Below are 50,893 nucleotides of genomic sequence, written 5' to 3' on the forward strand. Positions count from 1 at the left end.
AAGCAAGATGGCTTTGTACTTCCTATGATCCTCTCCCAACCCCAACAGCTTCCATAGAAGAGTAGCAGGAGTACTCACTGCTGCAGACTCCCAGAAAGGCACAAAGACCTCCCACAGAGGGTTCCCTACTTAGGACGTTGTCAAAGAGGAACATTTTATGCTTTGAATTCTCTTTCCCCAAGCTAGTGATATCAGGTCTAATACTCTGTAGCAATGCTGGGAAGCTGCAGTGAGCCACAGCCACCAGGCAGCTAGGAGAGGAAGGTACTGCAACCAGTGTACTACTGTTTGCAGTTATGATGTTCCACAGGTCTGGAGTACTAAATGCATTTGGGCTATTTCCAACTTGACATGGGATGTATTCCTATTGTTGAGTCTAGAATCATCTTATGTTTGCATCCACAGTACATACAAATGTTGTCGCTACTCCTGAGATTTATTGATTGCTAGAGAAATGAGGTAACAGCTTATTGGCTTCATAAGTAAATCACAGCAAAAATAGGTTCAAATTATAAACTTTCAAGTTTTTTGTGTATCAGTCTACTGACTTTTTTTTTTTTTTTTTTTTTAAAAACCGATAAGGCTTTGCCAGATAATTCAATATTTAGAGAGAGAAAAACAAAACAAAAAAACCCAAAAACCAATCCAAACCAAAATCACTCAATGAGAAAATACAACTACAGAACATTTCTTTATTTTTCACTAAGACTTTCCTAGAGGACATAACTAACCTTGTCACCACCCCCACCCCCCCACAAACGGTTAGTGCACTCACTGCTGTAGAGCAGATACGAACAGTTTCAAGGACTGGAACCAACCTTAAATGGCAAAAAACACTTTCTCTCTGAATTATCATAAAAATGTTTTAAGTAAAAAAAGAAAATGAGCAAAGGGGCAATGGTGGTTTCAGAATGAAAAGGTCATTCACGTTTCATGTCATACATTCAATCTTGGCTCTAGTAACAAAATGGAAACAGGATTACTATCATACAAAATGTTCACTACAGTACGCTGTATGCACCTGTTTCAAGCCCACCCCTAGCCCCTAATGCTTCCAACTCAATTACTTCCCAGCCTGTTGTGCCTGTCGACGAAGGAGCACGTAGATCTTCTCTTTGATCCAGTCTTTGTTATAAGGCTGATACGTCTGTGTATCAGCTCGGTACCTGAGGAACAAAAAGAAACATGCAAAGTTACACTGGTCAGTTAAAGCCCACATTATAACTGCCCTCGAGAGCTTCAATATGAATATTTTCACACATGAAGTGCATCAAAAGCAGACAATGCTGCTGTTTTAATGAACAGAGCTACATCACCTAGTATAATTTTATAATGTAAAAGCAGCCAAGCACCTACTGACCAAAAAACCACGTGTCCTCTCCCACATAGCTTCTATTCTTACAGTCCCTTTAGTGATTAAAAAACAAAAGCTAAACACTAGTACAAACTTTAAATCTGCTACATTTGTTGTGAATCAACTAAGAAATCTAAAAAAAAAAATACTACTTCAACAATGATTTCCTGCTAATGTCTAAGGAACTCATAGTTTAAAACTTGTCTTTTAAAATAAAAACCAAAGGCCTAGAGAGGAAAAATTCAGAAGGACATCTCTCAGAAGAGAAGGGTAAAGCAGGAAAACCACCACCAACAGCAGAACTCTGTTGATAATGAAGGTTTTCAGAGCCTACAGTACACTGAGCATCCCATCCAGCCAATCGAGGTATCTTGAATAGAGCAGTTTTCCAGCTGACCTAAAACTGAACTCTTATCTGGTGAGGAAGGCATACTAAAATTCTGGTATAAGGCTGGAGAGACAGCTTAATAAGCAGTTAAGAGCACTGACTGGTTCCTCTTCCAGTGCCTGGGTTTGATTCCTAGCACCCACACAGCAGCTCATAAGAGTCTATTACTCCAGTACCAGGGAATTCAATATTGTTTTCTGAGTTCCAACGGTTTTGTACATACACACACAAGGTATACAAATATACATACAGGCAAAACACCATACACAGAAAATAATAAAAGCAAATTCAAAACACTGTTGTGTAAAAAGGCAGACAAACACCAGGTATGGTACAGAACCCCAGCACTTGGAGGCAGAGGCAGGTGGATCACTGTGAGTTCAAGGCCAGCCTGGTCTATAGAACAAAGTTCCAGGACAGCCAGGGAAACACAGAGAAACCCTGTCTCATGAAACAAAAACAAAAAAGACAAGTGGGAGTGGAAGTGTCAAGATGGCTCTGTGGTTAAGAGCACTTTCTGGTCTTCAGAGGACTTGGGTTCAATTTCCAACACCCACATGATGGCTCATATTCATACGTAACTCCATTTAACATCCTCTTTTGCCCCCGAGGGCACCTGAAATGCATGTAGTAAACATATACACGCAGGCAAGACACTCATACACTTAAAAAAAAAAAAATGGACAAGTGATAATTGAAGATGTTACCAAATATAGGGTATTATTTTAAGTATCAGAATTAGCTTAATCTTTTTAAAATAACCCTGTGGGGCTGGAGTGATGGCTCAGAGGTTAAGAGCACTGGCTGCTCTTACAGAGGTCCTGAGTTCAATTCCCAGCAACCACATGGTAGCTCACAACCATCTGATGCCCTCTTCTGGCCTGAGGGCATACATGCAGACAGAACACTGTATACGTGATAAATAAATAAATCTTTAAAAAATAAAATAACCCTGTAAGTAGCAAAAAAGAGAATATAAAGGCTTAAAGTGAATTGACTTAATACTGTTAAGAGATACTGGACAATACTGCCTCTTTTTCTTTAGATCATGAATCTTGTCATTCATTTTACACAGTACAATTAAACATTCCCGCATCAGAACCTCCACCATTAGCCAGTACGTTCAAATTTTATATGCTGGCTTTTCCCCTCATGTTACTAAAAACTGACCATGGATTTTGTGCCTAGTAAACAAGCAGTCTACAATGAGCTACACACACCCCAGTCTGCTCTTATCTTTTATGTTGAGAAAGGATCTAACTAAGTTGTCATCCTTAAACTTTCCATCCTCTTGCCTCCAGATTAGCTGGGATCCCAACCTTGTACCCCCACACATAGGGCCAGTCTCCAATAAGGGAAATAAACTACAAAGAAGGGATGCTTTATACAAGCAACATCAAATTTCTCCTGAGTGATAAGGCCAGGTTTATTTCAAGCACACAAGCCATTGCCTATCACACCTAACCAATTACAATGTAACAGACAGTTCTCTACCAAGCCGCTTAATGAGAAATAGTCTAAAAAGCCAATCATTTTCTTGGATTGTTCTGTATTTGTATATCCAAATTAAGTGCCAACCTAGTCTACTTCAAGACTACAACACAATATTTACATTAGTACCACTCAATAAAATTTAAATGTAATTATATATAATAAGTATATTAAAATATAAAACCTTACACCAATGAAACAACAAAAACAAGTTTACATAGGCTAGGACGAAAACTAAATTTCAAGCAAAGAACTTGAGTTTAAACATGAAACCAATTACTTTAGGAAAAAGACCAAGGAAAAGAAACAAAAGAAAAACACTATTAGATTTAGGGTACAAACAATGTGGAACTTTTAAATCAGCCTATTTTCACCCTACAATATCACATAAACAGTCAGTTTCCTATGCCTTTGGCTTTATAATTGCCAATTTAAGTTTTGATCTATATGTAAGTGTAACACTAGTAACTATATAATAGACAAAGATAGAGAAACACAAATTAAAAGATATGGTGGCCAGTGGCCAATACTTACACAAGACAGCTGAGGTCTGCCAGATCGTCAATAAAATCAAACAACTGGCTGATATCATATGTGATGGAGGGGCTGTTGGGATTCATTCTCTTCAGGTGTTCTTCATACATTTTACAAACACCTAAGGGGGAGAGAATAAGAACTTATGACTGTGCAAACTCCTACATGTAAGCAGTGTTTTATTGTCAGCATATCTATTTTAGAAAAACTGAGCTGGAAAAGGACTGCAGGTTGATCACTTTAGTTTTCATTTTTGTGACTAGCAATTTAAATTTATGAGAGTATTGGTAACCATTTTGTGTTTTATAATTAGATGATTACTTCAAACCACTGGAGAGAAAAGGGCATTAAAGGCTTGGGTTAGGCATCTGGGTAGAGTCTGTGTTTGGCCCTTAGCAATGACCCTTTCCAGATAGGGTTCCCCTCCCCAGTCTTTCTACATAGCTTTGGCTGCCCTGGAACTCAGAGATCTTCCTGTCTCTGCCTCCCAATTGCTGGTATTAAAGGCTCGTACCACCACACCCAGATTGCACTGTGGTTCTTGTTGTGTTTCTAACCATGTTAAGGCTGGAGAGTAGAAAAACAATTTTACCTTCAGAATTTGATGCAATGGAAAAAGGTCACAATAACTGGCAACAAAGTTGGAGCTTATGCTGATATGGTACTGAAGATCCCAGACTCTGGATACATTAGGAATCCAGAAAGCCAGCTCATTTATCATAAAACTGATGACAAATGACTCCATCCAGCAAACCTTACATTTCCATAGGGTTCTACAGATTATCTGAAATAATGACCATGAAACATCAGCACAAGACAGCTTGTAAATACTCTAATGTAAGGAGATAATAAAACCAGGTGTGGTAGGCACATCTGTAATCCCAGTACTTGGGAGACTAAGGCAGGAGGATCAGAAGTTCAAGCTCATCCTCAGCTAGTGAGTTTGAGACCAGCTTATGATACATGAGACGGTCTCCAAAAACCAGAAAACCCCCCAGTCAATAATCATAGTATATTAACAATTATCAACAAAACATATTACCGGTTAATATCCAACCAGTGAAGCATTCTATAAATGGGGGAATATACCTTTTCAGTCCATTGCTAATAACACTCAAAGGACAAGTGATATCAATATTAGTTACCTATGGGCAATATGCCCTATATTGTAAAACACAAACTTTTAAGGCATATCTCTAAAATAACTTGTTAAAATTTCCAGGGAAAGGCTACATTCAGTAACAGAAGTATCTCGTTAACTATTTTACATGTTTTTGTATGTATTTGCACAAAAGGAGGTGAAATGTCAGCTTCCTTCATCTCTGAGCCTGCAGCTCACCCAGGCTAGGCTGGCCAGTCCCTGGGATGCACTTGTTTCTACACCTTAGCATTAATTAGTTTGGCTTGTTTACACGTTGTGGGGCTCTCACACTCACTGCTGAGTATTCCTTTACTGGCTAAGCTATTCCCCACCACATCCCTTTTCATTGCTACTAGCATACTACATTGAAATCACAAAACTGATAAAATTAAAAGGCACTGACCTGTCCCTACTGTCATGTTTAGTGGTCACAGACTGCTTATCTGCTACCACCAGGAAGGAAACTTTACTCAGCACTCCACTACAGGCCAGATCAACAAGGCAAGAATTTAACAAAACACCAATAGAACTAATGAATGAGGTACCAAGACTGTAACACACACAATCAATATATGAAAATTAGCTGTATTTCTATACAATCCAAAATAACCTCCAAAACATATACGACATAATAAAATACAGCTCTTACCAACAAATTTAACTGAAGCCACCTGTGGAGTGGGAGAGGGGGGCCATAAAGGTAGTTGTTCAAGGAAGACAAAGTGTTTGTTATTGGCAGTGGTAGCCTTGAAACTAGGGTTTCAAGCATGCTAAGCAAATGCTCTACCACTGAGCTAAACCCCAGCCTCTCAGCCTCCCCTGTACCTTTCCCAACCCGGGGTTTTATCAGAAAGCAACCCAGTATTCAGCTAAGCTGTCCTGCAATTTACTATGTAGCTGGATTCAAACTTGGACTCCTCCTGGCTCAGCCTCCTAATTGCTAGGATTACATAATGATGGTAATAACCAGCACCCATCTTTTAACTTTTTAAAATGGGAACAAAACCACTTTTCTCTTTTCAATAATGTCGTATGTATCCTAGGTTAGCTCTGAACTCACTATAGCTGAGGATAAACTTGAACTTCCCACCTTCCTGCCATCTCTTCCCAAGTGCTGGATTACAAGTGCATACCCCTATACTTGTTTATGTGGTACCAAGGAACAAATTCACGCTTTGTGCATTCAAGACAAGCCACTCTATCGAATGAGCTACATTGCAAGCCCATAAACTACAATTTTAATCTAAAAATGTTTGAAAAACAAATTCCACAGTTTCTGAATATTTACAGACTTTTTCTTATTTTCCCCAACAAAAAATGTGTAATAGTTATCTATATAACATTTACACTGCATTAGGTATATTAAAGGTTTAAAGACTGGTAGTTGGTCCGGAGGGTGGGACAGGTACAGAAGGGGAATGAAGCCTTTCTTTATAACTATATATTGACAAGACCATCAGCCAATAAATTTGGCAAAATTCTACAGAGCTGCACAACACATAAGGAACACTAATGTAAACTACAAAACTGAGTTATCAATGTGTCAGCTCCAGTTCACCACCATAACAACTGTACCCTATCAAGGTAAGATGTTAATGGATAGAAGTGTCAGTGGAGGGGTGGGTGTTGCTATATGCACACACAACTAACTTTATATTCTGTTCAGTTTTCTACAAACCTAAACCCATACATCAATTAAGGTACATTAATTAAAAAATAAAACAGATGCAGACACAGTGGTACATATTTATAGTCCCAATACTCAAGAGGCCAAGGTAGAAGACTCTTGCATTCTAGGTTAGCTTGGATAGGTATCAAAACTGTCACAAATACACAAAGTTAGACTTTACTAAGATTAATAAAGGCTAGAAAGGTCACTGTCCATAACCCAGACATGAAAACAAAGACCCAGAGACATGCTATGGTGGTAGGCTTCTGCCTCTCAAGTGATGAGCTTAAAGGTGTGTGCTACCATCTCCCCCCTTTCATCTTTACAAGCAAAATCTGACGGAAGTGCCAAGGGTATTATTGCACTAGCTACCTCGAAGCCACCTTTGATTATAAGCAGTTTTTGTTTTTAGAGGCATTATTAATCACTGTTAGAGGAGCCTAACCCAGTTAGTTTTGAATAATCAAATTTTAGGGACTTGTTGACAGTCAAATCAAAGCAACTATATATAACCTTTTGATAGTAAAGAGGCAAAGAACAAACACGCCTTTAATCCCAGCACTTGGGAGGCAGAGGCAGGCAGATCTCTGTGAGTTCAAGGGCAGCCTGGTCTACAGAGCTAGTTCTAGGACAGGCTCCAAAGCAATACAGAGAAACCCTGTCTCGAAAAACAAAACAAAACAAACAAGCAACAACAAAAAAGAAACAATGTAGGGCAGCACAACCAGTTAATACAATGCAATTACTAAGCACAAAACCAAATCCACTTTGCAGAGAAAAATAAACCAATCTGTGCTCGAATGGTTTACCAGTGAAGAAACATTAAGAGTTAATTGTTCCCTGGGTGGGAGTGGAGGTTTAGCAAATGCACAATAGATCACACTGATCTGCTTCTGTGAAGCTTGGCTTTCTCTGAGCTTACTTATTTTCTAACATTCTCATGGGCTTTTTTCTTTTCTTATTTTGGTTTTACAAGACAGGGTTTCTTTGTGTAACAGCCCTAGCTGTCCTGGAACTCTTTGTAGACCAGGTTGGCTTCAATTCAGAGATCTGCCTGTCTCTGCCTCCTGAGTGCTGGGATTAAAGGTTCGTGCCCCTATGCCTGGCCACCTTATAACCAACATTTATTGGTTATAAAGTTTCAAAAGGTATTCAGAGCCAACCATAACAACTCCAATGCTACAGTTTAGCCAGAATACATAAGAGCTATAGGTAAAATACCTATATGCCATAACAAAATATTTTTTTAACAGTCCATGCTAAAAATAGACTTTCATTGCTTAAAATAGTAATTCAAGAGATCTGGGGGGTTGGGTGGAACAATTCCAGCTCTCAAATGCTATTTATCTCACAAGAGTATGGTGTGTGTATTTGGAGGACTTCAAGATTTCATTTTTGATCAGTTTGACCACTCACCTTCCATGCACTCATTCACAGACTCATAGTCAGCGTAGGTCCTGCCTTCTGGCCTCTTGGTAGGCTGTACCAGCAAAATGGTGTGAGACTGAAGGGAAAAAGAGTTTCAATGTACAGCCTAATATGCACTTCAGAAATTCACATCACAACATAAGGCCCATGTATATGAAGCAAATGTTATTAAAACACAACTAACTAGTTTGCTCATCCCACAAGTTATTCACTCTTTGCCAGTTTTTAAATTTGAAGGCATGTTAAAGAATAATTTGAATACATTTGAAAAGTGTATATACACACACACAATCCTGCTCTAAGTAAATCCTATGAACCTCTCCCTTTTGGTTTGCTTAAGAGGAGGGCTGGAGTACTGCAGAGATGGCTTAGAGGTTAAGAGCACAAGCTGTCTTTTCAAGGGATCAGTTTTTCAATTCCCTGACCCACAGGGTCACTTATAAGCATCTGTAATTCCAATTCCAGGGGAAAGGACACTCTCTTCTGTCTGCCGCAGGCACTGCATGCAAGTGGCACAGAGAAATGCAGGCAGAACACCTATACACAGAAAAGGGAAAAATTCTTTAACCCCCCCCCCCAATCAAAATAACATCGGGAGGATTGAAGAGAGCTCAGTAGTTATGAGCATGTGCTACTCTCACAGAGGACCTGAGTTTGGTTCCCAGCACCCACATCCACCAGTTGTAACTGCAGATCCTGGGGAACCTCACACCCTCTTCTGGCCTCAGCAGGCACCTGTACTCACATGCACAAACGGACAAACAAAAAAACCTTTACAGAACGTTAAAAAAGCATACTTTACTACCCCCCTGTCAGATTCTAGAGCCCGGACCCTGGTGTCTCTTTTCAGGCTGCACTCTCTAAAGTAAACCTAAGTAGGAACAAGATCGAAGGCTGGTGGGATTACCAAACAGGGCAACTGAAGCTACTGAAAAAGGGAAAATACATTTTTTTTTGTTTTTGAACACTGCGGGGACGGCTGAAGAGGAGCAGTGCAAGGCGAATCCGAACCCCCAGGCCCACATGCGGCGAACAGTAAAGTGATGAGTGAGTCGGTTTCGGGGAAAAGTCTGACACACGTTCCCCGCCATTGTTCCTAGTGTCCGCTAGTGCATCTGGAGAGAGCGAGAACGAGCCCCCCACGCCTCCCTCTTCCAGGCAGCGATACGCAAACAGTGCACGCTCTGCCCACCGCACACCTCGCCCCCACCAGCAGGAGGGCGCGCAGCCGCAGGGCGGACCAGGTCCGGGGCCTAAGGCCAGGGCCCGCGTCTCGGCGCCGAGATGGGAAAGGGTCGACCCGCGAGCCTGGGAGGCGGGGAGCAGCTCGCTCGCGCCGGATGGGCGGGGACAGGGGGAATGGGAAGATGTACGGAGCAGGGGTGGCCCTCCATGTTGGGGACTCCGGGAACCGCCGAGGCCTTACCATCGCGCCGAACACTTTGCTGCAGCCGCCGCTAACACCGCCGCCGCCGCACACGAGCTCAGCCGCAACGCCGCCAACAGCCAATCCCGCGAGAGCAGTCGCCGGAAATCGCCGGAAGCACGACACGAAAGAGCCTTTTGGGCCATAGAGATTCACACACTTCCGGCCTCGAGAGCGGATGTCGACTCCGTTTCAGCCATCTTGGGTAAGGGCGCTGAGATGTGTAAGAGAACATTTTGCAGCTTTAGAAACAATAGTTTGTTTCGGGACGCTGCCTTCTGTACTTCACTTAGCAGACAGGTAGCTAAAGTGGTGGGGAACACAACAGTGACAGCAGTGTTATCTTTTTTAAGCCTTTCCAAAAAATGGCGGCAATGTAAGTACCGCGGCTTATAGGTCGGTTGTAACCCGGAAGTACCCTGCTAAAGAGGGGGTGGCGAGACAATCCGGAAGTAGGAGTAATGAAGAGGTGCCACTTGGCGGCCATGGCAGCAGTAGTATTGGCGACTCAGGGTCAGGGCCTGGCTGAGGGACGTACCTTGGGCTGCAGCCGGTGTAGGGCAGAGACAGCATTATATCGACTTTGCTGTTGAATCCTCGGGACCCACTGTTAGAGCCTTGCGGGACAGCTTGCTCGACTCCAGACTTGGAAGGGAGTTTGCTGGGACTGGTGGGCTGGTCCCTTCCCTGGGGGCGGACCACCTGCGGGGCCACCTTAGGGAACCAGGTGCCGCCTGAAGACAAGGCACTTGGGTTTGCCGTCCTCTTGCTGGAACCAGACGCACTGTCCAGGGGAGTGGGTCATTGTGCCACCCTCATTCCGAAGACACAGTTTCTCCATCTGTTACCTGCCGGAATCACAGTGACTGCCATCCAAGCCCCTAAGATTGCGCGAAGTTTTCTCTGGTGCTAGTATCAGCAAAAAGGAGCTTGCCTCTTAGTACGTAAGAGAGCTGCGTGCTTGGTGAACACACCGGCTGGTGGCAAGGTTGAAAGCAGTGGGGAGCTCCCTTGATCTCTTGGAAAACCGCACGTTTAAAGAGCCTAAGCGCCTTTTCAAACCGCTGGAATTTTGAAGCCTGGTGACTACAGGAGGGCAGAATGGATGATTTTCTCTCCATCGGTCTGCTGTCTTTGGCAATGTTGGTGGGATGCTACGTGGCTGGAATCATTCCTTTGGCTGTTAATTTCTCAGAGGTAAGAAATTTTCCGTGTTTTCCCCACAAGTGTTAGAATGGTGCTAGATCTAATAATATTTGCAAAGAGAAGCAGTTTCTCAGCTCTAAGATCTCAATAAGGAAAAGATATAACAGTTCACAGTAGAAACCAAGTTCATAGTTCAGCTCTATGGATCTTTTGTTTTGAGACAGGGTTTGTCTGTGTAGCTGTGGCTGTCCTGGAACTTTGTAGAACAGGCTGACCTCGAACTAAGAGATCCACTTGCTTCTGCCTCCCAATTGCTGGATTAAAAAGGCTGTTGCCACCACCACTTGGTTCTGCTCTTTAAATCTTAACCGATTATCTGCTAAAGAAGCTAGAGCGTTCAGAGACCTCTGAAAACTATACACAAAAATGGTGGGGCCCAGTGCATTTGCTTATAGAGAGGCATCATAGTTACATTCTGATGGTTCCCAGAGGTTTCAAGGAATCAGAGTACCATATAAAGAGAAATGGAGACTATGACTTTGTCCATGTGAAAAAAACAAAACTAACGTAGGTTGTTGTTATCATTTCCTTTTAAGGAAACCAAGGACTGGAATGGATATTCTATGATTATTTTCAAATCTGTTTGCTTAGAAATAAACTTTCTGGTTGATATGTTTGGATGCTTTGGTTCATTTGTTGGGTTGTCTTCCCTTAAACAGTGGCTAGCTGAGGAGGAGAAAAGATACACACATCTATTCTTTAGATTGTCTCAGAAGAGTTCCCTAGGTGCACAGAGCTCAGTGGTTTAGGGAGAAAAATTACTCCATTCAAGAGAATGTCATGGCTTTGTCCTCCACATCGGTACTGAAATAAGCCCTTGCCCGCAGTTCTGTTCCTGAAAGGTCTGATTGCCTCAAAGGACGATGAGGTGTGGGTGAGACAGGAGGTAGGCCTTGAAGAGAGTTGGAAGAAGAGGCTTTGATGGTGAAAGCAGCAGCCTGTGGTAGAAAGGGTGGTGAGACAAGGCAGTGGGGGAAAGAGCCTTCCGCCATGGAGAAGAAACATTTGACTTTGACTTGTCTCCCCCTTTCCATTGTCTTTTTCATCTGCGCCCTTTGGGATATAATGGTAACATTAAGTTATTTAGTTTTATTTTGTATATGTGTATGAATATTTTGCCTACATTTATATCTGTGTACCACATGTATGCCTGGCATCATTGGAGGCCAGACATCCTGGGGTCCCCTGGAACTGGAGTTACAAAGGGTTATGAGCCACTATGTGAGTGCTGGGAATTGAACCTGGGTCCTCTGAAAGAGCAGGCAGTACTTTTAACTGCTCAGACATCTTTCTAACCCCTAACGATAACGCTTAAAGGAAAAAGTTATATATATTACATAACTTGATTCATTGAAAGGACTAGGATATATCCAAATAGTAGTGTTTGCCTAGAATTGCAAGGCCTAGGTTTGGTTTGTAGCACCAACATAGTCAAATCCCCAAACAACAGACTCATTGAGCTACAATCAAGGAAACAGGCTATGTAACTTGAAAAAGTATCTTGGAATGAGCTGCTCTGACTCAGAGCTGTTCTCACTCACTGTCCATCGTGGCAAGGGTACATAGTACATGTACTACGTAGTTCATAGATGGGTCCAGCCCACAGATGGTTAGATTAGCGTATTTAAATTTTTGTTACTGTGTTTTCCTGTCTTTGGTTAAGGTAGCAGTTGGATAGAGCTAGTCAGCAGGTGATGTGCACACACAGTTCTCCTTAAACAGTGAAAGCAAAGCCCTTCTTTTGGGTTGCTTTCCTGCCTAGGCTTTCTGAACCTCCTGTTTTCCTTCTAACATTATATTTTCTTTCTTTTAAAATATTTATTTTATGTGAGTGTTTTGTGTGCATAGGTGACTGTGCACCATGTGTGTACTTGGTGCTCTTAGAGGCCAGAGGAGAGCATCAGACCCCTTAGAACTAGTGTAACAGATGATAATGGGCCTCCATGTAGGTGCTGGGAATTGAACTCAGATCTACTGGGAGAGCAGTGGTGCTCTTAGCCATGGAGTCATCTCTCTAGCCCCGATGTATTATGATTGTGTTAGAATTGGATTGGTATTATTAGGGCGACACTTGTGAGACTTGCATTGATTTATATATTTAAATATTTTAACTGAGGTAAAATTAATTAGGTTTTTTGTTTTGAGACAAGGTCTCACTGTAGAGGCCTGACTGGCCTGGAACTCTCTCTGTAGATCTGGTTGGCCTCAAATTCACAGGGATCTATCTACCTGCCTGCCTCCTCTCAAGAATAAAAGATTTGCACCACCAGCCAGGGCTTAATTGAAGTAAGCAATTTATAAATTGGTTTTTGGCTTTCTTTCTGTCTTTTTTGTTTGTTTGTTTGTTTGGCTTTTTTGTTGTTGTTTCTCTGTGTAGCCTGGAACTCTCTCTCTGTAGACCAGGCTAGCCTTGAACTCACAGAGATTCACCTGTCTCTGCCTCCCAAGTTTTGGGATTAAAGGTGTACAGTACCATGCCTGGCAAGCTTTCTTTTTTCAAACTTGGTTTTTGAAATTTTTGTTTGTTTGTTTGTTTTGGGTTTTAAAGACAGGGTTCCTCTGTGTAGCAGCCCTGGCTGTCCCGGAACTTGCTTTGTAGGCCTGACTGGCTCAGAGATCCGCCTGCATCTGCCTCTGATCCAGTGTGGTGTGCATCACCAGAGCCGAGCTGTTTGTTTTTTTGAAGCAGGGTTTCTCAGTGTAGTCCTGGCTGTCTTGAAACTCACTGTATAGACCAGGCTGGTCTCGATTTCACAAGGATCCACCTATCTCTCCTTCCCTAAAGCTGGGATTAAAAACATGCACCTCCATATCTGTCTGAAGAATTTCTCAATACAGAAATAAAATTAGATGACTGGTGGGCTCATTAATTCTTACAGCATTAGTGTTAGAAATGAGTGGTCTGAAATTGCTGTGGCAGAGTCCACTTGTTACACCTGACAATTAAAAAGTGTATGCCATTAATTTCCCCTCACTTGCAAACCACCTTTCTCCTTGTCTGTGTGGCTTTCTTTGCCTTTAGGCCTGGAAACTACCTTCATGAATTTTTGAATCATGAAACAAAGAAAAATTTTAGTTGTCAAATTAATTATATATAACTATGGTAATGAAGATGCCAATTTTTCAGCGTATGGGGAAGTAAAAAAAACTAGACTTGTAAAGGAGGCCACAGCTCGCCTTCCATAAATGAGGTCCTGTGTGGCATCTTGTGTTTTTTAGATTCAGTTGCTAAGGAGCAGCTGTCTTTGGTGGTTAGTAACAATGCTGCAGAAACAGGCTGAATCTATTTCACCTAGTTTACACTGAGCAGCTGCCCTGATTGATGAATGAAGTAGATACAGATGGCCAGAGTGGGATTTTAGGTTGATTGAGGATTATTTTTGTTTTAAATTTCCAACCATTCCAACCCAGATCAGTACATTTGCAAAAACAAAATGAAGTGGGGTGGGTTATTACATACAATCCCACAGGTGTTATTAGAGTCAGCAGACATAAAATTATTCCTGTAATTGTGACAATTGTGCTGTTATAAAAGTTCTGAAGTTTTTCAGTTTGGGAATTTTGTGTGTGTGTGTGTGTGTGTGTGTGTGTGTGTGTGTGTGAGAGAGAGAGAGAGAGAGAGAGAGAGAGAGAGAGCGATTGAGTTTTTATCTGTTGAGACAGTGTGAGTCCATCATAGGCAAATGATGATTGTAGAGCTCAGCAGCTCAGTGCAACTAACTCACTATCTCAGAGGGATGAGATGCTAGGTCACTTGGTATCATCAGGACAGGCGTGTAAACCCGGCACCCAGAGACTGAGGTGGGAAGATCACAAGTTTGAGGCCCAGTCTCTGCTGCATAGGGAGTTTCTAGCAAGCCTGAGCTAGAGACACCATTCTTCAAAAACCAAACCAACAAGAAAGAGCATAGGTTGTTTTTCAGTACAATAAGGTCAGCACTGAAGACATACATAGAAGCCAGGTTATATTCAGGAATATTTCACGTAGGTATGTACACATATCTATATACATATAACAATGAAAAAAGACATGAATTTGAAGAGAGTAAGGAGGAGTAAGGAGAGGAAGGATTGGAGGGAAGGAGGAAGAAATGTTGTATTTATTTTATAATCTCAAAAACAACAGCAACAAAAATCCGAATCAGTGTTATGGCTTGAACCAGCAAGCAGTTCAACATTCAGATGTCATCTGCATTAGTCTTGTAGGCTGTTGTGAAAATGAAATGGAATAAGCATAAATAACCCAGGCCTAGAACATGTGAGGACATTTAAAATGTGTGGGTTTTCAGTACTGCTTATAAAGCCTGTTAGGATCTTCATCTGATTTATAATTTGGGGAGAGGTGCAGTGACGATATTCAAAAGAGTAGAGCTCCTTGCCTTCTCCTGGGTGCCTGGGATGGAAATTATGAGGGGATATGCTCAGTGTTGGAAGCTGATAGGAACAGGAACTCTTCAACATTAGAGGGCCTCTCTTCTTCTCATGTTCTTGCTAGGGTGTGTGGTCCAGAGCTGATTGGGGATGACCTTCTGAGTGCTGTGAATATATGCTTATCTTATTGGTTGATGAATAAAGCTGTTTTGGCCAATGTAGCCAGGCAGGAAGTATAGGCAGGGCTACCAGGTTAGGAGAATACTGGGAAGAAGAAGGCAGAGAGACACCTTGTAGCTGCAGAGCAAGAAAGGGACCTTCCCATCACCGATAAGCCAAGACTATGTGGAGATACACAAATTAATGGAAATGGGTTAGTAATTAAGAGAGAGCTAGCCAATAAGAAGCCTGAGCCATTGGCCAAATAGTTTAAAATTAATATAAGCCTCTGTGTGTTTCTTTAGGACTAAATGGCAGTGGACCAGGTGGGACAGAAACCTCTGTCCACACAGAGATTTTTACCCCTGGGCGACCATGAGGTCAACCATCCTGGTGCCATAGCCATATTCATTGTCATACTGGGAAATGAGCTTTACACAGTTGTCATTGAGAGCAAAGCCAGCCTAACATCAAAGGTGGAAGAGTGAGTGTTGAAGTCACAGGAGACAACATGGTCCTTAGTGTAGCTCAGGACATTCTTTAGTGGGTCCCTTGGATACCTGCTTCACTGCCTTCTTGATGTCATCATACTTGGAAACCTTCTCCAGGTGGCATGTCAGATCCACCACAGACACATTGTGGGTAGGAACATGGAAGGCCATGCCACTGAGCTTCCTGTTCAGTTCAGGGGTGACCTTGTCCACAGCTTTGGCAAGTGGATGCAGGGATGGTGTTCTGGGAAGCCCCAGCGTCATCACACCTCAGCTTCCCAGAAGGGGCATTCATAGTGTTCTGGGTAGCAGTGATGTCGTGTCCTGTGGTCATGAGTCCCGTCACCATGATAAAGTTGACACGAATGACCTTGGCCAGGGCGAGCTGCAGTTGGTGCTGCAGGAGGAGGCACTGCTGCCAATCTTTCTTGAGTTGTCATACATCTCATGTTCACAGCCATCCAAACATGGGGGCATCAGCACAAAGGGTACAAATGATGATGGCACTTTGGCCCCAGCCATCCAAACATGGGGGCATCAGCAGAAGGGTACAAATGATGATGGCACTTTGGCCCCACCCTTTAAGTAGGCCCCGGCCTTCTCAGTGGTGGTGAAGACACCAGTAGACTCCATAACATTCTCAGCACTAGTATCTCCCCCTCCCGGAAGATGGAGATTGTCTTCCTACCTTGGCAAGTTCCCTGTTCTCAGCTTTGACTGTGCTATGAAACTTGCTATGGGTGGAGTCAAACTGGAACATGTATGTCGTGTAGTTGAGGTCCATGAAGGGGTCACCGATGGCAACAATACCCACTTTGCCAGAGGTGAAGGCAGCCCCGGTAACCAGGTACCAATTTAGCCAACACTGTTCATGCCAACCTTTACCGTGTCTCAGGGATGAGGCTGGCACTGCAGAGAAGATACAGCAGTCTCTAAAACAGGGAGGAGCCTGATTTATAATTGTTAAAATTTGTTTCATTAGCATTTGGTAATTACACATGGCAGTGGGTTTCTTTATGGAGTATTCATGCATACATAGGTTTTTATCGTATCTACCCTCATTGCCCTTGCTTGCTCCCCTTCCTTCCCCACTGACCCCCTTCCTTTCCCCATCTAGTCCCACCTAGTCCCTCCTCTATGTTTATGCACCCCCCCCCCATGACAGTGAGTTTCATTAGGGTTGCTTACAGGATCCTGGGTGAGGGTTAGTAACAGCCACATAGGCTCCTTACATGTAGCTATGCCATTGAAGAAACTTCTCTTCCTCCTGGACTACCTTTAGTTAGACAAACAGGGAGGGGCTGGGCCGTGGCTTATCAGCCCCTCCCCTTCCAGCTGCCATTATCTTCTTGTGTGTGCCACAGGAGGTGACTTGGGAAAAGGTGGTTCATGAGCCTTTTTCCCTTCCATGACAGGATGTTGCCAGACAGACCCAGTATTGTGCTGGTAATCACAGCTGCATTGAGATCAGGAGTACAGTGGTGACGTGATGTTCTGAAAGCAGCATTCTACCTCACTCCACTCCTTCCTAGGCTCTTAAATTCTTTCTATCCTCTCTTCCACAGTGTTCATTGACATTTGGAGAGGGTGATAATAAAAGCCCCATTTATGATGGGTCAGTTACCACTGGCCAGTGCTAGAAGAAGCTTTTCTGACCAAAGCTAACAGCAGCACTAATCTGTGGGTATAAATGCAGTTATTTAGACAGCAATTTAATGGGAACATCACACCCATCTAGCAAAGCAATAGCAGCAGCTTTCCCACTAGTGTTTATGACATGGAAGATCTCAGCTCAGATAATGGTTACTCTCATTACTGACTTGCCCCTATTGCACCAGTGGGTGCTTCTTGCCTGGCTGGTTGGTGGTGTAACACACAGGATTAACCGCCAAGTGAGACTTGGAGTGATGATTCTCCTCCAGGACCTGCATAGAGCATCCTCTGGCACTATGTGCACTAGCTCACAGCAAAGAAGCTTCCAGCTCAGTTCCAGCTTGATTTATCTGTTCCCACAACCACAGTATATGCTGTCTTTAGCACCAGAGTCTTACCTAGCTCTGGCGGGCAACCAACAACCATGACAAATGCATATGTTGTTTGGGGGTCCTCAGAGGCCTCTTTGACCACCTGCCTTAGGGTTCCAACTGCTGTACTGAAACACCATGACCAAAGAAAGCCCTTGAGGAGGAAAGGGTTTATTCAGCTTACACTTCATATCATGTTCATCATCAAAGGAAGTCAGGGCAGGAACCTGGAAGCAGGAGCTGATGCAGAAGTTATGGAGGGGTGCTGCTTACTGGCTTGCTCAACCTGCTTTCTTAAAGAACCCAGGGCCACCTGTTCAGAGATGGCACCACAAGGGACTGGGCCCTTCTGCAGAATCAGTAAATAAGAAAATGCCCTACAGGCTTGCCTACAGTCCAATCTTACGCAGACATTTTCTCAACTGAGACTCCTCTCTGAAGACTCTAGCTTATGTCAAGTTGACATAAAACTAGCCAGCACACCACCCCTGGTACTGGAATTTTCATTTAATAACTTACAGTTTTTGGAAGAAACCTTGTCTGTCCTTACAGGGTACTTCCATGTTATCTATCCCGCCCTCCCTCCCTCCCTCCTTCCTTTCTTTCTTCCTTCCTTCCTTTCTATGAACTTGCAATAATTAGGTTTCCTAAAGCTTTTTCATATATCCTTAGTTTTGGTTGATCCTCCCTCTGCACTTCCTCCCCTCCCATTTTCCTGACCCTCTCTGACAACTACATCATCACCATCATCATCATCATCATCATCATCATCATCATTATTATTAGAGATAGGGTCTCATTTTTTAGCCCTGGCTATTCTGGAACTCACTATGTAGATCAGGCTGACCCAAACTCACAGATGCCCTTCTGCCTTCTGAGTGGGATTAAAGGCATTTGCCACTTCTCCCAGCCTGATTTATAATCTTTACTTTTTATTTGGAAACAACCCCGCCCCCCCCCCCCCCACACAGGGTTTCTTTGTGTAGCCCTGGCAGTCCTGGAACTAGCTCTGTAGACCAGGCTAACCTTGAACTCACAGAAGTCCTCCTGCCTCTGACTCTTAAGTTATTCGCTACCACTGTCCAGCTGAGAACAAATGTCTAATAATGAGGGAGCTAGCTTCCCCTCTCATCTCCTTTATAATCACAGAAACTTTTCAGTATTGTTTGTACTACAGAGGTCTTGTGGTTGTTGGGCATAATATTCATGGGTAATATTTCCCTTAGAGAAGCCAGGCTTTGTCCTACAGCCTCCCTACTTTGGGACAGTCTTCTTGGCATTTAACTTTCTTTTTCTGTTTTATTCTTTCACATTTTGAAGGTTTCTTTGTGTTTGATTATAATAAGTGGTTCATTCACAATAGGTAATCTCTGGGTATTTTGACTTATCACTAAATAAAAGACTATGTGTTTGAAGAACAAGTTTGTTCAGTTTGCATTTTCTCTGGCTGGTCTCCTTTGAGGTAGGTGTGGCCAAGTTTCTAGGACTTTTTACATTGTCTAGTGTCTTACTCTTTTATTCCCTTATGAGAATGCAATTTTTTGTGTCTATTCTGAATTTCATTTCTGAGTTCTAAGACTTTAAATTTTACCTTAGTAAATTATTTATCCTTAATGTGGAAAGCAGCTAATATCATGTCTTTCCTCAGATCTGAACTACAGATTATTGTTTTGTAATGCTCTATGATTGATAAAACTAAGTTTAAATGAGACAGAATTAGAATGTAATTAGATTCAATATTTTTATGACAGTTTTATTTTCCTCTAAGATGCTATATGTATATGCATAATTAAAATTTACTTGCATGATAAAAATAATCTTCATTTTGCCAAACTGTGAGCCATATCCCTAACCCCATAATTGAAGAATTTAGAGATGAGGCTTTTTTGAATGATGAGATTTAATATCCACTATGGCTCAGTTTGAAATTCCAGGTAACAAAGAATAGTGCTGAGTGTGGTTCTTAGACTCTGTGGTGGAATTTCAGAACCCTTAGCAAGGTGTGATAATGCTGTCATTCCAGGTGAGATGGGTTGTCAAAGACAGATTTGAGTGCAAAGCCATTCAGATTTATATAGCCAAAACATTCTTTAATGAATCGTTAGTCTCAGCTCATTGGCAGAGGCAGGTAGAGTTTTGAGTTCAAACTTGGCCTGGTCTACACAGTGAGTTACAGACAAGCCAGGGCTACATATTAGGACCCTGACTTTAATACAAAGCTTCTTGAATACTAGTGTTTGATTTCTAACTTCCTAGGTCAGAAATAGTTGGGTTATTGGGTTAGAAAGTCTTCTGTCTCAATTATTATATGTGTTTTGGAGTGACAGAGTCTAGTTGATTATGCCAATCATGGGAAGGTTCTCCTCATGCCCTGATCCTAGGTATTTATAATCTGTCTAATCCTGGGTTCTCCGTAGTTGTACACCCAGCCTTATTTCTTTATGCATTTGACAGGCAAATGGGAGAATACTAGCTAAAAGCAAAAAACCTGTTGAACAACAAAACAAGTTTTACCAACAGACAGTTTAGCATGGTGATTAAGAGTATAAACTCTGGGGCTAGACTTCATAGGTGCGAGCCATTGCTCTGCCATTTGCTGGCTATGTGAGACTAGGTACATTACCTTCTAGACCTGTTTCCCCAACTGTACAGTGGCAATACTAGAAGCACCTACCTCATAGGGTTAACTGAGCTGACACATGTAAAGGGATTAGGTAGAATGTGTTCGGTTTACTGAGTACTTGACAACTGCTAAACAGTGACAGAAGAAAGAAGAGTGTTGGTGATAGCTTTCCTGTCCAGAACTTGGCCATCCTGGAACCTAGTCAGTGCAGAGACTAGCAAGTCTGTCATTAGTCAGACACCCTGAGAGTAAGCATTTTGTTTGCTCTCTCTTGCCCTTGGTTCTCACATAGCTCCTGCTTTTTCTAGTAAACTAGCATGCCAGTTATCAGTTGAGTGCCTTTTGTTCCAAGTTCAGTCTTCATCATCCTCTCTGGAAACATGTGTGCCCTCTAAATATTTCTTTGGCCAGCTGGCAGGGCGTTAACTCCTTGGCAATAGAGGATACTGTAGAGAAATTATAAGAGGGAGGTATTACCCTGTTGGTTCTGGTAAGATTGCTCAGCAGGCTCCTAGGCAGTTTCTCTGGCACTGATTTCTGTAGCAGTCCAGCCTCTCCATACAATGTGAGCTCTGGCAGGGCCTGTAGCGTGCCTGGAGTCTTAGCCCTTCTGGGTAGACTTCTCTATGCCCAGTTCCTACACAGCAGTTGGCTGTTCAGCCTAGGCTCTTGGGGCACACACAGCTGCTCAAGACTCAGCAGGCATCAGTTTCCACTGGCACCCCTCCTGGGTGGTTTTATAGGATAGTCTCCAGTGAGAAACCCATGCACAGCTTTCCCCAATGCCCTGGAGTGCTTGTTTCCAGCAAGTTCTACCAGCACAGTGACTCAGAAATGTCTGCTATTCATTGGACCCCAACCATGCCCTCTTCTGCATTGTTTGGACCTCAGTCTTCTTATTTATTTCTTTTTGAGGCATTCTTATCTCTGTCCTTAGGTGGCAGCCACTCCTTGTATATTCACTAGAGTTCTTCCTTACTATCCAGTTCCCCATTTTTTCAGCCCCCTGTTAAAGTTATTCTTTATGTTCAAATGACTATGGTTTTGCTTTCCTGGTTGACCTCTGATTGATTCAGCTAGGTAACTGTTCAGAAATCAAGCAACACCAAGGCTGAGCAGTCACTCCGGTCTGGCATGAGACCCAGCAGTTTAACTGGGACAAAGCTGGAGGTGGAAACAAGAGCATCACTCGAGCCCCAACGCTGAGGGCCAGCTGGGGCAGCATAGCAGTCTTCCATGTCTTCCATCTACAAAGAAGTAGATGAGAAAGTCCAGTGCCCTAATACATGGCCGCTGACCTTTAGTGTCTGCCCCAGAGTCATTAGGAAGTAATGAGAGAGAGTTGTGACGAATGGAAAACCACCTGTTATTTGATACATACTTGTCTGATAGTACCAGAACTTTCTGTTTTCCAGAACTGAAATCTGGTGTTTTGTATGAAATCCTCCAAATGTCACTTTGAGATTTAATATTTACAGTGGTGATGCACGTCTTTAGTCCCAGCGTTTGGGAGGCAGAGGCAGGCAGAGCTCTGGGAGTTCGAGACCAGCCTGTTATCTATAAGAGCTCGTTCCAGGAGAAACCCTGTCTTGAAAAACAAAATAAACAAACAAAAAAAGACACATTGTCAGCCCACATTAGAGTTTGGAGAGCCCTTGGAGGGTTCTGCTGGTTTTCTCAGCTGTCTACAGAAGACAGTGACTAGTTGAAGTAGATGTAAGTGACAGAGAGCAAGAGACTGAAAGGCATTCCAGCTAGTTACAGAACCTCAAAGTGTGCAGTGTTTAAAACCACTCAGTAAAGGTTACAAAATATATTTGGGGGCTAGTGAGACAGCCAGGAGTTAAGAGCTTGTGTTCTTGCATATGTTTGGTTTCCAGCACCCACATGGTGGTTCACAACCATCCCTAACTCCAGTTCTTGGGAATTATGCCTTCTTCTGACCTCCATGGGTACCAGGTGTGTACATGTCGCACATACATACATACATCAAAACCATTCTTATGCATAAAATGAAATTAAAATCTTTACATTTTTTATTAATTAATTTCATCCAATGTATTTTGACCACATTTACTTCGACCTCCTTCAAGATCCATCTCCACCAGGAGAAAACATCTTAATGATCATTTGGGGCACTGCACTCTGGTTCAGCCAGAGCACAATAATTGCTAGTAGCTTACACTGTGAATTTGCATGTCAGTTCTGTGTTGGTTCTAGTGGTAACTCTGATAAGGAAAAAGTCTAAACCCTGTTAAGTAGAGAGGAAATTGAACTTCAGTTCCCTCAACACCTGTTTATATAGTCTCTAGTTAACTTAGCAATTAAGAAAATTGTGTGTGTGTGTGTGTGTGTGTGTGTGTGTGTGTGTATGTGTGTGTGTGTAAGTGCCCACAGAGACTAAGAATGAAGTTGTCAGATCTGTTGGAGCTGGAGTTACAAGTTTTCGTAAGCCCCTGATGTCAGTGCTGGGATCCAAACCTTCCCAGACATCAGTAAGCACTCTTAACTGCTAAGCTATCTCTCCACTCCCAGCAGTTTTTGTTGTTTGAGACATGATTTCACTATGTTACCATGGCTGTCATAGAACTAACAGAGATCCACTTTCCTCTGCCTCCTGGGATTAAAGGTATGTTTCTTTGTCCCCTTGAGACCAGATCTGATGTTAGTCCAGGGTGACCGGGAACTTGCTAAGTAGCTAAGGATGACCTTGGACCTGGAATCCCCTGCCTCCACCTTGATGATGGGATTACAGGTTTGTGCTACCATGCTTAATTTTATGTGGTGCTGGAGATAAAACCCAGTGTTTCATGCATGTTTGTCCAGCACTGAGCTTACATTTCCAGCCCATAGTTAGCATTTAAAAATTGTTTATTTTCTTGGGAGGCAGAGGCAGGTGTATCTCTGTAAGTTCCAGACCAGCCTGGTCTACAGAGCCAGTTCCAGGACAGGCTCCAAAACTACACAGAGAAACTCTGTCTCCAAAAACAAAACAAAATTGTTTTGTGTGTGTGTGTGTGTGTGTGTGTGTGTGTGTGTGTGTGTATTTTGTCTGTGGAAGGATGAAAATACAGCCTAACTCTCTAATGACCACTAAAAGTTAGAAATTTAAAAATATCCACCAGCATGTATTTAAAAATCACCCTAGCTACATGCAAAGCTCAGGAAAGAGAAAACACATGAAATAGCTTGGTCATGATGACTGATTTCTGGAAATAATAATAATTATTATTATTCATAACCACCTAGTTTCTGAGGAATGTTGTTATTCTCAACCAATAGCCTGGGAATTGTTATGGGTCATCCTGTCCACAAAGAAAATTAATAACTAAGAGAGACGGGACTCATGGCAAGAAGGGAAAACCGGAAAGAACAAGTGCTTCTGCCAATAGATATAGATAACTCCCTGACTGGAGAGGACATTCTCCCTGCTCCCATTATCTTAAGGACAAGGCCACTGAGCCCACCGGTCCTAGAGAAAGAAAACTCCCTGACCTTGCAGGTGCGATAAACAATCATGCCTTGTAAAAACTGTGTACTCTATGAAATCTCTGTAACCTAGAAACCTTATTAAGTTTTGAACTGTCGCACAACCTTCCTTACCTTGCTTTTAGGCCTAGTGAAAATAACAGGCTAGCTTTGAAACTGGCCTTGTTAGCTTTGATGTAAATCCTATAAAAGCTATCTCAATCCTGCCCTCAAGGTCTTAAGTCCTCTACTCCTGCATGGCATATGACTGTGGACCCCAGTGCACTTGGAATAAAAATTTCTCATGCTATTTGCATTGAGACTGCTTCTCGTGAGTAATTTGGGGTGTTGCCTTTCCTGAGTGGGAGCGTGAAGGTCCACACTCTGCGGGTCTTTCATCTGCGTGAATGTCTAAGACACTATCTGAGATTCTAGAACTGGAGTTCCTGACATTTGTGAGTTGCCATGTGGGTGCTAGGAATTGAACTTGGGTCCTCTGGATTAAGAGTCAATTATAGTTTATGGAAATTTAATATAATGTGTAGAGGGAAAAGAAAATAATGTTTACCTACAGCCCAGTAGGGTCACTAATACCATTTTATATCCATTTTCTTCTATTTGCATTTTTAACATGGTGATATATGTATAATTTTACATTTTTCCTCTTGTTTGTGAATTATTTCGTTCTCATTTTCCTTTATTGTTCAAATTTAATACAGGCATTTTCAAATGTCTTTCATTTTATTTACATTCAATCATTTTATGTACTGAGATTCTTGTGTATTCATTTGTTTTTGACATGGTAAGATTGAGCTAATTTTTTTATGTCTAAAACTGGCCATATTTCAGATTTTAAAGATGGAATAATGGAGCCAGGTGTAATGGCCTGGCACATCCCTTTGGAGGCAGGTGCAGGTGGATGTCTGTGAATTGGAGACCAGCTTGGTCTACACAGTGAGTTCTGAGACAGAATGGCTACATAATGGAGAGAATCTGCTTTCAAAAACAAGGTAGAACGATGGGTCAAAGGGCATAAATGTCCTAAGAAAGTTCCCAGGCTTTTAAGAATATATTGCCAACAAATGCAAATGACCCATTATTTTCACATTATTATTGTTCATTTTTTACAAACCTTTAATAGAGAAAATATTTTTTATTAGTTTAGTCTGTTCAGTGGATTTTTTTTATATATCACTGGCACATTTATTGCCAGTATTTCCCCAATTTCTTTGCTAGTGGGTTTCTGCTTTCGTTTTTATGGTCACCTGAAAGAATCTATGTAGGATTTGTTTATGTTTAGTTCTCCTTTTTGTTTTGTGTTTTGAGACAGGGTTTCTCTGTATAGTCCTGACTATCCTGGAATGCTCTGAAGGCCAGACTGGCTTTGAACTCAAAGACCTCTGCTTCCGAGCATATGCCACTGCCAACTGGCTTGTTCAGAAAGAGAAACAGATTAGTCTTATCTTCCAAGATTGGAGGAAGTGTCATTAATAAGGTGTATGCTTGTTATTACTTCCTGATAGATTTCCTTTATGTTAAGTGAGTTAGAAAAGGAACGTCTAAATGTCCCTGGCCATTGTTCATTTAAGCTGCTACTTCGAACATTTCCCCATTGTTAGAAGCTTTCTGCGGGTGCCCCGGCTAATGCAGAAGATAAGCACTGGCAGCATCCCTGTGCAGTATGCTAACATCTGGTTGCTATGCAGTAATAGCAGCAGCATTTGCTTACAGAGGAGGACACGGGAGCATGAAGGTTCACACAGCTGCCCCTTAGAGCCCAGGAGCTTTGGGGTGCCTGTGTCAGATAGAACAACTTGAACAAAATTCAGATCTGAGTTACTAATACTTAATGTTGATCATGGAGTGGCTAAATTAATAGTAAGAAATATCTCCCTGAAGCTGCCTTGTTTGCAAGAATGTGGAGAAAAGCTTTATTGTTTGAACAAGAATTATTTTATATCCTCTATCTCTTCAGTGCTTTGATCGAATCTGCCTTGCTCTAACAGATTGACCTCTCTTTTTAGGACACTGTTGATGCTTTGATTACTAAATTGCGCTCGGACACAAGAACAGAGACAGGAATTTTCGGTTATCAAAAGCTTCTAAAAGTATTCATTTGTATTTGGTTGAATAGAATAATTTGTTGACTGTTTAATGAGCAGGAAAAGAAAAACTATTTAATTTTCTTGCTGTCTGCCAAGAAAATTAAACAGACTTCAAAGCTTTGCACTGATAGTTAATGGCATTGATGCAAGCTGTTGTTTTAATTAATACAGCTGGCTGATTCTTCAGCCCAGTCAGCTACAACTGTGAAGTTGTAAAATGAGGTAACAAAACCAATGGTACAGCAGAGTTCATGCCTCTCTAGAGAAAATAGTTCATTACTCTGACAGAAACTATTGCTTAGGGAGCTCTCTTCCCATCTTGAAAAACACGTGAAATTTGTAGTTCTTCATTTAAATATACTCTTTTAGTGATTTACCGCAGCCAGAGGAGAGAGGCTGCCAGCTCTGTTAACCCTGATAAACACATAATTTGAGATTGAATCCCTTATAGTAAAGTTATATGAGAGAAAAATAGCCATACAGACATCCTAGAGCCATTATCTCCAGGCTTGAAATAAATCAGATTGACTCTAAAATAATTCTGGTGGTGTGCTGGCTAGTTTTATGTCAACTTGACACAAGCTAGAGTCTTCAGAGAGGAGGGAGCCTCAATTGAGAAAATGTCCACATAAGATTGGTCCGTAGGCAAGACCCAGTCCCTTGTGGTGTCATCTCTGAACAGGTAGCCCTGGGTTCTTTAACAAAGCGGGCTGAGCAAGCCAGTAAGCAGCATCCCTCCATGGCTCTGCCTCAGCCCCTGCTTCCAGGTTCCTGCCCTGTTTGTTCTGACTTCTTGTGATGGTGAACAGTGCTGTGGAAGTGTAAGCCGAATAAACCCTTTCCTCTTCAAGTTGCTTTGGTCATGGTGTTTCATCACCACAATAGTAACCCATACTAAGACTGGTAGTTAAGGAATTATTTTTCTAATAAAATAGGCACTGCAGCTCCTGGCAGTGGTGCGTATGTCGTTTGACTAGTCCTTTTCATCAATCAGTGTTGCCTCTGCAATGCTGGTCACCAACAGGAGGTTCATGGAGATTACTAAGCTGGTAATTTTGCTGTAGGATACTCTTTTCTTTCTCTTACTGAAGGTGAAACAATAAATGAACAAGGTTTTTTTTGTTTGGTTGGTTTTTGGTTTTTTTGCTCCTGGCGGGGGGAGGATGAGTTATGACTCAAGATATTTGCATTAATGAGACAAATGGTGTGTTGCTTCATGTTTACTGTGATGGGATCCTGTTATGGCCCTTTTTAAAGTATTTGTACAACCCTTGACCAAAACAACTTACAGAAGGAAGGGTTTATTTGGGTTTATAGTTCCAGAGGGCTGGGTCCATCACTTTAGCAGGGAGGCATGGCACCAGGAAGCTGTGATGTCTGGAGCAGCAAGCCAAGAGAGCAAACTGGAAATGACACATGGCTTTTGAAACTTCAGAGCCTACCCCCAGTGACATACTTTCCCCAGCAAGGCCACACCTCCTGAATCTATCCAAACAGTGCACCAACTAGGGATAAAGTCTTAAAACATCTAAGTTTTTTTTTTGTTGTTGTTGTTTTTTTTTTTTTAGACAGGGTTTCTCTGTGTAGACCAGGTTGGCCTTGCATTCTCAGAGATCTGCCTTCCTCTTCCTCCCAAGTGATGGGATTAAAGGTGTGCACCACCAAGCCAGGCTCTAAATTCTTGACATGGCTACACGTGTCAGGAATATGTCAGGACAATTACCAGCTCAGCTGTCTAAAGGGGCTCCATTGCATCCATGAGGTAAAGCCGATGAAGCGGCAGTGTCCAGTTCTCTAGTGTCTTGTTTTCAACACGAAAGTAGGTGATGTTTACTGTCAGAATAAATAACCCTTTATATTGGAAAAACTGAAGCAGCTAGGCGTAGTGGAACACGCCTTTTATCCAAGCATTCAAGAGGCAGAGGCTGTGAGTTCCCAGCTAGCCTGGTCTACATAGCAAGTTCTGGGACAGCCAGAGCTACATAGTGAGACCCTGTCTTGTGGGGGTGGGGGCCATGGGGACAACACTGAACTTTGTGAAGCACTGACTATTTCCTATTCTCTATTTTGTTATGTACGCTTACAAATTATCTTTAGACCTGTTTATGGCTCTTGTTTTCCTCACAGTGGCAGGGTGCTCCTGATGCTGCAAAAGGCTGTGTAGCTACTTCCTAATGAGATGCACAAGGTGGACTGATCAGTGTGCTGCTGTGTATTATCAGTGACTGTTTGGACAGTGTAATTCTCCCATCCCTCCCTCCCCATTAACTAGCTGTATGCAGGGTCTCAGATAAACCATTCCTCACCTTTGCTCTTTGGTTTTCAATCTGTATACCAAGAGAGGATGCTTTCTTACATTGTCATCCAGTCTTTCACTCAGTCCTCCTGCCCCAGCCTCCACAGTACAGGTTACAAACATACACCACCACATCTGGCTTCTGTGAGCCTCCTCTACCTCCTTATTTTTCCTTTGTGAGACTTTCATATATGAGCTACATGATGCCCTTCTCCCTTGAACTCCTCCTGTGTTCCACTCTTGTAAATGTTTTAAAAATTATTTTATTCCATATGCATGGGTGTTCTGTCTGCACAGATGTGTATCTGGGACCACATATGTGCCTGCTGCCTACAGAAGCTGGAAAAGGGCATCAGATCCTCTTGGAACTGGGGTTACAGACCATTGTTGATTTGCCATATGGGTGTTGGGAATCAAACCTGGGTCCTGGAGAACCGTCTTTCCAGCCCATGATCATTCTTGTACAAGTTTCTTCGTTTCTCTTTGGTAACTTCCAGAAAAGGGAATGCTGGTTAAGCTTGTCAAGAGACTGCCTTCATTTTATGCTCCCAGCAATAGATGAAGGTTTCAGTTACTTTATATCCTTGTCGTTATTTTGTGATGTGATTTTTTTTTCTAATTTTGGATGTTTTTAAATGGATATGAAAAGTCTCACATAAGTTTTTATTTGCATTTTCCTGGTAATTAAATGTGTGATCTCAAGAAACAAAAGAAGTCATGATCCTGTTGTGTTACCCAGGTTGTCTCAAACTCTGGGTCCAAGCAGTCTTCCTCCATCAGCCTCCTCAGGAGCCAGTGTGCCACACAACCACAAATATTTCTACTACGATTCCTCACAGTAGCAAAATTATAGTTATGAAACTACGATTGCTCACAGTAGCAAAATGATAGTTATGGAGTAGTAACAAAATTAATTTTATGGTTGGGGGTCACCAAGGACCTGTGTTAAGGGTCACGGCGCTAGAGAGGTTGAGGCCCACTCTTGTAACCGTTTCTTCTGTTGTCTTCCAGGAACGGCTGAAGCTGGTGACTGTGTTGGGTGCTGGTCTCCTCTGTGGAACTGCACTGGCGGTTATCGTGCCTGAAGGGGTGCATGCACTGTATGAAGAGGTTCTGGAGGGTGAGAGAAAGGCCTTACTTGAGGAATGCTGGTAGAGCAATTAGTGGAATTTCTCCTGGATACAGTTCATGTTTGTCCTTAAAAAGGTGTTTAAGAGATATCTTTAGGCACCTTAGACATTGAGCACATCCTTAGCAGTTTTTTGAATGCCATAATTCGTGAAGACTACTTAATAATCATTTGCAATAATGAGTGATTTCAGTCTTTTTAAGTGTAACAGTTCTTACTTTGTGTGCATGTGAGTATGTTATGTGTTAATATGTTTACACATGAGTATGGAAGCCAGAGGTTATGTTAGGTCTCTTCCTCTGTCTTTCTGAACCTTTCCTTCTTCTTACTACATTTACTTATTATTTTGTATGGGGTTGGGTACCCACATACTACAGTTCATGTGTGGAGGGCAGAGGACAGTTTGTGGATGTCAGTTCTCTTCTTCTACCGTGTAGGTCCTTAAGACTGAGTCAGGCTTGCTTGCAGTCATCTCTTCCCACTCTGCCATCTCATCATATCCTCAACCTTAAGACAAGGTCTCTGACTAAACCTGGAACTCACCAGTTTGGCTAGACTGTGTGGCCAAAGAGCTGCAAGGGATCCTCCTGCCTCTGCCTCCTCAGTGCCAGTAAAACAGGTACATAGCACCACATGGGTACTGGAGATTTGAACTCAGAGAGTTGAAATATATTTCCATGTTGCCCATATTCTGGAAGATATTACTGAACAGCTTTTTTTTTTTTGGTAGGTGAGTTTACTATCTGGGCCTGGTATCTTCATATTGGAAGGTGTGACCCAATTCCTGAGAAGAACCAGCTTGAGGGAAGAGAGATATTTTGGCTTAAGGTTTAAGAGGAACATGCCCATCATGGCAGGAAAAACTGGCTGCAGGAGTGACTCACAGCTATGGTGTCAGGAGTGTGGAGCAGCTGGTACATTGCATTGTCAATTAGGAAGTGGGGGGAGAGAGAGAGAGATTCAGACAGAGGTATATATAACCCATAAGGCTTGTACCAGCAAGCCATTTCTTCCAGTAAGGACCCACCTCTTGAAAAGTCTCATAACTTTCTAAAATAGCACCAGGGCTCAGAACCAAGTCTTCAAACACATGAGCCTATAGAGAACAAACTGTTACTTCCAACCATCACATCCTGGCCCTGGCCCTCAGAGGTTCATGATCATCTCATAATATAAAATATATTCAATTCGACTTCAAAAAGTCCCCATACTCTGCAGCTCCCAAACTATTTAAAAGACCTAAGGCAGTCTCTTTAACTGCGAGCCCCTGCAAAGTAAGGATCAAGTTACTTCTCTCCTATTTTACAGTGACACAGAGTAAACATTTGGAAGATAGTATGGAACAGTGGTTCTCAGCTTGAGTTGAACAACCCTTTCACAGGTGTTGCAGCTCAGATATCCTGCATATCAGATATTTACACTGATTCATAGCAGTAGCAAAATTACAGTTATAAAGTAGCAACAAAATAATTTTATGGATGGAGAGAACTATATTAAAGGGTCTCAGTGTTAGGAAGGTGTCTTATTTAAGGTTTCAATTGCTGTGAAGAGACACCTTTCCCATGGCAACTCTTACAAAGGAAAACATTTAACTAGTGGCTCACTTACAGTTCAGAGATTCAGTCCATTATCATCATGACAGGACATGGCAGCATGTAGGCAGACATGTTGCTAGAGAGGTAGTTGCTACATGTTGGTATGTAGGCAATAGGGAGTAGACTGAGACACTGGGTGATAGCTTGAGCATAGGAAACTTCAAAGCCCACCCCACAGTGACACACTTCCTCCAACAAGGCCACACCTCCCAGTAGTATCACTCCCTATGAGATTACAGAAGGTTGAGAACCACTTTCCAAACTATGGAGAGATCAGATCAAAGCAAACTGGAAACCCAAACACCAAAGACTGCCATTCAGTGTCCAATGACTAGGACTCATGGTGGCATTTCATGTGCTCCAGTGGACTTATATAGCCCTGCCCCACAGCTCTGTCCCCTGTAGCTTTTGTGGCCTCTCCTGTGCTGGCTCCACTCAGTGCTGCAACTTTTGGCAGAAGATGGTTTGTGTTCCTAGTACCTGTGACACCCTGTTGCAACTTAGGCTTTACCCTCATAGCTTCATGCACAGCCCACCCAGGGAATTGGGTCTTGTCTCACATTGCTTGGAATTAGAGGATTTCTGGGACCTTGGTACAAACCTTGGTCAAATAAAATAAATATTTAAAAACAAAATTAGAGCCAGTCATGGTTGTATATATGTGTAACCCTTGTACTGGGAGGGGAGATGTTGGAGAGTAGAGCATAGATAGGTAAGCTAATCCTGGGAGCTTGCCAGCCAGCCATTGTAGCCAAAATAGCAAGCTCCAAGCTCAGTGAGAGACCCTGACTCCAAAAGTAACATGGTGGGCAAACAAGGTGGAGGGAGAGAACTGACTCCCTCACGTTGTCCTCTGGCACACATGCATTAACATCCCCCTCCCCTGCCTACAAATAAGTAAATACAGAAAATACAGTGGAAAGCCATAGAGGAAGATACCTGATATCTACCTCTGGCCTCTACATGCATACACACGGCTGATTACATGCAAAGATTTTTGGCTTTTGTTGTGGGGGTGATCAGTCTTTTTTTTTTTTATTGGATTTAAGACCTTCTACAGGAGATGGAACCTATATTTGATACTGCTAGAGTGCCCAAGAACCTGAGACTAGACAGGGAAGCTTACTCTTACCCTGCTAAAGGATCATAGCAATAAAGTGACTTGTAATGATATATTGCTATATCCACAGTGTTCAAAGCAGGCAAATCCCAGCAGTGAAAAGGGGAAGTGGACACAAAGTCCCACCTCTACCCCTAGCCAAGAAGCTGTTTGCAATTGAAACCTCCTGGGACAGGGACAATTACTTTTCTCCAATGGAAACTTAGTATATCAACCATACTCCAAAGCAGGCACCATCCCCCGGAGTAGTTGACTAACATAAAATAGACCCTGTGGGTTTTTTGTGTGTGCTTTTGTTTTGCTTGAGTATTTTTTTTTTCTTAATTTTCTCCTCTTTTAGTCTGTTTTGATTGTTGGGTGTTTTGGGTTTTGTTTTTGTTTTGTTTAGAAAGAAAGAATATAAAGTTGAGTGAGTAGGGAAGAGGGGAGGACCCTGGGAGGAGTTGCAGGAGTGGAAAGAATATAATCAAAAGACATTATATAGTTTTTTTTAAAAAGCCAGACATCAGTGGCTCACACCTTTAATCCCAGCACTCTGGAGGTTGAGGCAGGCAGATCTTTGTGAGTTTGAGGCCAGCCTGGTCTACAGAGCTAGTTCTGGGACAGGCTCCAAAGTAATACAGAGAAACCCTGTCTGGAAAAACAAAACAAAACAAACAAACAAAAAAATTAAATAAAAGAACAGTTGGTCTTTAAGCATTTATGTTTGAAGTACCAAACATGTGACAATATATCAATTAGGAATATCCTTGGTTTGGTTGGGTGTTAGTGTCCCAACCACCTTGATGATCTAGAAGTAAATTTAAATGAAAGGATATGCCTTTTCAATGGCTCGTGACTGTATGTGTGTCTGTGTGTGTTCACTAATATTTTTACAAAAGTTAAATTTTCTATCCTGTTAGCTTTTTATTTGCAAATTTTGTATGAGCATCGGTGTAAAGGTGTGAATTTGAGCACAGTTGCTTTCATTGCCAATGCCCTGCCTCCACCTGGTCTCAGCAGACTGAAGCTCCCTGTGGTTTCTGAGGACACTGGCATGAGACTTAGGTTTGGGGCCCTTTGAAATGTAACTACATTCTTCCATGGTGATTTGCTTCCATGTCCAGGAGTTTGAGTTGATAGGCAGTGAGAAGGTCTGCATGCCAAAAGCAGAAGGCATTTGGGAATCCTTTCATTACAGCCTTTAACTTAAGGAGTTAATGGATGCCTCGATTTCAATATATGAATTAGATGTCTTTGCAGTAAATTAAGTAGCACTTAAAACACAAATGGACGCTGTTACATTTTGTGGTTTGTTTGCTCCAGGAAAACACCACCACGCCAGTGAAACCAAGCAGAATGTGATTGCATCAGACAAAGCAGCAGAAATATCAGTTGTCCATGAACATGAGCACAGCCACGACCACACACAGCTGCACGCCTACATAGGTGTGTCCCTTGTACTGGGCTTCGTTTTCATGTTGTTAGTGGACCAGTTTGGCAGCTCCCATGTTCATTCCACTGACGGTGAGTAGCTTTCTGGGCTGTGTGGCCACTTTTCAATGTGGAAATTTACAAGCAACTGAATGATTCGGTCTACACCAATGGCCTTACTTATTGCCAAACTTCTGTTTTCCTCAGGTGTTGTGGGGCATTTTATTCCGTTGGGGGAGCTAGTGAGTTGTGCCTGGCACAACTGTTTATTGATATGTCAACCCTGCTGGGTTTAAAGCAGTTACATTTGGGTGTGAGTCTAGGCTTTAAGTCCTTAATCTGTTTTGTGCTGTGGAACCCTTAGGCAGTCTAAATTCTGTAGCCCACTGACTGGAATGTTGGTCTTTATAAACTTAGTACATAGCACTACAGAGCATTGGAGGCTATCTTCATCTACATACTGAGTTCCAGACCAGCCAGGGGATACACAGTGAGACACTATCTAGAAGCCAACCAACTAACAAAACTCCAAACCAAGTAACCAAACAAACAAAAGCACTTGATAGTGAGTAAATTCTGATCTGCTTATTAGATACAGGGAGGAAAGATATAAACAAAGAAGTCCAACAGTGCTTTGACCAGATGATCAAGATCAGTGTCACCAGCAGTCTGCTTTTGGTGTAGCAGGAAGCCATCAGTCCAGCCTCCTGTGGCTACCTATAAACTATAAACTGGACAAAATGTTAGCACTACCATCTAAAGACAGCAGAGAATCTCTAGGCACACTCTGAGGAATATAACATTTGGAACAGAGATACCTAGCTTTACAGGGGTTGGTAATTGGCATCCTTGGGGGCAACTAAAATTGTGATAGGATCTCAGTCTTCCCAAGTGTCATTATGTGTCTGTAGTCCTAGCACTTGGGAGGTGAGGTCAGGAGGATCAAGGCCTGCTTCCACTACATAGCAAGTTTGAAGCCAGCCTGAACTTCTTCAGACCTTGTCTCAGAAAGCTCCCAGTGTTTCTGGGACACAACTCGGGACAACCAGAGCCCTAAAAAGAAGGGATAATTCTAGTGTTGTAGGGTTTATCCACCAGAGAAGACTACTCAGATATGGGTTTAAGCAAGGCTAGTATGTTTAGAGACATTCCCAGAGCTATAGGCTTTGATGGATTAGGATTTTGTTCTTGTTTTGGCTTGTGGCTGCTTTTGCTGGGAAGCTGAGGCAGGGGGATTTTGAGTTCAGGGCCAACCAGGGCTGCACAGTGAAACTCCAGCTCTTAGTAACAATGATAATAATAATGAACGGACCATCTTCAGACAGATGTTTCTGTGCTTTTTGTCCTACTACTTAGTGATCCTTTCTCATTCTCATATAGATCCAGAAACAGCAAGGCCTAGCAGTTCCAAAATCACTACCACACTGGGACTGGTTGTCCATGCTGCAGGTAAGTTGAGATTTCAGTGAGCCGCTCCACACTAAATGCCCTTGGGAGGTTGCTGAACAAAGCCCTCTAGCTCAAGCACAAGTTCTTTTATGTCTATGTCAAGTTTACAAGCTAAGAACAATTTCTGTATTTTTACTACCTAAACACAAAGCATAAGTGGGCATGGGGGCACACACCTGTAATCCAAGCACCCAGGAAGCGGAGGCAGTAGGATCCAGAGTTCAAAACCAACTTGAGCTACTTAGTGAGTTCAGGGTTAGCCTGAGGTATATATCCAGACCCTGTCCAAAAGAGTCCGGGCTGTAGCTCAGTGGTAAAGCATCTGTCTAGCGTGTGAAAGGCCTGTGTTCAATCCTCAGCACCACCAAACAGAAAGGATATTTCATATCATTGGAAAAATATGCTATTTAAAGTAATAATGCTGTTTTGGAAGACAGCTATACCCATATGTTTATATATCACCTGTGGCTTGTTTTGTATAGTAGTGGCAGAGATGAATAGTTAGGAGAGGCCAAGTAACCTGCAAAGCTCAGATATTTCATGGCAGAGCTTTAAGAAGTTTGCTGACCTCTGCCCTAAGATCTGTCTGGAAAAGAGCCTAGGCACTTGAGCATCAACCAGCCCTGCTGCCCAGTGTCAGCTGAGGTGGTAAGCAGAAGCCTCAGCACTGCTGGTGGGCCTTGGCTTTAGCACCACAACCCAAACCTAGACCTGATGGTGGGATTCTGTCAGAACCAAATAAAGGTGTATGAAAAGTAGCTTACTCCTAGCCTGCTGTTCTTGCTTCTAACAAAATTCACCCACATCACACTCTACAGGCAGTGGGACCTGCCTTTAGAATGGAGTCAATAAATGTGGCAGACTAAAGTCTCATGCAAAAGCCAACTTTCTTCAGAGCCCTAGACAATTTTACGCTGAGGGTTAAGAAAGGTCACATGGTGCTGAAGAGATGCCTCAGTGGTTTAGAGCATGTAATGCTCTTCCAGAGGATCTGGGTTCAATTCCCAGCACTCAGATCAGGCAACTACCTCTAACTCAAACTCTGAGGGGGCCTGACGCTGTTGCCCTACATGAGTGCCTGTACACACTTACACATATACAAAAGTTCTCATGAGTTCAAGCCACACGTAGCAAAGACATGTCCACAGAGACATATAAAGGATAAACATGTAATTGAATAGCAACAACAAGCAATGATGCGGAATCTGAAGTAAACTCACTCCTATCCACTACATCTGGAAAGAGAAAGGAAACGTCATTCCAAGGACAATTCCGTGTTTTGAACAAGTCAGAAGACTCTTGTCATGTTTTCTTGGAGTGTTCTCACTTTACTCAGAATTCTCCTCATACAACTCCAGTCCTAAACCCTGTTCTGACACACCCATTCAGTCAAAGTCCCTGTCCTGGCTAGTTTTATGTCAACTTGACATAGCTAGAATTATCTGAATGGAGGGAACCTCAATTGATAAAATGCCTCCGTAAGATCAGGCTGTAGGGCATTTTCTTAATTAGTGATTGATGGGGGAGGGCCCATGAATGGTGCAGTCTTTTGACTGGTGGTCCTGGGTTCTGTAAGAAATCAGGTCAAGCAAGCCATGAGGAGCAAACCAGTAAGCAGCTCCTCCCATCCCCATGGGCCCCTGCTTCAGCTCCTGCCTCCAGTTTCTTGTCCTATTTGAGTTCCACTGCTGACTAACTTTGATGATGAACAGTGATATTGGAAGTGTAAGCTGAATAAAACCCTTTCTCTGCAAGTTGCTTTGGTCATGGTGTTTTGTCACAGCAATAGTAACCCAAATAAAGACAGCCCCCATCATGTGCGACTCTTCTGTATTGAGGCCTCAAATCTTGGAGACAGAAATGCCCCATTTGAAATTCTTTAGCACTATTACAGTTTGACTCATCAATGGATCTTTGCATTTCATACTTTTTTAACAATAAAAATAGCTAACATACGGACTACTCAGGGCCAGATGCTGAGCTCTTTGCATATATTTTTTTCCTTTTCAGCCCTTACAAACCCCTAAAAATGCATGTTTTATTGACCCCATCTGAAAGATGAAGTCCAGCTCTGCCTGGCTTTGAGACCCATGCACTCGGCTCTGCACTGCCATCCTTCATAGCATCTTCTGTTTCCTTGTCTCCAAATTTAGCGGATGGTGTAGCTTTGGGAGCAGCAGCTTCTACTTCACAGACTAGTGTCCAGCTAATTGTGTTTGTGGCAATAATGCTACACAAGGTAAGCCAAGATTGGATATTGAACATATTTGTAATTAAAAGTTGTCTTGGTCCTTGAAGCATTTCTGAAATGTGATTTTTTTTTTTTTTTTTTGCTTTTAGAAATGTATTTGTGTGTGTACATTGGGCATACATGTATCACTGTTAGCACGAGAAGGTGAGAGGACAACTTTGTAAAGTTGGCTTCCTCCTTTTACTTTTACCTGGGTCCTGAAGTTTGGACTCAGTTTTCAAGGCTTTCACAGCAAGCACTTGACCCATTGAGGCATCTTGATAGCACCTCCCCCTATTTTTAAGTTTCTAATTGCTATCTATTTAGGAAAATTAAATATATTTGTTTATAACTAATTTTTTTTTTTTACTTTTATTTTCTTAAATTATTTGAAGGGCTTTATTTTTTTGGTATACACAAATGAATTCTTATTGATTTCCACTTTTAAAGATTTATTTTATTTTGTATTTTATGTATATGAGTGTTCTGTCTATATGTACTCTGCATGCCAGAAGAGGGAACATGATCCCGTTGTCACTGGTTTGAGCTACCATGTTGTCACTGGGAATTGAACTCAGGACCTTTGGAAGGGCAGCCAGTGCTCTTAACCACGGAGCCACCTGTCCAGCCCTCAATTTCTATTTTTTGTAGAAATGTGATCACATAGCTGACAAGATGGCTCAGTGGGTAAAAGTGCTTGCTAAGCAAGTTTGACAAATCAAGTTCCTAAAAGTCCTCTGACCACTACACACACACACACACACACACACACACACACACACACACACACACACACACTGTGGCTACATTTTCACATAAAATAATGATAAGAATTTAAAAACTCAATAAGTTTCTGTACAGTACTACCAAGAAATACATATATATGTATATTTATATATAAACATATATGTGTGTGTGTGTGTATACATACATACATATATGAGATTTTCTTTGTGAGAACATTAATTCCTAAAAGGCAAGGCTTACCCTTGATGGGATGCCTAGGTTTCTGTTGTTAGAGTTCCTATTGAGATTACACCACATGCATTTCTTAATATGGAAGCCAGCCTTTTGTCGAGTGATAATAGGGCTACTTTGTCATTTCCAGGCTCCAGCAGCATTTGGGCTGGTTTCCTTCCTGATGCATGCTGGCCTCGAACGGAATCGAATTAGAAAGCACTTGCTGGTATTTGCATTGGCAGCACCAGCCATGTCCATGCTGACATACTTAGGACTAAGTAAGGTAAGTATGGGCATCCCTTACTACATGGTCATGTATGTAGTTCTCCTCATAGGTGGTCAGCCTGCATAGGACACAGAGCTATAACTGTGACTCAACACAAAACCATAAACTGACTGAAACATGATGTAATTTGTTTTATCTTATCTAATTTTATTTATTGCTAACTCAATTGTATGGTTGTCTAGCATGAATGTTGTAGATGATGGCATTATGTCACAGTATCAAAAGGCTCAACAAACCTGAATTTTTGATATACAGTATTTTCTCAAACTAAGACAAAAGTTGAGAATAAAAATCTGTATAAGAGGAAAGCACATGAGACTAGGAAGATTGAGCCAGGGGAGGAATAGAAGAGAGAAAGGAGGAATGGGGGAGACCGAGACCATAAAAAAAGGGAGCCATTATAGGTTTGAAGAGAAAACTGAACCTAGAGAAAAGTCCAGAGACCTACAAGACTGACCCCAACTAACAATTTGAGCAACAGTGGAAAGGCTACCATAAATGCCCTTCCCTGATAATGAGATGGACGACTAACTTATCCACCATCATGGAGCCCACATCTAGTAGCTGATGGAAACAGAAGCAGACACCCACAGCTAAACACTGAGCCGAATTGGAATCCAGATGAAGAGAGGGAGGACAAGACCAGGCTGCAGAAACCCCCAGAGACAGCTGACCTGAACAAGGAGGAGCCAACGGGCCCCCCAGACTGATAGCTGGGAATCCAGCATGGGACTGACTCAGACCCCCTGAGCATGGGTCTCAGCTAGAAGGCCTGGGCAGTCTAAGGGACCTCAGACAGTGGAACCGGGATGTGTCCCTGGTGTACAAAAGGATACTCCCTTAACCTAGAGACAGGAGAGAAGGCCTAGTCCCTACTCCAAATGACTTGACAGATTTAGATGACTCCTCCTGGAGGGCATCACCCCACATGTGGAGTGGGGGGGGGAATGGGAGGGAGGGGTGGTGGTGGGACCATGAGAAGGGTGGGAGAGAGGAAAAGAGGGAGGGAGAGGGGATTGGGATCGATATGTAAAGTAATAAAAAAAAAAAAACTGTATATGATAGATGCCTTAATTCCAAGTTAGTCCTTTTTATGAATTTAATATTTTATTCATATAAGTGGGAAACTTTGATAACAGTTCTAAGAATATTTACATAAATATATAGTAGAATTACAGTATTTAAAATAGTGTCACTTAACCAGCCATGCTTATTTTGTTTGGCAGGTAAATACTAAATCAGAACCATCCAGCATTTAATGCTGAGGCAGGCACAGAAGGCACGCAAGACAGGCTTTCAGTGGCCTGCAGTAGTGTAGAGCTGGGACAAAGATGGCTGAAGGCAATAGAGAGATAGGTGGGATTGGCAGGCAGAGAAATTAAGTAGGAGGAGGAATCTTGGCTGGGGGAGAAGAGAGAACAAGGGAGAAATAGAGGGAGATGCCCTGAGTTAGCCAGGCAGCTGCCAGGCAGCCAGTCAGAAGCAGCAGGAAAAATAGGACATACAGAATGAAAGAAAGGTAAAAAGCCTCAAGGCAAAAACATAGACAAAGAGAAACAGGTTAAATTTAAGTTTTAGGAGCTAGTGGGACAAGCATAAGATAAGGCTAAGCATTCATAATTATTAAGTCTCCATGTCATGATTTGGGGACTGGTGGTCCTAGAAAGCCTACTACAAATGAATGAGATGTTTTAAGTGCTGTGAAGATAGCTATTGTCTTTTTTGTTTGTTTTTGTTATTTTGACAGTGTTTCTCTGTGTAGCCCTGACTGTCCTAGAACTCACAGTGTAGACCAGGCTGGCCTCAAACTCAGAAAATCCCCTGCCTCTGTTGCATCTTGATTAGTCTGTTTCTCAAGCACCTGACCTGCTACACAGAGGATACTTGTTAATTATTAGAATAAGTGAATTATGCTTAAAATTCTGAAATTCCATCTCAGAGGTATCAGTGAAACCTCCCAACCAAGCAACACTTTGAAAAGCAATTGTAGTTAATATAGCTTTAATTTCAAAATGGTAAGAGTAAATTTTAAATATTCTCCCTGAAAAAAACAAACATTTGAAGTGATAGATGTTAACTAGCTTGATTTCATTATTTCATTTTTTTTCTAAAATCATAGTGTCTGTATAATGAAACCTGAATTTCAACTAAATTTTAAAAGCTGTAATTGTATGTTGTCACTGGTGTTCTTAGACCTTTACATGCCACCTCTCCATAAATGACAGAATTCCAATCTCAAGATGCCTACATGTACCAAGCAGCAGCAGGTATAAATACTCAGGGTTACTTGGGACGTGCTCCTGTCTCTGGCTTTGATGTGACTTTTCCCCTTGATGTCTCTTCTAATTCACAGAGCAGTAAAGAAGCCCTTTCAGAGGTCAATGCCACAGGAGTGGCCATGCTTTTCTCTGCCGGGACATTTCTTTATGTTGCCACCGTCCATGTCCTCCCTGAGGTGGGCGGAATGGGACACAGCCACAAACCTGATAGCACTGGAGGGAGAGGCCTCAGCCGCCTTGAAGTGGCAGCCCTGGTTCTGGGTTGCCTCACCCCACTCTTCCTATCGATAGGACACCAGCATTAACCGCTAAGATTCCAGCCTCAGTCCACGGCCATTGCCATCCAGGAAAAAGAGCTGGCGTGTGGCGCCCCTCGCTTCCTAGTTCTCGACTCACCCTGCCCATCTCCACTTGTGTCCTAGAGTCCGGGGAGACGAGAGTCAATCGTGGAGAAGAGAAACAGCGTGCAGCAGGAACACTGTAATCACACAGACTTCGTGTTGTCCTTAAAGGGACTTTGACATACTGAGTTTTGATGTTTCTCTTAACCCTATTCTCAGGGAAGATGGAGTTTAGTTTTAAAGAAAAGTGGAGAACTTCATACAGTGAAATAGTAATTATGAAAACACAGTGTTCTGTAATTAAGCTAAAGGTTTTTTCCCCCTTAGTTAGAGGCTCTACCACTTTACCCATTGGTTTTTAACATGGTTCTCACCGTGTAAGACTGCTGCGTTAGCTTCTGTGCCACATGCCTTGAGAGAAGGTGACAATGCTCAATCAACCCTCTTAGATGCTAACGGTGATGGCGACTAATTTGAGGTTAGAGTAAGGAAAATAAGGACAGTAGACACAAGCTGACCTCTACCGAAAGAGGTATCTATCAAGAGACGTCTAGAGTCTTGGACAACTCCTTTGCACGTGCCTCCCTAAATAGAGCCTGCCCTTCTTTCCAGTAGAGCAGTAGCGATGGGGCCGGCCTGTGAAGAGGGGTCTGGTGTCTGATAGCATTTTCTCAAGTACCCTTTGCAAGGGACCTGTCTGCAGCACATTCTTCCAGCGGAGCCAGATGCTGTTCAGGCACAGGCTTTCCTTCTACAACAGTATGATCACAGTGAAATTAAGGGATGTTAAATTTTCTGGGAATTTGGGTAGTAACTGACATCTTTGTAGTAACCTTTTGTAAAGTAACACAATTACAAAGTATGTTGTCCTTTTCTGCTAAGTCAGTGGCTCTCAACCTTCCTAATGCTGTGACCCTTTACTACAGTTCCTCATGTTATGGTGACCCCCAACCATACAATTATTTTCATTGCTACTTCATGACTGTAATTTTGCTACTGCTGTAACTGTAATGTAAATATCGGATATGCAGCCCCTGTGGGGGTCACAACCCACTGCTTGAGAACTGCTGTTCTAAGTAATTCTCTTAGCCGCCAGCAGTCTGTCCCGAGTGGAGGATGTTTGTGTGGGCTCACTAGCTCCCGTGCAGGAGGGAGCAGGAGGGGCAGAAGGGAATGTCTGCTGCTGGCCTCAAGCTCCTTGCAATCATGTCTGTGTCCTCCTCTCCCCATGCTGTGCTCTGGCCCGCCCCTCCACACTGCCCACGGCCTGCTGATGGCGGAGCTTCCGAGAGATGACTTTCCATCAGGACAGCCAGTTAGCCTTGTGTCAAATACAGCTTTATCAAGCCCTTAAGAAAGTCACCTCCTCATGTGTGATTGACACATCACTAGTGCTCTGATAATTTAAGCAGTTGAGACAGCAAAAGTATTCAACAAAGGTAATTTTTCCATGTTTGCCAAAATCTGCCTAAATCCTGTTTTGTCAGATAAGTGTATAATACTGTATTAATTTATATTTTCTGTACCATTTCAAGAACACTTTACATAAAGACAGAGCCAAGACTAGTTTCCTCAGAGCAGTGGGTGCAGTCATTTGTATTTTTCTATGACACCTGTGCCTGCATGTCTGTGGTTTCCTTTATTTCTCAGTGTCACTGCGTCAGCAGGTGTGGAAGTAAACTGTGGCGCCCTCTGCTGGCTGCGGTGAGGAACAAACGTAGCAGAATGGGTGCGGTTTTGTGTGGAGGCTGGTAGCCATTGCATCCCAGGCTAACCTGAGAAGGCGCGCAGTGTCTGGGTGACTCACCCCTGGTTAGGCACAAACAGCTGTCTCGGCAAAGGTTTGGTCTCATCAAGCCCTTCTAAAGCACAGCTGTCGTGATTGTTTCTAGAAACTTAGTGTGTCAAGTAGACAGCCAATGTCTGTGTCTCATTTGGTGTGGGTAGAAGAAACTTCTGCCGCCTTACTGCGTGCAGTGGTCAGGGATTGTTGAGCTACCAGGGTCTCTTTCATAAGCAGTGCCTTGGTGTCTCGCTTATAAGCTCGGCTAGAATATCTTGCTGAGTAGAGCCTTGGACTCTGGCAAGGACAGAACCATCAAACTTATAAATTTGTGCCCCCCCCTCTGCCCCACCCCAGGCCTCAGTAGTAAAGAGCGTAGTAATGAGCTTTCCAAAGCTGGGGCCTTGCCGAGGCCCTGAGCTGCTGCCTGGGGACTGCTCATCCCTTCCCTGGTCAGCAAGCTCAAATAGCCATATGAATCTTAGTGGGGCTCAAATGCATTTTAGGCAGCAGGAACCATGCTGCAGGGCAGGAGACTGAGAGGTCGCGCACGCACGTGGCAGGCAGTGACCTCGGAGAGGCCACCTGATGTTCGCTCTCCAACGCGTCTCAGTTGTTTCCCTCCTCAAAACTCCCTACGGAGGTGTGAATGCCTTAATGCGGTAACACATTTGAACTCATTAGTGATACTTCAGCCGCTGCCATGATTACCAGTGAAACTATGGGCTACCAAAGAAGTAATTGATAAGCATGGGCCATCCTTCCTCATAACCAAAGCAGTCTTAATTGCAATTGGAGCCCTTTTCTCTGGGAGACTATAGATAGAGACTCCAAGAACGCTCTTCAAAGGTAAATTTAAGTTGAAAATACTGATGCACTCTCGTCGCTGCTCCCCCCCCCCCCAGTGTCAGTGGGGCAGAGCAGCGGTGTTCCTGTTTGATTCTGCTTTCCTGTGTGGACTGTTGCCAGCTTGTGTCTTACAGGCAGACGTTGTGGCCTGGGATGCCAGCGGTTGGGATGCCAGTACTGCCCACCGAGGCAGGGCATTCTCCCCATTTTCACCTTGTCACCCAAACTACTCAATTAAAGACACCGAGTCAGCCTGCTCTGGGGTTTTGGATCATTAGAAAAAAGAAAGGGAGCGCCATTCGGAAGTGTCATTTCCAAGGGTCAGAGCTAGGAGGAAACACCAGCAACAGAGTGTGTTAAGCCCTGAAACGCATGGCTGTGAAGTTCTGAACATGGGAACTGTATGCCAACAGCACAAACCTAAAATGCTGGCCTTTGGGCCAGAGCCCCAGACTGTTGCAGCACAGGGCGATGCCCTTGGCAGCCATTCATTCTACCAGAGTCCATGCAGCAGCAGATCTCTGCTCAGTACTGAAGGGGCCTTGCCCCTGAAGAGCGCGGCTGGAGACACTATACAACAGCAGCCTTTTTGTACTTGAGACATTGCAGTTCAGCTCAGGAGACCTGAAGGTGTGTGGCTGGTGGAGGAGGACAGGCAGACATGTACTTCTTTAGGTGCGCTCAGTCCAACACAGCTGCTAAGCACAGAGACTGGCCTTGCTCTTGTCTGGTGGTATCTTCCTGTAAGCTGGGAGTCTGATGGGGTGGTAACACCACAGTTCTGATTTGGTGGCCTGAACGGTGATTTCAAACGTCCCTTTCTCTGAATCCTTTGTACACATAAACTCATTCCATGGATGGCTGCCTTATAATTTTGTGTCTCTCCACTTTAATTGTGAATGGTTTAAAAATTGCTGTTTTTTGATTTGTTTTATGATATTAAATTTTTATTAGTGCATACCTTAGGTGAATGGCTTTTTATTTATACATTGGCAATATCTGTGATTGGCAACCAGATCTGAGACAGATTTGAACATCAAAACGTGGACAATCAGGATGGCTCAGCTGATAAAGGCAACTGCTGACAAGCCTAATGACCTGGGTTCAACCCCTGAGACCCGCATGGTGGAAGGAGAGACCTGACTCCTACGAGTTGACCTATGATCTCCACACCTGTACTATGGCTCGTGTGCCCCACCCCCATACAGACAAAATGTGATTTAAACATTTGGAGGTAAAGGTAGGTTGTAAAGGACAGAAGGAAGGTACCTTTTAGAAGAGGGGAGGGAAATGAAGGACCCAGTAAGCCACTGTTCTAAAAGACAAGTCCTGTGATGACCACCTCCTCCCTTGCTGCTCATTACTGATAAAATTTGTAAAAGTAGCTTTTCCAAAAGAAAGAAGCAGGCAAGTGGGTTATCGTCCACTCCTTCCAAAGGTCAGGGCTGCATGTGAGCACATAAATGTTAGAATCAGTTGTGTCTGCAAAGAGATACTTCATTAGAAGCGCTGCCTCATTAGAAGCACGGACATGCCTCATTGTGAGGGCAGAGGACAACTTTCATGAGTTTCTTTCCTTCCCTGGGTTGGTTTGAACCTGGGCTGCCAGGCTTGCTTGACAAGCCACAAACACCTTTATCCACTGAGGCATCTCACTGGCACATTCTTTTTTAATTTATTAATAACATGTATCTTTATTGTATTTATTAACGACATGCTTATGCGTATTGACTTAGCACTTTAGAGACAGAAGCACATGGACTGCCATGAGTTCAAAGTGGGCTAAGGAGTGCAACCCTGTCTCAACAAAACAAAACAAGCAGTGGGGTCTGGGGATGTAGCTTAGTTGGTAGAGTGCATGTTCAGTTTCCAATACTACAGATGGTGGTTGGTTGTGTGATCCTAGCACTCAGGAGGTGGAGGCGGGAGGGTTAGAAGGGCAAGGGCATTGTTCACTGCATAGTTCAAGGCCAGCCTGGTTTGCATGAGACCCCCCCCCCAACTCAAAAAATATATATTAGTGATATTAATTGCACAAAATGTTGGATTTCATTATGACATTTGCGTACATGAATGTAATATACTTGAATTATATTCATTCCCTTATTACCTTCTGTCGCTTTTCTCCTCTTTCTGCTGGCTCCTTCCCAAATAGTCTGCCTTCTGCTTTCATGGTTTCTTTGTTACCTTTTTCTTTTCTTTTTGGGCTTTTTTGTTTTTGTTTTTTGTTGTTGTGTTGTTTTGGGGTTTTTTGTTTTGTTTTTTGTTTTAGTTTTTTGATAGGTCCTACTGTGTAGTCCAAATTCATCTGAAACTCACTATATAGACCAGGCCCGCACTGAATGTAGAGGTCTGCCTGATTTGGAGAATAAAGGCATGTGCCCCACACAAGGTCTGGGGTGGGGTGGGTGATCTTCTTTAAAATTGACATCATAGCTGAGTGAGGTTAGATGTAGTATTTGTTGTGTGGCTTGTTTTCCATAGCAGAGTGATCTCCAGTTCCACCCATTTTCCTGCAAAGGACATAATTTTGTTCCTTGTGACCAAATAATACTCCACTGCGTATGCATACACATTTTCTGTAACTATTTATCTGTGGATAAGTGGCTAACCTGATTCCATAACTTGGTTCTCCTGCCTGTCACCTCAGCAAGCACGGGTGTGTATTCAGTATGCTCTCCTTACCGTGGGTACCCAGGAGAGGTGTAACCTCCATACGACTGACACCGTGGTTTAACTAGCTTGTGTTCCCACTGACAGTGTTTAAGGCTTCTTTGGCCCATCTTTGCCAGAATTTGCTGTTTTCTTGATGATGGTCATCTGACTGGCTGGGGTGAAATCTTGGTGTTTAGTCTTAGATTTCCCTGATATATACAGAAACCAGTTTTTCATGTCAAATATTTTTTCATGCATTTGTTTTCCATTTGCACAATCTTTGAAGATATATCTGTTCATTTGCTCGTTTGTTGGTTGCATTGTTTGTTGTTTGGATACTTTTTTCAGTTATTAATGTATATAATGGGTATATAGTATCCTCTGACAGTTGAATAGCTGATAAAGAGATTTTCTTCCATCTGTGGGCTGTCTCTTTATTCTGATTTTTGTTTTCAGAAGCTTTTTTTATTTGATGCAATCCTGTTTGTTGGTTCTTACTATTACTTCATGAGGTATTGGAAGCCTGTTCCAGAAGTTGTTGCCTGTGCTTGGAGTTCAGATTTCCCCATGCCCATGACAGGGTTTCTCTGTGTAGCCCTGGATGTCCTGGAACTTGCTTTATAAACGAGGCAAACTTGAAACCTGAGAGAGTTACCTGCGACTGCCTCTCAGGTGTGCAGCTCCACACCCAGCTCAGATACTTCCTAACAGATTGCTTCATTCGGCAGTGTAGTAATGACAGAAGTGCTATTGTACACCATTAGAGCCCCATAGGAATCTCAGGTGCTCTAGATTTCTGGTGAACATCTCTTCATTAAGAAAACCAGCTTGGGCTGGAAAATGGCTTGGGGGTTAAATGCACTGGCTTCTTTTCCAGAGGTCCTGAGTTCAGAGTCCAGAGTGCTAACCATTACACTGTGAAACCAATCTAGTCCTGAGTTCAATTCCCAGCAACCCATGGTGACTCACAAGCATCGCTAATGAGATCTGGCGCCCTCTTCTGGCCTGCAGGTGTATATATTCATTCTTCAAAAAAAGGGAAGAAAGCCAACTAAAGCCAGGCAGTGGTGGCTCAGACCTTTAATCCTAGATCCTAGCACTTGGGAGACAGAGGCAGGCAGATCTTTGTGAGTTCAAGGCCAGCCTGGTCTACAAAGCAAGTCCAAGGACAGCCAGAGCTACATAGAGAGAAACCCTGTCTCAGGGGTGAGAAGAAAACCAGCTTAAAAAAAAATTAAATAATAAAGATTTTAAAAAGAGAGAAAACCAGCAAAGAGGACATACTGCTTGTGGTCCCTGCCCCTCTGCAGGAGTCTTCGTAGAGAAGTGGAATCTGAAGTCTTAGAAGTTTGTTAACATTTATACTCTACCTCACTTAATAGGAGAGGGAAAGACACCAGCCAAGTAGCTGGCCAGTGATCTTGACCACTGAGCCATCTCTCCAGCCCTTATGTTTCTTTCTGTGATTTAGCTGGGTCTTCTGGCTCAGGACAAAAGGTAGGGAGGGGCAGAAGAAGCAGGCCTTTATTCTCAATTGTGGCCTTTGTCCCACAAGACTGGGTATGTTTAGGGGATTAGCCTGAATGTTGGCCACAGACAGATTTACTCAGTACTTTGAGAACCCAAAATTAACCTGTGGGACTTGCACAAACATTCCAAGCTAGCATGGTGTTGAGTGTTGGAAAGCCCTTCCCCCCACTTCAGGCAGGGTCTCATTGTGTAGCCCAACCTGGCCCTGAATTCACGATCTACCTCCTAATTGCCAAGACTGCGGGTATGCGCCGCCACACCTTGCTATAGGGCCCCCTTCTGATATAAACTCTGGAGGGTTTCAGAGCAATTTACCATCAACCCTTTTATTGAGCAAAGACGGAACCAACACTGGTGCCTACTCACTGCCCTCTGGCCTGCTGAATTTTGTATTTATTTCTACACGAGGCACCAACTCCCTGGCTCTCCCTCAGGGATGTTTTGGGAATGTGTGAGATTATAACAATAAATGGTTTACGGGTTTATTAACCAAACTCAACACATCTTCCAAGGCTCAAATAAAATAGCCATCTTCTTAGAAACTAAATATATGTATTTTAATCCACATAGCACCCTCAAGGGGCAGCAGTGTAAGCATTTCTGAGAAGTCTGTTGTCCAGTGATGCCCTGGGGTTCCAAAAGCTCAGATTAGTGCTGGGAAGTGGCAGGCCAGCAAGGTCTTCTAGCTACTTCCGGAAACATCTACCCTAGTGTCCTTGGATGTGAGCACTTGTGGGTAGTTAGGGCAACAGGCTGCCTGCAGAACAATCTAATCTCCGACACTAGTGCAAGGGAGCCCTGGCAGGGAAACCCCTGATCTGAAGCAGGGTGGCTTCAGGTGGGCTCCCCCAGGCAGGCACGCCTTCCTGCAGGGTCTGGGAACACTGATCACCAAGTCCAGGAAAGTCTTCCATGCCTGTATAATATTCTGATTTTCCTCCCCTACCTTCAACTTTCCCTGGCTTTGCTCTGACCCGTGGCAGTGCATACACCCCACATTACCTCCTGTGCTGGTTAATTTTAACTGTCAACTTGTCACAACCTAGGCTCACCGGGGAGGACGTCTGAATGAAGAATTATCTATCTAGAGCAGGTTGGCCTGCTGGAGGCATTCCTATGGAAGACTGTCCTGACTGTTAACTGAGGGGGATGGTACCATACCATGGGCCAGGCTCTGGCCTGTGTGAATAGAGAAAGCCAGCTGGGCACTCAGCAAGCAAGCAATTATGTACTCTGCTCTTGGTCTTGGATGTAATATATGATTGGCTGCTTGAGTTCCTGCCTTGACCTACCCAAAATGGATTGTAACTTGACCAAGTAAATCATTTCCTCTCCTATGTTGGTTGCTTTTTGTCACCGAAACAGAAATGAGTTGAATACATATCTTTCCAAGGTTACTGTGGAGGCAGCCAACCCTGCCTGGCATTAGAAAGTGCAATCACAGAAGGAATGGAACACAGCAAAAAGGAGTTTACCCAGGGAATGACGGGAGGAAGGGCATTACAAATGAAGTCCTGAGTATCTAAGCAGGGCTAAGAAGTAAGAGCAGTGTTCTAGAAGGGGGGGGGGGGAGCAGGGAAAAGACGGAAACGCATGACAGCCAGAATGGTAGGGGTGTGTGTGTGTGTGTGTGTGACAGCCAGAATGGTTGGGGTGTGTGTGTGTGTGTGTGTGTCAGCCAGAATGGTGTGTGTGTGTGTGTGTGTGTGTGTGTGTATGACAACCAGAATGGTAGGGGTGTGTGTTGTGTGTGTGTATGATAGCCAGAATGGTAGGTGTGTGTGTGTGTGTGGGGTGTGTGTGTGTGTGTGTCAGCCAGAATGGTGTGTGTGTGTGTGTGTGTGTATGACAGCCAGAATGGTAGGGGTGTGTGTGTGTGTGTGTGTGTGTGTGTGGTAATATTTAGTCGGGAGCTGGGGGCTAGAGTCAAAGCAGTGGTAGCCAGCAAAGGACATGATGCTGACTCACATGGTCAGCTTTGGGTTTTGTGCTCAGATGGGTGACAGCTTGTAAGCCTGAACTCTGGGGGATCCTGCTGTGTGGGGCAGAGTTCAAGGGAAAAACTGCATGTGAATCAAGCTGGGAGCAGAGAGTAGCAAAGGCTGAGAACACAGCACCCTCAGGAGCCCAGTAATGATCCTTGAGTCTCCCAGTTAATGTCTCAAAAGTCTGTCATTGAAAGGTGGCTCGCACATCTGTTCTTGGGCACTCCACAGATTCCATTTTAGAGGAGAGGAAGCCAAGGGCCTGAGATACAGGCCTCCATTTGGTTGGCCAACAAAAGCAGAAAACCACCAAGCAAAGATCCGTCAATGCAGTAGGCACTTGCTGAGTGCCTACTGCGTACCCCGTTCCTGACCTGAAGTAGCTCATCTCTAGGAAAGCAGCCATCACAGGAGGGAAACTCGGCTGAGCAGACAGTGCACTAAAGTACTAGAACAGCAAAGAGTCACTGGAACCAAGGCTATCTGAAACTGGCCACAGCCTTTCTGTGGGATCCAGGGTGAGCACCTGAGTCCTACAATTAGGGTTAGAGGATGGAGACATTTGATGCTGCAGCAAGGCTTGACCTGAAGCCCAGGGCTGGCCACTTCTACTTGTTGCTCCTCTAGGGATACTCGGGTGCTGCAGTAGTTCAGAGAAGCCAGAGTTGTATCATTCCTGGGTGTGTGTGTGTGTGTGTGTGTGTGTGTGTGTGTGTGTGTGCGTGCCTGTGCATAGGACAGAGCGGGTAGGTGGCTTGACGAAGTGACACAGGAAAGAGCCATGCATGTTTGAAGCCTTTGTAGCCCAGTGGGGTGTAAGTCCAGTGAAACCCTTGTCTCCATCCCCTGCAGGGAGAGTTTTATTGCCTTTTCCTGGGTGTGTAAGCTAGCCTGTGTAAGAGCAGAGAGCTGCATCCATTAGGTTTCATCTGCACAGCTCCTTCCTGGAGGCTGCTCAGGTAGAGTGGACTGTTAATACTCCAGTTCCAGAGGATCTGACACCCTCTTCTCCTCAGGGCTCCTCAGGTGCACACAAAACCCAGGCAACTAAACATATGTACACATAAAATAAATTTTAAGAATGGTCTCTTAAGGAACCCTGAGGAAAGTTGTCA

At 43.2% G+C, this 50,893-nt stretch overlaps 2 protein-coding genes across 2 annotated transcripts; one reads left to right on the forward strand and one right to left on the reverse strand.

Annotated features, from left to right (window-relative positions):
* Positions 1 to 667: 667 nt before the first annotated feature.
* Positions 668 to 9,580, reverse strand: Erh (ERH mRNA splicing and mitosis factor). The gene is made up of 4 exons (XM_051196229.1): positions 9,432 to 9,580; positions 7,994 to 8,081; positions 3,768 to 3,888; positions 668 to 1,166 (listed from the first exon to the last, which is right to left on the reverse strand). The coding sequence occupies exons 1-4, from the start codon at positions 9,432 to 9,434 to the stop codon at positions 1,064 to 1,066; spliced, it is 315 nt and encodes a 104-aa protein (XP_051052186.1). The 5' UTR covers positions 9,435 to 9,580; the 3' UTR covers positions 668 to 1,063.
* Positions 9,581 to 9,777: 197 nt separating this feature from the next.
* On the forward strand, positions 9,778 to 44,566 carry Slc39a9 (solute carrier family 39 member 9). The gene is made up of 7 exons (XM_051196227.1): positions 9,778 to 10,628; positions 29,186 to 29,294; positions 33,324 to 33,524; positions 34,812 to 34,880; positions 37,034 to 37,119; positions 38,219 to 38,353; positions 40,710 to 44,566. Exons 1-7 carry the CDS (start codon positions 10,533 to 10,535, stop codon positions 40,938 to 40,940), a joined length of 927 nt encoding a protein of 308 aa, XP_051052184.1. The 5' UTR covers positions 9,778 to 10,532; the 3' UTR covers positions 40,941 to 44,566.
* The last annotated feature ends 6,327 nt before the right edge of the window (positions 44,567 to 50,893 follow it).

This window comes from Phodopus roborovskii, unplaced genomic scaffold (assembly GCF_943737965.1).
Source record: "Phodopus roborovskii unplaced genomic scaffold, PHOROB, whole genome shotgun sequence".
Lineage (NCBI taxonomy): Eukaryota > Metazoa > Chordata > Mammalia > Rodentia > Cricetidae > Phodopus > Phodopus roborovskii.

Excerpts from the sequence above, each read along its gene's own strand:
- Erh (XM_051196229.1), bottom strand. Across the intron at positions 3,889-7,993 it reads TGTGAATGAGTGCATGGAAG|GTGTTTGTAAAATGTATGAA; the intron begins GTGAGTGGTCAA and ends TCTCCCCCTTAG. Across the intron at positions 1,167-3,767 it reads GCAGACCTCAGCTGTCTTGT|GTACCGAGCTGATACACAGA; the intron begins GTAAGTATTGGC and ends TTTGTTCCTCAG.
- Slc39a9 (XM_051196227.1), top strand. The coding sequence starts at position 10,533 with ATGGATGATTTTCTCTCCATCGGTCTGCTGTCTTTGGCAATGTTGGTG. Across the intron at positions 33,525-34,811 it reads CCATGTTCATTCCACTGACG|ATCCAGAAACAGCAAGGCCT; the intron begins GTGAGTAGCTTT and ends ATTCTCATATAG. Across the intron at positions 37,120-38,218 it reads TGGCAATAATGCTACACAAG|GCTCCAGCAGCATTTGGGCT; the intron begins GTAAGCCAAGAT and ends TGTCATTTCCAG.